The sequence below is a fragment of the Puntigrus tetrazona genome, unplaced genomic scaffold, assembly GCF_018831695.1.
Source record: "Puntigrus tetrazona isolate hp1 unplaced genomic scaffold, ASM1883169v1 S000000001, whole genome shotgun sequence".
Lineage (NCBI taxonomy): Eukaryota > Metazoa > Chordata > Actinopteri > Cypriniformes > Cyprinidae > Puntigrus > Puntigrus tetrazona.
Genome location: NW_025047681.1, coordinates 4,782,821 through 4,854,909, shown reverse-complemented (window position 1 = coordinate 4,854,909; position 72,089 = coordinate 4,782,821). Strand labels below are relative to the sequence as shown.

Genomic DNA, 72,089 nt, shown 5'->3' with positions numbered 1-72,089 from the left:
ACTTCACCGATACTCCATATGATCACTTCATCAAGCATATAACATACCAAACCAATCTGTGTGCAACCCAGAGGGACGTCAACACCACCAATGAAGAAGAGACGTGGAGCGAGATTCTGCCAATACATCAAGAAGAAGCCGGACAAGTTGTTTGCCAGGGCTTCTGAGGATGGCTTTGTTCATGACTGCGCTAGAAGCCCACGGTGTTCCCATGATGTTTAGGCCAGCACCGTCACCTCCTCCACCACCACAGCCATCTCTGCCAGCTTCTTCACCAGCCTGCAGTTAGTCCCTTCCTCAAACACAACAGTGCAGCTACACAGGGACAGCAAAAAGTCCTTCGAGGACATGGAGAAAGAGACCGTCTCTCGTGGTGTTCGAGACAGCAGGGTCATCACGGGGCATACGTCATAGATCTGCTCCTCAGGAACGCCTGGGTCGTGTACTGGACGGACGTCAAGGCTCCTGCTGTGGATGGCCTGTCCATAAAGACCCTTCGGATCCAGTTGTTCAGGGGCCCAGGAGCCCCATGCCAGTCATGTCTCGTTTCAGGAAGAGCTCATCATTTCCGTGTCCACGCAACCAGAGCTGAAGAACTGCAGCAGGAAGCGGAAGATGCTGAGATCAGTAGCAAAGTTTGTGTGTGCGTGTCCACTTTTTGGAAAACCAATCACCCTAGTTCATCCAAGAAGTGACTGATCAAGTGATTTTGACATGTTCCTGAATAAATGTTTCCAAATGAATATTGCATGAACTTTATATATGTTTTATGTACTTATTTGTATGTTATAAGTGTGTCTTTTAAATGTTAAATATATATATTTTTGGGAAAATTGTTGACTATAGACAGGTGGGGACCGACTTGATTGACCTAGATTTGCATCTTTTTTTTCACAAAAGCTCTAAAGCCTTGTATTAACCTCCAATATCTCCCAGAGGTAACATGTACAGGTTGAAAAGTAACGGTCCTAGCACTGAGCCTTGAGGAACTCCATATTTCACTTGTGAGCGATATGATACCTCCTCATTTACTGCTACAGTAAAACTAAGTAAAACATATAAAACTAAAACACAATATACACGTAAACTAATATATAAAGTAATGCTGTGTTATTTATTGTATTCATAGGAAATGTTTATAAAGGAAACGAAAAACGTAGCCTACTGAATAGATGATATGAGGAGAATATGTGTTGTTGAAAGATCGCACTAGAAGAGAGATGTAGGTCATGTGACACTAGCTATGGTTCCTGTGCTGTCATTCAAACAGATTGTTTTAGAAAACATGTAGAACAAATGCTATGAAACACCGTGACAGAAGTCAGTAGAGACCAACAACTGTTTGGTTACCCACGTTCTTCTTCATTAATTAAAGAAATGCATATACGCGCAATATGCAAATAGAACTTTTTTAGAGACAGATTATTTGACAGTAGCGTTCAAGAACTGTATAAACATATAAAACTAAAACACAATATGCACATAACATTTGTTAACATTTGCATGTTAATGGGTCGTGGAGATAATCTCACAATCTCATCTCAGCAGCTCAGTGGGTAGGATCTAGCAGCGTACATATTCTGATGTCTTCTGCCACCGAAAAGAGGTGTACTTATTTTTGTCTCTTTTCATCATAGATCGTATGGTGCTAAAAAAGGAGAAGCAAGAACTAAATGAAATGGAAGAGAAACATGAGGTTTTACCTGGAAAACAGACGTCCTCGGGAGATCTTCACACCGAGGTCTGGTTTAAATGTGCTCAGTGTGGAAAGATGTTCTGGAGCGTCAAACACCTGAACAGACACCAAACGCTTCACTCCAAAGAAAAGCCCTTTAAATGCCAGCAGTGCCAAAAGTGCTTTAAAATCGAGAAATACCTGAAGAATCACATGAAGATTCACAGCGGGCTGAAGCCGTTCACGTGCGCTCAGTGCGGGAAGTGTTTCGGGCATAAAGCCAGCCTGAAGACTCACATGACCCTTCACACCGGAGAGAAGCCCTACTCCTGCAGACTGTGTGGAAGGAGCTTCTCGCAGAGTGGAAATCTCAAATACCACATGAGCGCTTCACAGGGGAGAGAAGCGTCACAGCTGCCCTCAGTGCAAGAAGAAATTCAGCCACAAGTTCAGCCTCAAGACTCACATGAGGATCCACACCGGAGAGAAGCCGTACGCCTGTCGACGCTGCGGAGAGACGTTCATGCACAAAGAGTCCTTCGAGATCCACGTGATCCGTCACTCCGGGGAGATGCCCTTCACCTGCCAGCTGTGCGGGAAGGGCTTCCCACAGAGAGCTAACCTGAAGTCTCACATCAGAGTCCACACTGGAGACAAGCCGTTCGTCTGCGCTCACTGCGGGAAGGGCTTCGCTTTCAAAGGAAACCTGAAGAGTCACGTGAGGCTCCACACCGGAGAGAAGCCGTACGCGTGCTCTCGCTGTGAGACCAGCTTCCTGTACAGAAGAGACCTGAAACGACATTTACAAACACGGTGCTCCTCAGAGTGACCGGATCCCACCTTTCAGAGGATTCAGTTTAAAGATGCAGTGTGTAAAGTTTAGGACGATCTAATGATTGTAATGCAGTATAAAGTGTTTTCAGAGGTGTGTGAAGACTGTTCTAGAAGTCAAGACATGAAGATGAACAAGTAACATTACATTTATAATTACATTTATAATCATTCAGATAAACCAAAATGATTTTAGGTAAACGTACACGTAAATGAAACAAGAAATGGTTAAACAGAACAATGAACGCCAAACAGTGCTATTTTATTTTACTGATGTGAACATGTGTTAATGTCGACTTGAATAAAGTGTTTTCAGCGGCTAAAATGTTTTTTTAGTCTGTTGTTTTCATCAATAAGAAACATTGATTATGAGATTTTTGCCCTCCACACAGAGATCCAGGGCCTGTACCACCAAGTAGGTTTACCTGATAGATAAGTTTGAGTTTAGGCACCGTGGACGTGGTTTGGCTTTTATCGGTGTTCGTCGCCATGGTAACACACTCCACAGCTGACCGCTCCGGGGGCGGGGTTATGTTCTGGAGAACTCAGGCAGTTTTTCTCCAAATTAAAAAGCACAACGGAGCAAAACAGACACAGCTGCTGTTTGGAAATCAGAGGTTTGACTTTTTTATGTTTACATTTATTCACCCAACCATCCATTTGTGCTTCCTATCCAGAACGTTCTTCTGAATATTTATTGTTGTTTTAGGTCGTGTAATTCTGAAGCTCATTAGGCTGTTAATAGACATTCTAAAACATTTAATGCAAAACGTGTGGAATAAATAAAGCATGCCACACTAAATATGTTTTAGTACACACACGGCTGGTGGTCTGCAGGAAGCTTCACCAGATCTGTGCCTTCAGTAAAAAGCAAGCCTCTCTTTTCATCCAGGGCTTCCGATTAGGTGTCTGTCTGGTGTTTATATGATCAAGTATGGATGCCCGTGTAGGAGGAGCAGTGTGCTCTAATGCTCCTCGCTGTGGGTCTGAGAGGAACAGGAAGACGCCATCTGACCGTCCCGGAAGCATCCATTCTCCTTTTTGTTTGTAGAGATAAGAGTAATGCATATTTCAACTCTCTACATTTGTGTGCACTCACAATACAAAAAACCTGCGCTATTGTGAAATAATGAAAGCAATCTGCCTGCCAAAGTGGAGACCATTACATTGGTGGAGATAGCTACTTTCACATCATCAATGGCAATTCCAGCCGCAGAGTCACAAACCTGATGACAGACGGCAATGCTGTAGTTTACAGCCTTCATCCCAACTGTCAAGGTGGAGACCACTACTTTGGAGTTTTTGACTATTTTTACATCATCTTACAGGAAAAGGGCTCTTTACAACTAACAAAGGACATGAATCTCTATTCAGATGCTAAAGTACTCAACCTGGATCCCAGCTTCAAAGACGGTCTGTATTACTGGGGGCTGCCTTTAAATCAATCAATCAATCAATCAATCAATCATTTTTATTTATATAGCGTTTAACAACACAGGTTGCATCAAAGCACTGTACAGTATAAGGTAGAAGAATACAATGACAGGGATATATAACGACGAGAGTGACCAATTTGTTATTAAATGCAGAGACGGTCTCTGGCTTGCTTTTTTGGGGACACTTAACTTCTAGTGATTATCGTCGAATTGATTACAGAGGAACCAAAACCCCATCCATACAGAATGGAGAAAAAAAAACCTTGGGAGAAACCAGACTCAGTTGGGGTCAGTTCTCCTCTGACCGGACGCCCAGCACTTAACTTCCAGTTCAATTTTAAACACAGGTAGTGTAAATGACTTAGTGTGTGTGTGTGTGTGTGTGTGTGTGTGTGTGCATCAGGATCTGGTGATCTGTCCAAGGATCGCATCTAGGTGTTCTGGTCTCTGATGAACATAATCTCTGGGTGAATTTAACGTTAATGTGTGCACATATTTGAATTGAGGTGTGCGCAGGGACTACATGGACCACGCACCAGTCAGTTTCTGCATATAAATAGCACACCAAATAAAAATTGAAATTGTGGCTTTAAAACATACTTTCATGAGATCAAATAAGCAAATACACAACATATTGCAATGGCTGTTTTGGCTACAATTTTAGTCCTGAAAAATTGTAAAAATATGGTTGAAACACTGATGTCATATGGACTATTTAAACTATTTCCTGTTTCTGGGCCTCGTGGTAGTATTCAGAACTATTCAGTATGTGTTTTATGGCCTTATAGCAGCTACATTTTTCTTGAATTTGTGATCTACATGAGAAGTTCTATCTTGACTTTTTACTTTTTACCCTTTACCCATTTGCAAGATGACGTTTCTCAACTTCACATGCCCTCAATATGCTTGAGTTTTTAGAAAATTCAATATAAACCATATTAATGGTCTAACTATCTATTTATACCACTATAGCTTGCTATACAACAATTGAGAATTAATCCAAATAGACTTGTTGGTCAATATCGCTAAGAATGAACAAAACTTCATAAGCATATCAAACAAATTACAGCTGAGACTTGCTGTGCCTGAGTGGTCATGATTTGTACACTGGGAGAATCACCGAAACACGATTTGTACGGCTGTGGACCACAACAGTGATTTCTACAGAGGAGGAACCAGTCAAACCAAGAAAACACAAGGAGTTTTTATTGTATGTGACACTGCGTTGTTCACAAGAAACTGATCAAGAATCTAAAAATTGACTGAAAATGCTTTCTTCCCCCTTGGTTGCATTTTGTGCTACAGCATTGACATCATGTGCAAACAAGCTGTTTTGACACTTCTAAGAGAAACACAATGTTCAGTGAGGAAACTAGGGGGCGTCACTTGTTTTTCCTTCTGTGAACATACAACAGTCTGTGGATGTTGTAAAGTATGCATTTCATTTGAAGCCAGTTTCATGATGGCAACCTATTGTTTCCAGTGCTGACAAAAAAATTACATCTGTATCTAAATAAGTCAATAAAGCTGAAATAATAGGGTTAGTTCACACAAAAATTAGTCTTCGAATCATCATAGATATATGTGACTTTCTTCCTTAATAGGAATCTAGTCTATGAGTTATATGAAAAATTGCTAAGAAAACTCCAAGCCTTTCAATGTGGATAAACGGATGTTTGTTGTTTATAGTTTGGAAGACATCACATAAAGTGAGTGTATCTGTAATAGTTTAGGTGAACTAACCCCTTTAATGTATCAAAATCTCTATTCTGTTTTAATTTCATTCTCAGTAGGTTTCTGGGTCTTGTGACAAATGAAAGCAAGTGATGGACATGAATCCAAAGCCCAGCCCACCATGTCACAGCGACGCAGAACAACAGCCAGAGCTCACCGATGACAGAGGACCGGAATCAGCAGCGACCACTGAGCCATTGCCAGAGAGAGCAATGGATCGCCACAAGCCCTGAGCCGAAAATGTCAGATCAGGTGCGTGAGCCGGCAACAGAGCACTGGGTACATCGAGAGCGTGGAGTGGAGCCCCTGTAAACTCCTTCATGGCTCCTAGCTCCCTCCTCTGCACCGTGGCTCATCAATCCACCAACTCGGCAAGGCTCCATCGTCCCTCCGGGCCTTCTGGATCCCCATCTCCCCATAGGTTGCTGGTGCCTTAAGCATCGACTAGGTCCTCTGTGTCACCCTGGCTCTTCAGCTCTCCATCCTTGTCTCCCACACCACTTGCTCTGCCGCCGTCGGTCGTCCCCATGGAATCGATGACCATCCCCATGGTTCCTTCCTCCATCGGCTCCACCACCGTGGATCATTGTCATGGCGCTACTCTGGATCCTAAGGATTTCCTCCTGGTCCGGACTCCTTCTGTTTCTTCCTGGAAGGTGCAGTCGGCAGTTGCAGCTGGTGAAGTTGGGTGCTTAGCTCTGACACCTGTGTCACCAATTTCTGAACCGCTCATCCAGTCAACAAAATTAGCTCCTCCTGTGATTCATACGAGCATTGCTGTTGGCGAGAAAAATTAATTCTGATGCTTACACTTAATCCATGGTCCTGGTCAGTTCTTTCTGTCACGAGAATGAAAACAGGTGGATTCAAATGCAGTGCATCCAGGCTTTATTTGCCAGTAGCAACGAAACACAATAAGTCAATGCAGAGAACAAGCAAGCGAGGAAAGGTCAGAACCTCACTGAATGCAGAGACCTCGCTGGTGAACAGAACCTTGCAGGAACAGAGCTGCAAACAGAAGGATCCACAGAAACAACTGCAGCTGGAGAAAACAGGGAAACCAGGATCCAAGTGAGTAAAATCACACAGTGAGGGGACAGGAGACAAACAAAGGAACTGACAAAAATAGAACAGAGAGAGCACTTATTAAAAGGCCTAGATAACAATCAGCTCATATGAGACCCCAACCAGGGCCATTGTCATTGTACTCTTCTACCTTATACTGTACAGTGCTTTGATGCAACCTGTGTTGTTAAAAGCACTATATAAATAAAAATGATTGATTCAGACATGCTCATGCTCATGCTCTCGTCTGCCAGCTCAACTGTATCGGGTGGGCCTCAAGCTCACACAGTCTATGGTTCTTAGAGACAATGAAAAGATGTGGCAACCCTTATGTTTTGTACCAGACCTTGCATACTTGACTTTCCATTTAACAAAAGATCCTCGGACCTCAGCGGATTCATCACCTTCTAGTTGGGAAGAAGGTCTTTGAGTCAATCTTTGGAGTTCATCACTCTTTAAACTAAAAAGATGGTGAGTGCAAGTCCAACCTTGGAACCAAGAAGACTTTCTTCCAAGACTGCATCTGAACCCTCACCAACAAGGCAATGCAAGTATTGTACATTTAGCTAAACTAAACAGGTTTAGTATTAGTTATAGACCCCACTGGTGTAGCTTCATTCTCTGCTTTAAATGATGGTTTGCTTTTTCCCCATGTTTAAGTGTATATATTCTTGTATGTTCATTACTGTGTGTTCAAAATATTCTTTCTTTGAGTTTATATGAACAGATTCGGTGATGGCAATGTAATTCTGCTACAGTTACTACTGGCAGCTAAATAACTGTATATAGATAATTGTAATTAATCTTAGTTGTATTTATTTATTTACATTTTCCTTAATGAGCTGAGTTGAGCTGCTACAATGTGTCAGTAGTGTGGAAAATCACATTTAAAACATCGTAAATGCATAAAAACAGCTACAAAACATGATGCTCACTCGTTTCAACTTATTGTTTCTGGTGAAATGTGGGCTCCTTTTTATGTTCTGGCTGTTGTTGTTTGGTTTTGATGCTGGCAGTTGGCTTTAAGTATGATAATGACCAAGACTCGTTAATGAGCAGAGATCTCATTTAGAAAACATGCATATGCACAAAACCTAGCATTAGACCTCCAGGGTAAGATCTGAAGAACCCTGTACTAGAAGCACATAAGTCTGAAGTAATTAGGTAAAGAGGGGCAGAGCCTGAGTGGGTTTTGTAGACAAATATTAATGCCTTGAATTTTGTGTGAGCAGTTCTTGGTAGACAGTGCAAATTGATAAACAGAGGTGTGTGACGTTATTTTCGGCTCATTAAAAATTAGTCTCGCAGCAGAATTCTGGATTAATATTTGAATTTGTCTGCTTGATGATTGCTGTCTTTGCCTTGACTATTGATTATTCACATACAGTTCACCATCAGCAGTTATTTGTCAAATACGTAGAGGCAGAAACAGATACTGGAAAACTGTGAGCTCTTTAATATACAATAAAGAGAGAACAAAGGACAGTCTCAGTGAATACAGTCATCACAAATCACAAAACACACAATAGTATTACAGCTACCCGCTTATCACATTCTGCAGATTGACTTGGAATTGAATATTTTATGTATACCTTTATAAAGTTCCCTTAATAGCCTGTAATATGCTTTTCTTTATTATTAATTCAATGTTATTGAACAAAGTCACTTGTGCATCAGAAACACACAATTCTTTCTCACAACCATATTTTTTGTAAATAAAATCAGTTTATTAATTGTTTTATAAATAAACAAACTTAACCTTTCTTAAAACTAAGTGGGTTTGCAATGTAAAAATTGACATTAACTTCATTTATTTATAGTGCAGTGTTCTTGAGATCATTTAACAGCAGGTTAAACTGAGCTGCAGGTGTTTAATGAATGAGATTCAGGTTTTTGAGCTGAAATACAGCACACTACAGTAGAGCAGCTGCTTTGTGGATTCACTACAGAGTGTTCGTCCTGACTGTGTTTCCATCTCTGATGTCTACAACACTTCATTAAATCACCAGCATCAGGCCTCATGAACAGATACAGCATACAGTCAGCAAGTGGATTCACAAACAGGAGCATTCGTGTGTAGTAGTAAAATTTATAAAATAATGTATTCATGAAAGAAAAATGAAAATCTAAAATATTTATAATAACAAAAGGCAGAATGAGAAATGTGTAAGTCAACAGCACCAGGAACAAACTGCCCAAAATTAATTTACGCTTCACAGCAGTCAGTGATATTGAGCGAGAAAGACCTCGACAAGTTCCAACAAAACAGAGAATGACTATGGGGTAGGGAATTAAACATGCTATACACAGGCGTAAAGGACTAAAATACAAATCAGGGGGGTTTATCACTGCAGAGGTCAGAGGCACAAACCAGACGATCACAGAAAGAAAGCAGGAGAGTTTGAGTGATTGGTGAGATTTGTACCAGATAGGATGAGAAACCAGAAGATATCGTTCAAAAGAAACACATGCCATAAAATACAGACCTACAACCAAAGAATAGTGATGTACAATAACCCGTCTCAATGCGTATGAGATTGTCTTTGCTAACAAACAACCAACCTGTATGAGATCTGAAAGTATCAAGTGACTTATAAAAACCGATGCAGCAGGCCGAGATTTGACGAGAAAACACAAAGCAATCAGAGTTAAGATCATGACTGGAATCTCAATGACTGAAAGGATCCAGACAAATATACGTTCTGCATCAGCTTGTTTCCAGACAAATAACCCCCATTCTGAATAATCTGATTCAGTTAAGTCATTGATGCTGATGTTTTGTTGTTCCATTGTTTCACAAATTACTGAGGGAAAGCACAATTCAATTTCTCAATGTAAATATTTCTTCTTCACTTTTTCTTGTTGTTAGTCTGATGAAGAACACAGTTGAGATACAAACAGATGTGAATAAATGTTTAGTTCATTTAGTAGTGAAGTATAACTGTATGATTTCTGATTGAAATAATGAGATCTTACTGTCATGTAAGGATCAAGACGACTGGAGAAGCTGCAGTGAATGGTGTTTATTGAGCAACAGTTATAACATATGCTGAAATAATGAGAGAGATGAACAGAACACAATAACATTAATGAGAAATAAAATGATGAACTATATGCTCTGACTTTCTTAATTCTCCTGCTGCTTTGTGAACTCAGATATGTGTCATTATTTAATTTAGTGCTGATAATAATACTAAAATCGCACAGACTTTTAATTAAAGTAATTTAACTGCAATCATAATAACAATTACAGGACAGCTGATCACCTCATTATACAACACAACCACTAAAATTAGACGTCTGACAAGGACCTGAAAGAAGACCCTCAAAGCTACATTAAACAATATACGAGTCAATACGAGAGAACAAATGATCTTACCTGGATGAGACTGTGTCTTGAAGATGTTCATCAGTAGATGATGGTGTCTGTGAACTGATGCTCGTTCTTTTATAGTCTGAATTCACTCCGGAAACAGAGGGATTCTGTCAGATAATGACCTGAAAAAAACAACTGCTGCATGAACAAATGATGCATTGATAAATAATGAATGTTTAATGCACATGAAACCACAACTTCAAAACCATTACTTCTGTTACATAAAAATTTACTACATTTTGTCATTAATCATTTTTGAATGAAACATTTCTTAAAGTGGTTATAACTGGTAATTTTTTGGTTTTATAAACATTTTCAATATTTTAAAGATTTATTGCTTTAAAATAATGTTTATACAGAATAGATGGATTTATTTGATGAAAAGTTGGAATGATGACTTTCAAACTGTAAAAAAACAAACTAAACTTTTGTCTGGTTTCTAAATCATAAACATCTTAAAGACGTCTAATAGACGTTCAAGTGCACAGGGTAAATGCAGATTTTGGATATGGGTCACTATTGAAAGCTGGTCATCAATAGCATTAGATATAGTTAACAAATAGAAATTAGGCTTCAAGATCTCCACAGATCTATACAGACTAGAAGTGGCGTGTTTGTGTGTGTGTGTGTGTGTGTGTGTGTGTGTGTGTGTGTGTGTGTGTGTGTGTGTGTGTGTGTGTGTGTGTGTGCATGCTCTTCTTCAGGCATAATGGTTCTTTTCCACAGAGTGTCATCCCCTGAGTATCATAACTGGTTTGGTTTCAGTTATCAGAAACCTCTTCCTCTATTATATGGGCGTTTTTCTCTCAACACTTGGCAGTTGTTAATTTCCTGATTTGTCATGATAATAAATGTATTATGCATGTTAAAAACCACCTCAAATAAAACATGGAGATTTACTTTGTTTCAAAATATATTGTGCAAATCCATTCAGTTGGACAATTAAATTGGCAGTTCTTTTGGCAATACTATTAACATTCATCAACATTAACATTCATTTATGCGCATAATCATTTTCCTTACGAATTCAAAATCTAATTCTTTACAGATTCAGGGGGTGAAACAAAAAGAGATCACAAAAATCCATCAAAATCCAATCATAACCTTATTTTCAGGCACAGGAACAGTGTCTTTCCTCAGTCAATCTACCTCATCAACAGTTCTCCCACTGTGCAATATTGTCTCTGTGTGCTGGAAGTTGTGACACTGTGATGTACAAACATACTTGCAATAAAGCTCTTTCTGATTTCTGATTACTGACTTGTCTTTTCCACTGATTGCAAATGATGGACAATGATTCACATTTTCTTTAATAATAACATTCTATCTAAAGAGCTCCCTTGATTTTTAAGTTCTATAAAGCTATGTTTTTACGCAGGTGCAATGAGTTTAGGACAGTCGTTTCTGTTTCAATATCCTTCTGAGGGACTCTTTCGAATCTCTGATTACCTTTCGGTAAGACTGAGACTTTCGGTGAGACTTCTCACTTCTTGTTTCCACTGTCCACCGCAAGACAAATGATGCACAACAAAGCTGAAATTTGTCCAGACTCAAAAAAGTCTTAAGTCACAATTTTGCTTAAAATCGAATGAAAATCGCTTACTGTATGCACGGCTTAAACCTTCACTGCAAAATTTCAACACTAAATATGATCTCCTTGTGTAACCATGTATAACAGATTAACGCAACTAAGCAGTGCTGCTGTTAATGAGATATTTTAAGTGTTTTAATAATGACTGAGCATCAATGATGAACAAGCAGAATCACTGCAGCTTGCATTACAAGCATCATAGGTTTATGTGACTTTATTTTGTGATAAAAATAATTTTATCTCAAGCCAATGATGGAAATAGAGAAGGTTGAATCCAAGATGCTTGAATCTGAACAAATGTGTGTATAAAGACAACGTTAATCCTAGGACACACTACACAATGTCAAAACTTAAAAACTGGTGAGGACTTAAATCTGAATACATGGAGACTTATGGTGGGGAACTCAATTAAGGTCTCTATGAGTACAAAAGCTTTGGGTTTTTTTACCAAGTAAAAATGCAGAATGTAAATGAAGAGGTGCCCAAACCTGCTCCTGGAGATCGACTGTCTTGCAAAGTTTAGCTCCAACTCTAAACAAATACACCTGCTTTTCATTTTTAAGTGATCCTAAGACCTTAATTAGTCACTACAGGTGTGATTAGAGTTGGAGCTAAATTTTGCAGGACAGTTGTTATGCTAAATTTTGCAAGACAATAGTCTAATGTTTCTTCATTACTTAGAATAATAACCATGAAACTGCATAGAAAATTATTCTGTATTATATTTCAGAATATGACATGCTTGTTTCAATGATGACTGGGATATTCTGGGATATTCATCTGGAGAAAGTAAGACATACTGTCCATCTTCCATGTCATGAGTGAAATCTATATTTTTTCCAAAACCTCCACTTGCAGGCATAAATGCTAAGAGCACATGACACTAATTGAGCCCTTTAACGTAGAGACAAGACCGGACCAGACACTAAGAGCTGGGAGGTGTGAGTTTTTATGTGGTGCTGATTGCGGAGTTGAAGAGGAAGGGGCTCTTCAGTCTATCCAGACTCTGAGGGGAGAGAAACAGAAGAAACGTTTGAGCTTATACATCACAGGATTGACTTCTCTGGGACCAGTATCTGTCCCTGGTGGACAGCCAGACCTTCTGTCCAGGTTGGTAACTGAGTGTTTCAGCTCTTCTCTGATCAGCCAAGCTCTGCTGTCTGCAGACTGCCCACTGAAGATGGTGATGTGCGAAGTCCCAGACTCACTCACTCTTCCAGAACCAGTAGTTCACTGCTAAAATATTGGAGGGTTCCCCAGAACATGGGAATAATGAGAGCTGGAAACCAAGTACCAAGTAGCCCATTGTCAGAGAGGGTTCTGGGCGTACTCAGCCCAGTCAATGGGCTGGTTGCAGAAGTCCTGGTGGCCATGGCAGAAGGTCTGTAGGAAACGGCCAACCTCCGTGGATGTAACTTTCAGCCTGTCTATTGATCTGGGGATGGTATCCCAAGGACAGCTGACGGCCAAACCTAGGAGACTGAAGAATGCCTTCCAAAGACGTGAAATTAATTGAGGACCTCTGTGGCTCCCTCCTGCGGCCACCGGAGCGAACCTTCACCCAAGTATTAAACATTCTGAACTGTTTAAAGAACTGCCCTTCACCCAAGACTGATTACCGGCCTAGGTGTACCTCATTAGGTCAGCTACTTGACCTGTGCTCAGACTCTTAGTCGCCGGCTGGTAATTCTGTGCGTTCATACCCTACTATTGTCTTCCTGTTACCTTTACTGTCTTCTGCCTGTTACTGTTTACGATTCTCCCTCTGTCTCTGTTATCCCTGATGCTCTTCCAGGCTTTTATCAATGAGGTTTTCCGAGACATGCTGAACCAATACCTTATTGTATACATTGACAACATACTTATATATTCACCAGACTTCTCATCCCATGTCGAACATGTTAGAGCAGTCCATTAACGCCTAATACAGAACCAGTTATATTCAGACAGTTTGACCATGCCCTAAGCTTTCCCAGTCACAAAATTATTGTAACACCAGTGGAATGGGACATTATCACAGAGATCACAGAGGCCCTAAACAACGAACCACCACCACTTAACTGCCCACCAACACTCACCTTCGTACAACAACAACTCCGTACCCGTCTTCTTTACTGGATCACTGCGACTCTGCAACTCACAACAAACTAATTCTGGTGACCTACCCTTCAGTCGGAGATTTGACGAATGTGTTGCTCCCTTCAGCCAATGCTTCCACTCCTCCAATGCAAACTTAATAGCAAATAGTTCTTGTTTGCCAATGTCGTAATTTACCTCCACCAGGCTGAGCTTACGGGAAAAAAAGGCACATAGATGGAGTCGTGGTGGTAACTCCTACTGCTGAGCAAACACAGCCCCTATGCTGGTTGTAGAAGCATCAATTTCTACCATGAAGGGGAGACCTGTTTCAGGTTGCTGAATGCTTCAGTGGCCGCTGAGGTCCAGGACAGAGACTTTGGCTTTCCTCTGAGAAGGCTAGTGGGTGGACTAGAAAGAGCACTGTAATTGCAGATGAACCGGCCATAGAACTTTGCAAATTCGAAGAATTCTTTGACTGTTGATGGTTGAGGCCAAGAAGTGATCGCTTGAACCTTTCTCTCACCTATCTTGACTCCGCTTACATCAATGTAGAATCCTAGAAGCTGAACAGATCTTTGGTGGAAGGAGCATTTCTCTGGTTTTAGGTACAACTTCTCTAGAATCTCAATGGTGGCGATGTTCGCCAAGCCTCCGGGAGTAAATTAGTGTATCATAAATATAAACAATCAACTTGAAATGGAGAAACTCCCAGAGCACCGTATCCATAAATCCTAGAAATATAGAGGGGGCGTAAGCTAATCCATACGGCATTACCAAGTACAAAGCTGTTTTCCACTTGGCCCCTCACGTATCCGTTATACATCCTATGGAGGTCCAACTTCGTGAGGTCCAACAATCTGTTCAAGGGCAGTCAGGACGAGGGGAAGTGGATAGCAGTAATTTATGGTGATCTTTATGGTGAGCTGTTCTCCAGCAGAAGTATCTTCCTCCGATCTGCCAAACATGTCCCTGAAGTGAGCAATGAATCGATCGATTGACTGAGTGACTTGCCCTGACTGAGCCCATAATGTCTCTGCCCATTGTACTATGGAGAAGTACCGATGTTTTCAGAAGTGCTGGCAGTATGTGGCTTTCTAGTTTGTTATGCTGAATCCACAATCTCTTGAAATGGATAGGGGTAACTCATCCTGTGCTTGATTTTATGATCCGGTCTTCTGTCACAAAAGAGGACAAACGTGTTAATTAAAAAGTTCACACATTTTATTTTGCGCAGGAGATTTATAGTATTCAGATGCAGGAATAAAACTGAGTATGTAACTTGGAAATCCTTTCAGAGCCAATAACTAGAACATTGAACAGCCTTTTTTGCATTCACAGGAAAGTGAAGATGGAAAACTAAGGAAAACATGATTAAAAGACCTTTAAATAACCCATTGAGAAATTAGTAATATTATCTGTTTTCCTTTGATATTGTGGTAACAGAGTTGATGTTCTACAAAATAACTATTCGTTTTTTTTATTATAATATTCTCTCAGAGAGAGCACAGATACTTTTTACATTTCAGATCTTATGAAGATGTGAAAGTAACAATTTCCTGTAACTTACACAATTATGAGACAATTCCAACAATTTAAAGGAATAATTCTGTATGGTAACAGAGTTGACACAGGAATTATGGGCATACATTTTCTAAGAATTTTTTAGTATTTTGTAAAATAATTTAATGTTGTAGAATTAAGCAAGTAACAATTTACATGGTAAATGAAAAATAAAACATTATGCTCACCCGTTTTACCTTATTGTTTCTGGTGAAATGTTGGCTCCTTTTTATGTTCTGGCTGCTGTTGTGTGGTTTTGATGTTGCCAGTTGGCTTACGACCAGGACTTGTTAATGAGCAGGTCATTTCTTCAGGGAACATTCTGTAAAAGTGATTTTGTGTCTCTTTGGGATGAAGAATAAAGCTTCTGGAGGCTTATGCATCTGAAGTAATTAACTCATGTAATGATGCAGAGCCAGAGTTAGTTTTGTACACAAACTTTAATGCCTTTACAAAGTCAGGAACACGCAATTCATTTCTTTTCATTTCTTTTGTGAAATCAGTTTACTAATTGTTTTATGAATGAACCAACTAACCCTTTCTTTTCTAAAATTTTGTTTAAAATGTTAAAATGGACCTTGACTTAAAATTAATATAGTGCAGCGTTCTTGAGGTCATTTAACAGCAGCTTAAACTGAGCTGCAGGTGTTTAATGAATGAGATTTAGGTTTTTGAACTGAAATACAGCACACTACAGTAGAGCAGCTGCTTTGTGGATTCACTACAGAGTGTTCGTCCTGATTGTGTTTCGATTTTTGCAGTTAACAGACTTCATTAAATCACCAACATCAGGCCTCATGAACAGATACAGCATACAGTCAGCAAGTGGATTCACAAACAGGAGCAATTGTACATAGAAGAAAGGTTTTACAAGTAATACATGACGGATATGATAAAAATGTATAATAAATGTCATAATAACAAAAGGCAGAATGAGAAATGTGTAAGTCAACAGCACCAGGAACAAACTGCCCAAAATTAATTTACGCTTCAGAGCAGTCAGTGATATTGAGCAAGAAAGACCTCGACAAGTTCCAACAAAACAGAGAATGACTATGGGGTAGGGAATTAAACATGCTATACACATGGGTAGAGTATTAAAATAAATAAAAGTTGGGTGCATTTCTGCAAAGCTCAGAGGCACAAACCAGACGATCACAGAAAGAAAGCAGGAGAGTTTGAGTGATTGGTGAGATTTGTACCAGATAGGATGAGAAACCAGAAGATATCGTTCAAAAGAAACACATGCCATAAAATACAGACCCACAATCAAACAATAGTATTGTGCACCACCCAGTTTATATGACCATGAGATTGTTGTTCCTATTAACATACACATGACCTGTATGAGATCTGAAAGTATCAAGTGACTAACAAAAACTGATGCAGCAGGCCGAGATTTGACGAGAAAACACAAAGCAATCAGAGTTAAGATCATGACTGGAATCTCAATGACTGAAAGGATACTGATAAATACACGTTCTGCATAAAGTTGTTTCCAGTAAAATTTCCACCATTCTCTATGGAAAAACTCATGATCTGATCCAGTTGATTCATTGATGCTGATGTTTTGTTGTTTCATTGTTTCACAAATTCCTAAGCACCAATACCAAACCAGTTATTAGTTTCAAGATGTAAGAAATGCTTCAATTTCTTAATGTAAATATTCCTAAAACAGATCCTGTTCATATGTGAATAAAATCCTCAATTAAATCTGTTCATCATATAAAATTGAGTCTCTTCAGAAGATCCAGACTGAATATCTGATTCATCTGATCTGCTTTATGATCTTTGTATTGACTGTCAGTGGAGGAACAGAAATCTCTCAGATTTCATTAAACATATCTTCAGTTGTGTTCTGAATATAAATATTACAGGTTTAGAACAACATGAGGGTGAGTGAATGACAGAATCAGCATTTTTACTTTATCTATCCCTGTAAAACGATACAAATACATTATACAGTGGTGTGAAAAAGTGTTAGGACCCCCTTCCTAATTTTTATATTTTTTGCATGTTTGTCAAACTTTAATGTTTCAAATCATCAAACAAATTAAAATATTCCCTAAAGATATCACAAGTAAACACAACACGCAGTTTTTAAAATGAAGAGGAAACTAAATCCAAACCCACATGTCCCTGTGTGAAAAAGTGTTTGCCCCCTAAACCTAATAACTGGTTGGGCCACCCTTAAGTATTTGTGATAACTAGCAATGAGTCTGTTACAGCTCTGTGGAGGAATTTTGGCCTACTCATCTTTGCACAATTCTTGTAATTCTGCCACATTGGAGGGTTTTCCAGCATAAAGTCCTACCACAGCATCTCAAAAGCATTCAGGTCAGCACTTTGACTAGGCCACTCCAAAGTCTTCATTTAGTTTTTCTTCAGCCATTCAGAGGGGGACTTGCTGGTGTGTTTTGGAATATTATCCTGCTGCAGAACCCAAGTTCACTTCAGGCTGAGTTCAAGAACCAGATGACCGGACATTGTTTGTGGTTTCATTGGTTTCATTTCATGGTTCCACCGTCTTGTGGATAATCAAGATGTTTTTTTGGCTAAACTGATACGAGCCTTTATGTTTTTTGTTTGTGCTCAGCAATGTTTTCATTTTGGACCATTTTCGCCCAGTCTCTTTCTCGAGGTGTAGTCATGAACACTGAGGCGAGATCTTTGGATGTTGTTATGGGGTCTTTTGTGACCTTTTGAATGAGTCATCGCTGCGCTCTTGGAGTAATGTTGTTCAGCCGGCCACTCCTGTGAAGGTTCACCACTCTTCCATGTTTTCACCATTCGTGGATAATCGTGGACTCTCACTGTGAGTCGCTGGAGCTTTAGAAATGGCTTCATAGCCTTTTCCAAACTGATAGATCTCAATTACTTTCTTTCTCATTTGTTCCTGAATTTCTTTGGATCGCAACATGATGTGTAGCTTCTGAGCATCCTTTGGTCTACTTCACTTTGTCAGGCAGGTCCTATGTAAGTGATTTCTTGATTGCAAACATCAGGCGTCGGTATAGGTAGAGAAATTGGCTCAGGCATTGTTTAAAAAAATTTCACACAGGAAAATGTGGGTTTGGATTTAGTTTTCCCTTCATAATATTTAAATGCATTTGATGATCTGAAACATTAAAGTGTGACAAACATGCAAAAAAGAAAAACAAAATCAGGAAGGGGACCAGCACTTTTTCACACCTTTGTAAATTAAAAATCATATACACAAAAAAGCATAAAGTTTAACTTTAAATAAGCTTTAAAATTCCTCTGCCCATAAAAGATTTTATTTGACAATATTTTAAGAATGTTCTTCTGAATATTTAGTATCACAGCTGCTAGTGTAATATTTTCGTAATAAAAATAGTATAAGTAATAAATACTTAACTTACAAACCATCTGGCCTTGTGCTGTCGTAAATGTCTTCCACACAGAATCAAAGGAGAGCTTTCAGTGTCACATTTTCCATGGTAAAGTTATTGGTCTGATGAAGAACACAGTCGAGATACAAACAGATGTGAATAAATGTTTAGTTCATTTAGTAGTGAAGTATAACTGTATGATTTCTGATTGAAATAATGAGATCTTACTGTCATGTAAGGATCAAGACGACTGGAGAAGCTGCAGTGAATGGTGTTTATTGAGCAACAGTTATAACATATGCTGAAATAATGAGAGAGATGAACAGAACACAATAACATTAATGAGAAATAAAATAAACAGGAATCCACAGAAGCAGATGTGTGAGGATCCAGAGTTAAAACACTAATAAAACACTCAGACATTCAGTCCATCTGTGTCATACAAATATAGTTAACAACTTTTTTGTGAACCAATAAATTCTTATCTTATTCTATCTTATTCTACAAATTCTTAATTTTTATTCTATCTAAGAGGCTCTGACAGGGACCTGAAAGAAGACCCTCAAAGCTACATTAAACAGAAAAACAAACAATACATGATTTTAACATAATGATCACCTTACCTGGATCAGACTGTGTCTTGAAGATGTTCATCAGTAGATGATGGTGTCTGTGAACTGATGCTCGTTCTTTTATAGTCTGAATTCACTCCGGAAACAGAGGGATTCTGTCAGATAATGACCTGAAAAAAACAACTGATGCATGAACAAATGATGCATTGATAAATAATGAATGTTTAATGCACATGAAACCACAACTTCAAAACCATTACTTCTGTTACATAAAAATTGACTACATTTTGTCATTAATCATTTTTGAATGAAACATTTCTTAAAGTGGTTATAACTGGTAATTTTTTGGTTTTATAAACATTTTCAATATTTTAAAGATTTATTGCTTTAAAATAATGTTTATACAGAATAGATGGATTTATTTGATGAAAAGTTGGAATGATGACTTTCAAACTGTAAAAAAAAACAAACTAAACTTTTGTCTGGTTTCTAAATCATAAACATCTTAAAGACGTCTAATAGACGTTCAAGTGCACAGGGTAAATGCAGATTTTGGATATGGGTCACTATTGAAAGCTGGTCATCAATAGCATTAGATATAGTTAACAAATAGAAATTAGGCTTCAAGATCTCCACAGATCTATACAGACTAGAAGTGGCGGTTTTAAGTTTATATGTGTGTGTGTGTGTGTGTGTGCGTGCGTGCTCTTCAGGCATAATGGTTTTCATAACTGGTTTGGTTTCAGTCATCAGAAACCTCTTCCTCTATTATATGGGCGTTTTTCTCTCAACACTTGGCAGTTGTTAATTTCCTGATTTGTCATGACAATAAATGTATTATGCATGTTAAAAACCACCTCAAATAAAACATGGAGATTTACTTTCAAAAAAGTTTCAAAATATATTGTGCAAATCCATTCACTTGGACAATTAAATTGGCAGTTCTTTTGGCAATACTGTTAACATTCATCAACATTCACATTCATTTATGCGCATAATCATTTTCCTTGCGAATTCAAAATCTAATTCTTTACAGATTCAGGGGGTGAAACAAAAAGAGATCACAAAAATCCATCAAAATCCAATCATAACCTTATTTTCAGGCACAGGAACAGTGTCTTTCCTCAGTCAATCTACCTCATCAACAGTTCTCCCACTGTGCAATATTGTCTCTGTGTGCTGGAAGTTGTGACACTGTGATGTACAAACATACTTGCAATAAAGCTCTTTCTGATTTCTGATTACTGACTTGTCTTTTCCACTGATTGCAAATGATGGACAATGATTCACATTTGCTTTAATAATAACATTCTATCTAAAGATCTCCGTTGATTTTTAAGTTCTATAAAGCTATGTTTTTGCGCAGGCGCAGTGAGTTTAGGACAGTCCGTTCTGTTTCAATATCCTCCTGAGGGACTCTGGAGGAATCTCTGATTACCTTTCGGGAGACACTTCTCACTTCTTGTTTCCACTGTGCACCGCAAGACAAATGATGCACAACAAAGCTGAAATTTGTCCAGACTCAAAAAAGTCTTAAGTCACAATTTGGCTTAAAATCGAATGAAAATCGCTTACTGTATGCACGGCTTAAAACTTCACTGCAAAATTCCAACATTAAATATGATCTCCTTGTGTAACCATGTATAACAGATTAACGCAACTAAGTGCTGCTGTTAATGAGATATTTTAAGTGTTTTAATAATGATTGAGCATTAATGATGAACAAGCAGAATCACTGCAGCTTGCATCACAGGTGTATGTGACTTTATTTTGTGATAAAAATAATTCTCAATCTCAAGCCAATGATGGAAATAGAGAAGGTTGAATCCAAGATGCTTGAATCTGAACAAATGTGTGTATAAAGACAACGTTAATCCTAGGACACACTACACAATGGCAAAACCTAAAAACTGGTGAGGACTTAAATCTGAATACATGGAGACTTATGGTGGGGAACTCAATTAAGGTCTCTATGAGTACAAAAGCTTTCATACAATGAGGTTTTTTTTACCAAGTAAAAATGCAGAATGTAAATGAAGAGGTGCCCAAACCTGCTCCTGGAGATCGACTGTCTTGCAAAGTTTAGCTCCAACTCTAAACAAATACACCTGCTTTTCATTTTTAAGTGATCCTAAGACCTTAATTAGTCACTTTAGGTGTGATTAGAGTTGGAGCAAAATTTTGCAGGACAGTTGTTATGCTACATTTTGCAGGACAGTTGTCTCATTTTTCTTCATTACTTAGAATAATAACCATGAAACTGCATAGAAAATTATTCTGTATTATATTTCAGAATATGACATGCTTGTTTCAATGATGACTGGGATATTCTGGGATATTCATCTGGAGAAAGTAAGACATATTTTCCATCTTCCATGTCTTGAGTGAAATCTATATTTTTTCCAAAACCTCCACTTGCTGGCATAAATGCTAAGAGCACATGACACTAATTGAGCCCTTTAACGTAGAGACAAGACCGGACCAGACACTAAGAGCTGGGAGGTGTGAGCTTTTATGTGGTGCTGATTGTGGAGTTGAAGAGGAGGGGGTTCTTCAGTCTATCCAGACTCTGAGGGGAGAGAAACAGAAGAAAGGTTTGAGGAAAGGATACATGGAATGTGGGGTGAATCTTGTATAGAGGAGGGAGTTGGAGCTTATACATGATGGGATTGAGTTCTCTGGGACCAGTATCTGTCCCTGGTGGACAGCCAGACCTTCTGTCCAGGTTGGTAACTGAGTGTTTCAGCTCTTCTCTGATCAGCCAAGCTCTGCTGTCTGCAGACTGCCCACTGAAGATGGTGATGTGCGAAGTCCCAGACTCTTTCACTCTTCCGGAACCAGTAGTTCGCTGCTAGAATATTGGAGGGTTCCCCAGACCATGGGAATAATGGGGGCTGGAAACCAAGTACCAAGTAGCCCACTGTCAGAGAGGGTTCTGGGCGTACTCAGCCTGGTCAATGGGCTGGTTGCAGAAGTCCTGGTGGCCATGGCAGAAGGTCTGTAGGAAACACCCAACCTCCTTGGATGTAACTTACAGCCTGTCTATTGATCTGGGGATGGTATCCCAAGGACAGCTGACGGCCAAACCTAGGAGACTGAAGAATGCCTTCCAAAGACGTGAAATTAATTGAGGACCTCTGTGGCTCACTCCTACGACCATCGGAGGGAACCTTCACCCAAGTATTAAACATTCTGAACTGTTTAAAGAACTGCCCTTCACCCAAGACTGATTACCGGCCTAGGTGTACCTCATTAAGTCGGCTACTTGACCTGTGTTCAGACTTTTAGTCCCCGGCTGGTAATTCTGTGCGTTCATACCCTACTATTGTCTTCCTTTTACCTTTACTGTCTTCTGCCTGGTACTGTTTATGATTCTCCCTCTGTCTCTGTTATCCCTGATGCTCTTCCAGGCTTTTGTCAATGAGGTTTTCCGAGACATGCTGAACCAATACCTTATTGTATACATTGACAACATACTTATATATGCACCAGACTTCTCATCCCACATCGAACATGTTAGAGCAGTCCATTAACGTGTAATACAGAACCAGTTATATTAAGACAGTTTGACCATGCCCTAAGCTCTCCCAGTCACAAACCCATCCCTCCACAAACCATTATTGTAACACCAGTGGAATGGGACATTATCACAGAGGCCCTAAACAACGAACCACCACCACTTAACTGTCCAGCAACACTCACCTTTGTACAACAACACCTCCGTACCTGTCTTTACTAGATCACTGCGACAAATTCTGGTGACCTACCCTTCAGTCGGAGATTTGACAAATGTGCTGCTCCCTTCAGCCAATGCTTCCACTCCTCCAATGCAAACTTAATAGCAAATAGTTCTTGTTTGCCAAATGTCATAATTTACCTCCACCAGGCTGAGCTTATGGGAAAAGAAGGCACATAGATGGAGTCGTGGTGGTAACCCCTGCTGCTGAGCAAACACAGCCCCTATGCTGGTTGTAGAAGCATCAATTTCTACCATGAAGGGGAGCTCTGCGTGATGACCTGTTTCAGGTTGCTGAATGCTTCAGTGGCCACTGAGGTCCAGGACAGAGACTTTGGCTTTCCTCTGAGAAGGCTAGTGACTGGACTAGAAAGAGCACTGTAACTGCAGATGAACCGGCCATAGAACTTCGAAGAATTCCTTGACTGTTGATGGTTGAGGCCAGGAAGTGATCGCTTGAACCTTTCTCTCATCTATCTTGACTCCGCTTACATCAATGTAGAATCCTAAAAGCTGAACAGATCTTTGGTGGAAGGAGCATTTCTCTGGTTTTAGGTACAACTTCTCTAGAATCTCATTGGTGGCGATGTTCGCGAAGGCTCCAGGAGTAGTGTATTAGTGTATCATAAATATAAACAATCAACTTGAGATGGAGAAAGTCCCGGAGCACCGTATCCATAAATCCTAGAAATATGGAGGGGGCGTAAGATCTTCCATACGGCATTACCAAGTACAAAGCTGTTTTCCACTTGGCCCCTCACGTATCCGTTATACACCCTGTCGAGGTCCAACTTCGTGAAGGCAATCTGTTCAAGGGCAGTCAGGATGAGGGGAAGTGGATAGCAGTAATTTATGGTGATCTTTATGGTGAGCTGTTCTCCAGCAGAAGTATCTTCCTCTGATCTGCCAAACACGTCCCTGAAGTGAGCAATGAATCGATTGATTGACTGAGTGACTTGCCCAGACTGAGCCCATAATGTCTCTGCCCATTGTACTATGGAGAAGTACAGATGTTTCCAGTAGTGCTGGCAGTATGTGGCTTTCTAGTTTGTTATGCTGAATCCACAATCTCTTGAAATGGATAGGGGTAACTCATCCTGTGCTTGATTTTATGATCCGGTCTTCTGTCACAGAAGAGGACAAACACGTGTTAAGTAAAAAGATCACACATTTTATTTTGCGCAGGAGATTTATAGTATTCAGATGCAGGAATAAAGGTGAGTATGTAACTTGGAAATCCTTTCAGAGCCAATAACTAGAACACTGAACAGCCTTTTTTGCATTCACAGGAAAGTGAAGATGGAAAACTAAGGAAAACATGATTAAAAGACCTTTAAATAACCCAATGTGAAATTAGTAATACTATCTGTTTTCCTTTTGATATTGTTGTAACAGAGTTGATGTTCTACAAAATAACTATTCGTTTTTTTTATTATAATATTCTCTCAGAGAGAGCACAGATACTTTTTACATTTCAGATCTTATGAAGATGTGAAAGTAACAATTTCCTGTAACTTACACAATTATGAGACAATTCCAATAATTTAAAGGAATAATTCTGTATGGTAACAGAGTTGACACAGGAATTATGGGCATACATTTTCTAAGAATTTTTTAGTATTTTGTAAAATAATTTAATGTTGTAGAATTAAGCAAGTAACAATTTACATGGTAAATGAAAAATAAAACATTATGCTCACTCGTTTTACCTTATTGTTTCTGGTGAAATGTTGGCTCCTTTTTATGTTCTGGCTGCTGTTGTGTGGTTTTGATGTTGCCAGTTGGCTTACGACCAGGACTTGTTAATGAGCAGGTCATTTCTTCAGGGAACATTCTGTAAAAGTGATTTTGTGTCTCTTTGGGATGAAGAATAAAGCTTCTGGAGGCTTATGCATCTGAAGTAATTAACTCATGTAATGATGCAGAGCCAGAGTTAGTTTTGTACACAAACTTTAATGCCTTTACAAAGTCAGGAACACGCAATTCATTTCTTTTCATTTCTTTTGTGAAATCAGTTTACTAATTGTTTTATGAATGAACCAACTAACCCTTTCTTTTCTAAAATTTTGTTTAGAATGTTAAAATGGACCTTGACTTAAAATTAATATAGTGCAGCGTTCTTGAGGTCATTTAACAGCAGCTTAAACTGAGCTGCAGGTGTTTAATGAATGAGATTCAGGTTTTTGAACTGAAATACAGCACACTACAGTAGAGCAGCTGCTTTGTGGATTCACTACAGAGTGTTCGTCCTGATTGTGTTTCGATTTCTGATATCTACACCAGCAGTTAACAGACTTCATTAAATCACCAGCATCAGGCCTCATGAACAGATACAGCATACTGTCAGCAAGTGGATTCACAAACAGCAGCAATTGTGCATAGAAGAAAGGTTTTACAAGTAATACATGACGGATATGATAAAAATGTATAATAAATGTCATAATAACAAAAGGCAGAATGAGAAATGTGTAAGTCAATAGCACCAGGAACAAACTGCCCAAAATTAATTTACGCTTCAGAGCAGTCAGTGATATTGAGCGAGAAAGACCTCGACAAGTTCCAACAAAACAGAGAATGACTATGGGGTAGGGAATTAAACATGCTATACACATGGGTAGAGTATTAAAATAAATAAAAGTTGGGTGCATTTCTGCAAAGCTCAGAGGCACAAACCAGACGATCACAGAAAGAAAGCAGGAGAGTTTGAGTGATTGGTGAGATTTGTACCAGATAGGATGAGAAACCAGAAGATATCGTTCAAAAGAAACACATGCCATAAAATACAGACCTACAACCAAAGAATAGTATTGTGCACCACCCAGTTTATATGACCATGAGATTGTTGTTCCTATTAACATACACATGACCTGTATGAGATCTGAAAGTATCAAGTGACTAACAAAAACTGATGCAGCAGGCCGAGATTTGACGAGAAAACACAAAGCAATCAGAGTTAAGATCATGACTGGAATCTCAATGACTGAAAGGATACTGATAAATACACGTTCTGCATAAAGTTGTTTCCAGTAAAATTTCCACCATTCTCTATGGAAAAACTCATGATCTGATCCAGTTGATTCATTGATGCTGATGTTTTGTTGTTTCATTGTTTCACAAATTCCTAAGCACCAATACCAAACCAGTTATTAGTTTCAAGATGTAAGAAATGCTTCAATTTCTTAATGTAAATATTCCTAAAACAGATCCTGTTCATATGTGAATAAAATCCTCAATTAAATCTGTTCATCATATAAAATTGAGTCTCTTCAGAAGATCCAGACTGAATATCTGATTCATCTGATCTGCTTTATGATCTTTGTATTGACTGTCAGTGGAGGAACAGAAATCTCTCAGATTTCATTAAACATATCTTCAGTTGTGTTCTGAATATAAATATTACAGGTTTAGAACAACATGAGGGTGAGTGAATGACAGAATCAGCATTTTTACTTGATCTATCCCTGTAAAACAATACAAATACATTATACAGTGGTGTGAAAAAGTGTTGGTCCCCTTCATAATTTTTACATTTTTTGCATGTTTGTCAAATCATCAAACAAATTAACATATTCCCTAAAGATATCACAAGTAAACACAACACAGTTTTTAAAATGAAGAGGAAACTAAATCCAAACCCACATGTCCCTGTGTGAAAAAGTGTTTGCCCCCTAAACCTAATAACTGGTTGGGCCACCCTTAAGTATTTGTGATAACTAGCAATGAGTCTGTTACAGCTCTGTGGAGGAATTTTGGCCTACTCATCTTTGCAAAATTGTTGTAATTCAGCCACACTGGAGGGTTTTCCAGCTTAAAGTCCTACCACAGCATCTCAAAAGCATTCAGGTCAGGACTTTGACTAGGCCACTCCAAAGTCTTCATTCAGTTTCTGAATGCTGTGTTACTTTTACACCAGATGTAAGCCCACAGAGTATTGTCTGAAAATTCTTGGGGATAATCAAGATGTTTTCTGGCTAAACTGATACGAGCCTTTATGTTTCTTGTTTGTGCTCAGCAATGGTTTTCGTTTTGGACCATTTTTGTCTCTTTCTCGAGGTGTAGTCATGAACACTGAGGCGAGATCTTTGGATGTTGTTATGGGGTCTTTTGTGACCTTTTGAATGAGTTATCGCTGCGCTCTTGGAGTAATGTTGCGCTCTCCTGGAGTAATGTTGTTTTTCACCATTCGTGGATAATCACTGTGAGTCGCTGGAGCTTTAGAACTGTCTTTATAACCTTTTCCAAACTGATAGATCTCAATTACTTTCTTCCTCATTTGTTCCTGAATTTCTTTGGATCTCAACATGATGTGTAGCTTCTGAGCATCCTTTGGTCTACTTCACTTTGTCAGGCAGGTCCTATGTAAGTGATTTCTTGATTGCAAACATCAGGCGTCGGTATAGGTAGAGAAATTGGCTCAGGCATTGTTTAAAAAAAAATTCACACAGGAAAATGTGGGTTTGGATTTAGTTTTCCCTTCATAATATTTAAATGCATTTGATGATTTGAAACATTAAAATGTGACAAACATGCAAAAAAGAAAAAAAAAAATCAGGAAGGGGACCAGCACTTTTTCACACCTTTGTAAATTAAAAATCATGTACATAAAAAAGTATAAAGTTTAACTTTAAATAAGCTTTAAAATTTCTCTGCCCATAAAAGATTTTAACAATATTGTAAGAATGTTCTTCTGAATATTCAGTATCACAGCTGCTAGTGTAATATTGTCGTAATAAAAATAGTATAAGTAATAAATACTTAATAACTTACAAACCAGCTGGCCTTGTGCTGTCGTAAATGTCTTTCTTTTTCCACACAGAATCAAAGGAGAGCTTTCAGTGTCACATTTTCCATGGTAAAGTTGTTGATCTGATGAAGAACACAGTTGAGATACAAACAGATGTGAATAAATGTTTAGTTCATTTAGTAGTGAAGTATAACTGTATGATTTCTGATTGAAATAATGAGATCTTACTGTCATGTAAGGATCAAGACGACTGGAGAAGCTGCAGTGAATGGTGTTTATTGAGAAACAGTTATAACATATGCTGAAATAATGAGAGAGATGAACAGAACACAATAACATTAATGAGAAATAAAATAAACAGGAATCCACAGAAGCAGATGTGTGAGGATCCAGAGTTAAAACACTAATAAAACACTCAGACATTCAGTCGGTGTCTTTTAAACCATCTGTAATGAAAAAATTGTAGTGAAAAACTTGTTTTGAGTGAAAAATCACTCATTAATCCTCTACCTTTATGTCGTTCTAAACCTGTAAAAGCTTTGTTCGTTTTCAGGACACAATTGAAGATATTTCTGATGAAAACCAGGAGTCTCGTGACTGATTACATTCAAGATCTAGAAAAGTATGAAAGACGTCATCTGAATAGTCCATGTGCTTCGTTTATAATGTTATCAAGTTTAAAGAATACTTTTTGTATAGACAAAATAAAGATAATAAACTAATGACTCAATGATTCAGCACCGTAACATCATTGTAGTGATATTTTGAACATCATCCTATGAACACATATAATGTATGCAGTTCTGTGTTAGACGCAATAGAAAGATACGCTGTTGGTACAAATCAAAGTATAAACACAACCTATCTTCCCATTGCGTCTCACACAGAGCTGAGTACACTATGTGAGTCCATTCTCTTCTTTGACCTAAACTGCAATCATAATGACAATTACAAGATGTTTATGACATGATAATGATAAAACTATTATTACTGAAGCAACATTATAAGAGAACACATGATCTTACCTGGATCAGACTGTGTCTTGAAGATGTTCATCAGTAGATGATGGTGTCTGTGAACTGATGCTCGTTCTTTTATAGTCTGAATTCACTCCGGAAACAGAGGGATTCTGTCAGAAAATGAGCTGAAAGAAAGAAGAAAATATGCATTAACATAATGAATGTTTAATGCACATGCAACCGCAAAATGTAAAACCAATACATTTGTGAAGCCGCAGATCAGTGCTTGAGTCTGCTTCGGCTCCAGTTTTGGTTTAGTCAGACTCTGATTAATTATAAAGAAGCTCAGAGTAAAACTTTAGTCTTAAGTGTGTAAAAATTACATATTTTATTCCTACACTTTTATGAGTCACTCTTTTTTTAAAGTGTTAAAAATGGGTCTGAGCTCTTAAGTTTTCTTAAAGAACTGGGGGGTGGGTTGCACCAGCTGGACATACACCCGGTGGTACGACTATGGCTGAGGTAAAATGCGCTTTAAGTAGTGTGTAGTTTATACCCATTGCACATCTCGGTGTAGAGCTATGTCTGAAACTAAATCTTACGTCTAGTCAGAGGTAGGTGTACGGTGTTTAGTGATATCAATCAGTAAACTATAGCTAGCTTACTGCCCAAAATGTTTCCCATCTGCATAATAGTATGCCATTTTTAACTATATTATATTCATATATTTATTACTTATTTCACTCAAAACCAATACTATTAATTGTTTTGGATTTATGGTTTTCTCATTTATATCATAGCTCTGTCAGAATACTGTACCCACGATTCTCTGTTCATTCAGTTTTTGATGTCCATCCACAGCCTATCTATAACATCTGTGAATCTATTATTATAAATGATAATGCATACATATATATGTAAACCTTAATGTGTGATTACATATGGAATATTTATTAATGATTTATAAACATTAATAATCTGTGAATATTTTATTCATGTTTTATGAATTTTAAAAACCTGTCAACTAAACTTTAAAAGTGCAGTAGACACACACATCATTTATTAATTATCACATAGAAGATGCGTCACGGTGTGGTTTGCGAGAGAAGGAGCACTCGACGAGAATATTAAGTTAGCGACTATAATCATTCACATATCAAGAAATACCTCGGGCAGGTAGGCAGACAAAACTAAACCACACATATAATAGATGAGAACCAACGATTAAACTGGAACTTAAATACACACAGGAATTGACTAAACTGAGACACAGTTCACAACAAATTAGACAATTAACAGAAAGTAGGTCACACCGAACACATGGCACAGGACAAAACAACAACAAAAGAGTCCACGTGTGACAAGATGCTTTTTCCCAGTGTAATGTGTTTTATTGATCAATGATGCACTAGTCCTGTATCTGTCAACAACTTAACTTTACTGAGCATAACTGTACACTCTCAGTAACGTTACCTGCATTCAAAGAACTGTCTGGAATGGCAAAAATAACAAAATCAAGTCCAATTAGGCACTCACCAGATTCAAATAACACCGGCCTGCTGCCAAACCCTTACCCCGTGGTCAGACCTCTCATTTCTCCAGGCCGGAGGGCCCCTGGAATAGGTCTCCAGACATGATGTGGTATTCACGGACGTCTCCACCACCTGCTGGGGACCACGTACAACGGGCACACAGTGTCGGGGTTTGGTCGGGTCCCAAACTGCAGTGGCACATCAACTTCATGCCATTCATATTCCAGGTGTGTGAAACCAAGCTGTCACGAATTGCACTCCAGAGAGGCTCTCAGTGACCTACCTATATGCTTTAGAGTGGAGCCTGTTCATCGAGTCGTGTTCCTCTTCTCAGGGAGAAGACCCTCAAAAATTGCGTGATCAGAGTTGTGCCTCCCTCCACCCTTAAGTCTATGTGGCTGTGATCGCTGCAAATCAGGACCCCATAGATGGGAGGTCTGTGGGAAAGTATGACCTTGTGATAAATAACCATACCACAATGTTTTGTTTGATGTAACTTTATTTGTTTCTTTTTATTTTTCCAGTCACATGGAAGGTGCACATTCCAGTGTGACTTATGTTTTGGTGGTGGTTTGTGAGTTCTGTAAAATAAGAGAAAACAATGGACATTTAAACAAATAACATTTGAGTTATGAATTTATGGTTTTCTTTGTCTTACATTTCCCTTTGGTGCTTCCTAGTAGGAGGGGCCGGCCCGCAAAAAGGAAGCCCTGTTTATTCCATCCATGGAAAGGGAGGAGTCTGTTCAACACCCATGTGGATATTGTTTTTTCCTTTGTATGTCTTTGGGCAAATGTTTGTAAAGGGAAATGAGTGAAACCAGTAAAAGATGTTAATGGTGTTGTTTGTATCATAAATATGTACATTTACAGTGAAACAGTTTTTAAACAGAAATTTAGGGGAGGTGCATCACCTATAAAAGCCTAACTGTTTGTTCCAAGAGGAGGCCCACAGAGAGATAGAAGGGGATACTGAGTTGGAGTTGAAGCCAATTTGTCTCCTGATGCCTGTGTAAAGTGCAAGCCTTGCTGTGAATTTTTGTTGTTTTGATTTATTTTGTACTTTGTTTTTCCGGTTTCTAATATTTTTTTGGAACATCAAGCTTATTCCTATGCTGAATGCACTTTTTTTGAGCTGTTAATTAAATCCATTTTCTTGAAACTTCAGAGTTCTGTGCCTGGTTTACTGCCCACACACTGCTATGAACAACAGCCGCATCACAGACCTGATCATCAGATTGAACCCCCCACGGCCCCCCACTGTACCCTCTTGGGACCTGTCTGTAGTGCTGAGAACACTGCAGCAGATGCCATCTGTGCCTTTGCCAGCAGTCGAGCTGAAGTTCTTATCAATGAAGACTCTGCTCCTGCTCGCATTGGTCTCCATCAAGAGGGTAGGGGTCCTGCAGGCTTTTTCAGTCAAGGAATCGTGCCTAGAGTAGAGTTAAGGCCGGCACATTTCCAGGCAACACTGAGGCCACGGCCCGGCTATGTGCCCAAGCCCGTGTTTCCTTGGCAGACCTTCTGCAACCAATTGTCCATATGCACAGAAATACTATCCATATAAGTATACGTTTTGTGACCTCCTGCAGGAACGCTGGACTTCTGTATGTCCCTGTTCACTAGATGTTACCCACAGGTACTGAGTGGATAGTGCTAGCAAATAGTAGCTGGCTTCTTGTGGTTGAGCCCCAGTCTATGCCAAAATGTGAGGGCTTGGGAGGCTCCCATAGGACACTGGAAGGGGCAGCATCCATGGCGTTTTGGTAGGAATCCCAATTCGTCTGCCATATCTGACATGACCGACTGAATGGAAACGTCTCCATTTCCTATGTAACCTTTGTCCCCTGAAGAAGGGAATGGAGACGTCACGTCCCTTCGCCATGGTGCTGAGCAGCTGGGTGAATAATCGCTGCACATTTATACTCACTTATTTTTATGTTGATTAATACCGATGTTTAATACATTTCAAATTATGAGAAAGAACAGTATTGTCTTTCTGTAGAACAGTAACAGGATAGACTTTTATCATACAACCTGATTCCTATAAACCAGGGGTGTCAAACTCAAATTCACAGAGGGCCAAAATTAAAAAAAGAACATTGTCGAGTGCCAGACCAATTTTTATTTTTATTTATTTATGTTTTTATTATCTTTAAGATACAGTAAACTACTGTATTAACCATCCTCATATATTACAATTGAATTTTTGCTTAAATACTGAAACCAGAACAGGTTTAAGAAAATAATAAAAACAAAAACTGAAAAAAAATATCAGGCTTCTATATCTTTAACTTTATTCATTTTAATTGTAACCTAAATCTTTTCATCACAGACCATCAAGGCCAACACCTAAAAAAAATTCTTTCAACTTTGAACAGACCATGCCATCAGTAAATAAAATAATATTTATCCATTTTAAATAATAAAAATTAAAACGCCACATAAAATGCCGACACTTCGAGCCCCGAGTATCGCCAATGCCGCGACATTTTCGACAATCAAAACAGACAGTTCCGGCACTCGTAGAAAAATGCTGCCGCAATTGCAGGACGATGGCCACACATCGAGCCTGCTCCATTTCCCTTCCGTTCGTGTTTTTAAGACACGAACGAAAAGTGTCGCGGACGGAAGTGCCTCTTCTATCGCTTAGCATCAGCTCCACATCGGGAACTCCCGCCCCCGGCACCAGCTGCTCTCCTATTGGCCGCGCGTAGATGTCGTCACAGCGTTTTGACACTCGAATTAAAAATGTTTTAAATCGGGAGTCAAACGCCACCCTTGCGCGACGCTCTGCGCCTCAGCGCGGACTTCCGCTCTGTCGCTGACGTCGCACATACACAATGAATGACGCGTTCAATGTGTAGGCACCTTTAGCGGTACGTGCGCTGTATAACGGGCCGGCGGCCAGATGTAATACATATTTGAAATCATCTCGCGGGCCAAATATAATTGTAGTGCGGGCCAAAATTGGCCCGCGGGCCTGAGTTTGACATGTCTGCTATAAACAGTTTCTATCAGCAGACACTAAGTAAAATTAGTTGGTCTGTTGATGATCTTGAATAAGACTTATCGATATTAACAGCTGTTGAAAACACTTTATTTCATGTCTGTCATTTTTCTTCTAATTCTATATATCTACATTATGAATAAACAGAATTGTGTTACAATTAGTGCCTAGACTTTGGAGTAATCAGTCCTGTAGTATTGAATATTTACTTTAAAATGATGTGAAAATTATTCTACTTACTCATTCACAGAAAACAATATCTTGATTTAAATCTTAAAGACATGTTTTGTGACTGAAAGTCTGTAAGCGGGGGAGTGACAATGACGATAATATTCAGTCATTCACACCTGAGGGACAAAGGGCCCCTCCCCAAATAACGGCCCCTCAGTGACTGTGACTTAGAGGCAGGTAAGAAACAATGTGAGGAGTTTGAAAACTGGCTTTTTTAAAATTAGTTGTATTTTATTTACAATTTATAAACAATTTCAAGACATCTGTGATGCAGGTATCTGATCAAAGAACGAGCCAAAAAAAGCATCTGTGAGCATGTTAAGATGCTGAAAACAACACATGTCAAAACTTCTGCAGGACTTCATGAGCTCCAGAAGCATTTTAATCATGTTGGAAACAGTTGTGCTGCTTGAAACTGATATTGTTTTCAGGAAAAAAGCAGCATTTTGTTTAAAATAGAATTTTTCTCCAACAATGTAAAAAAATGTACTGCTACTTTTTTATCAACCTGAAGGAAAGGTATCTGTAGTTACACAAAGTGAAAAGAATTCTGACCCCAAACTACTGACCATAGGAACTATATACTATATAGTTTTATAAAACAGAACAATGACCAACTATAACCATGAATATCAGAACATTATGTAGATATTATAGATAATTATGGACAAATCAATGTCCTAAGAGGCATCGGTATAGCTTCTTCTGCCTCTTCCACCATCCAAATCTGGCTGCTTTGTAATATTTATATAAATATGTGAACAAAACAAAACTAGAGTTAACCTGAGAGCAAAGCTTATGCTTGGGTTTTCCTGTTATTTAGGTTATCATTTGAAAACTAGTTTTGGTACCATGTGTAGCATCTACTTAAAATAATAGATGATCGCATGGACTTTAGACCCCTTTGGCCTTTTGATATTTGAAATTACAGACCTGGACCGACATTTCACATTTATATGGGTGCTAAATCGCCAGAGGTCCCCCAACTATCATGAAGATGCTCAGATTGGCTCTCTAGTCCCTAAATCAATTCCAAAGAAAAGTAAAAGACCCCTGTGCCGGGCACCAATGACTTGACTGGAGACATGGTCTGGCTACACAATTGCAATAGACATCAAGCACATACATAAATCATTTCATGTGTGGTATGTATGTTACTTTATCTCGTTAGCCTCGTCCTAACTCTTTATTTGCATTAGTTACACTTGAACATAGGCATCTAGAGTCTATGAGTGTATCTTTGCTTTAATATTTTCTAGAAATTTCTTTCTTGGTATCAAAATGATCTTATCTTTATTCCTCAAACAATGATATACATTAGGTGTTTATGAGATACATTATACAGTTTTTACTATGCTTTAAAATAAAACTGTACCAACTCTCCAGACCAGCAAAAAAGATGCCAATGGGCCATAAAAAGAGACAAAGAAAGTTTCCCCCACTCAAAATCCATGCCCCTGATTGGCCATTCCAGCCAAACGATGGGTGTGGCAGGGAACTATCAAAAGTCCCTAACTCAGGCTATTCGCTGCTAAACAACTTCTTCTTGAGACGGACACTCTCCAAGACTTTGCAAAACTCGCTTTCTGGCAGTTTTACCTTCAACTTTGTTGACTCACTGTGGATTTCTCTACCCTCCAAGGAACCTTCATCCAGAATTATCCAGAATCTCTTGTGTACCGCATCAGGAGTCTTTTCCAGCAACAAAACCCAATGCATGTAACCATTTACATGTTTGAGCTCCTTTTTAAGGTGAATTTTGATTCTTTGATGATTCTCATTAGGTTGTGGTTAATTGATGTTAAATCCTGCCATTTTTCACTTTTCTCTCTTTCTTATTTACTCTCCTTTATCCTGTATAAATGTGTTTTGCTTAATTTTGTTGTATGCTAGCTATAGTCTCATTTATTAAATTCCTTATATTCACAAGTGATTGTGCTGCTCACAATTTGGGTTCACTGAATGTTGATCTTTGCTACCTGTTAAATTACTGCTAGTACTGTATGAAGTAGGTAAGCTATTCTTCCAAGGCCAGGAAAATATCCTGTTCTAGCATCAATAAATTATTATAATATTGTTTGCTTGGTGGCCAGATAGATCAATTAATTGTAACATTAATTCTAATATTTAATCTAAATATTTGCTAAAGATTTATGGTGGAGCCCCTGCATCATTCAAACTTATTTTGTGAGCAAAACTTCTTTTTATTTGTGCCTATTACGTGTGCTTAGAGTGAGGCAAGTTGCAATACGAATTCACTCTTTTGATTGGATGGTCAATAGCCACCTCCAGTACTGTACTTTAACAGACACTATTTGTCTAACATTTAGTCACTTTTAATGCTTAAAGTAAACTATAGTTCATTATATTAAAATTGTTCTGTAAAGACAAAGAAATCTCTTTACTGTACATTTTAATATTATCAAAACCGACTGTTGGAACAAAGAAATCTTCCTTCAGTGTGATAAAGATTGATTTGAGCGATGTTCCCCCTATCATCTTTATGTGATTGCATTGCTGGATTGCAGTTATTTGTGCTGCAAATTTCTTTCACCTGGACGATAGTTACTCTTGGGTTACTTGGGTTAACCATTAACGCATGACTGGGTGTCTAGTTCAAATCAGATCATATCTAATTCATATGCTAATGAGAGTTCTAAAACCTTGATCAAGTAATAATTTGTGTAGCAATAACAAAGAAATCCTGTTGTTTGAAATTTATATTTGTAACGGCACTGGAGAAATCCTGCCACACACACACACACACACACACATCTTTGTGCAGTTCATTTGAACAAACTCTAAAGGTCAGTTATGGTCAAACTACACTATACTTGTGATTTTACAGTAAATCAGCCACTACAGCAATCACAGTGGATACGCTCAGATTTAATCACAGTACCCTTGTACCTTTGACACTTCTCAGATTTCAACTCTACCCTCCTCTCTGCTGACCTGTGGGTGCATCTCCCACACCATCTTGTGGCCATTCTTAGTAGGTTGTTTTTCTTAGTTATCCCTGTCATTTTACTTGAACAGCTTAGTCCAACGGACTGAAATCCATCACTAAGCCTAGCCCATAGAATACTGACCCAAAATCAGGTTTCTCTTCCATCTTTAAAGATATTAGCCTGCTCTTACTGACCCACCCAAATATATCTATATTTATGTTTACTAAACATACACCACAATCTGGAAATAGTCACTATGAAGACCTTGCGGTGCAAATACAGCAATGTAAGCTGGTTACTCCAAGCGAATGAATCCCAGACCAAGTTTTAAATGCAACAAAGCACGTTTTGTTAGTTCATTTCCATTTCTCACGTTATTTCTTTTACATGTGGTCCTCGCCAGCAGAAAACCAGACCAGACTAGTAACGTTGCTAAGCTAACGAGCCGTTCGTAGAAATGGAGATCCACGTCTCGAGCCTCTTCCCTGAGATCTTAGCGATGATCTTCAACTACCTGGATATCAAAGGCAAAGGCAGGGTCGCCCAAGTGTGCACAGCGTGGAGAAACGCCTTGTACCACAAATCTGTCTGGAGAGGAGTAGAAGCCAAGCTCCACCTGAGAAGATCAAATCCGTCGCTGTTCCCCAGCCTCCAAACCAGAGGCATCAAGAAAGTCCAGATCCTTAGCCTGAGGCGCAGCCTTAGCTACATTATCCAGGGCATGCCCAATATCGAGAGCCTTAACTTGAGTGGATGCTACAACCTAATGGATAATGGCCTGGGACACGCGTTCGTGCAGGACATCCCCTCACTGAGGATACTGAACCTGAGCCTGTGCAAACAGATCACTGATTCCAGTTTGGGCCGGATTGCACAGTATCTCAAGAATCTAGAGCTGCTGGATCTTGGCGGGTGTAGCAATATCACCAACACGGGCTTGTTGCTTATCGCCTGGGGCCTTCATAATCTCAAAAGCCTGAATTTGAGAAGCTGCAGACATGTCTCAGACGTGGGCATCGGGCACCTGGCCGGCATGACGCGCAGCGCTGCGGAGGGCTGCTTGAGTTTGGAGCACCTCACTTTGCAGGACTGTCAGAAACTGACCGATTTGTCACTCAAGCACATTTCCAAGGGCCTAAACAAGCTGAAAACGCTAAACCTGAGCTTTTGCGGTGGCATATCAGACGCTGGAATGATCCACCTTTCACACATGACCCACCTCTGGACTCTGAACTTGCGCTCGTGCGACAACATTAGTGATAAGGGGATCTTGCATCTCTCCATGAGCGCTTTGAGGCTATATGGGCTGGATGTGTCGTTTTGCGACAAAGTGGGTGACCAGAGCCTGGCTTACATCGCGCAGGGCTTGTACCAGCTCAAATCCCTGTCGCTTTGTTCGTGCCACATCAGCGATGACGGGATCAACCGGATGGTCCGGCAGATGCACAAGCTCAAGACGCTAAACATCGGCCAGTGCGTGCGCATCACGGACAAGGGCCTCGAGCTCATAGCGGATCACCTGACACAGTTGACCGGCATAGACCTGTACGGCTGCACCAGAATCACCAAAAGAGGACTGGAGAGAATCACGCAGCTGCCCTGCCTTAAGGTGTTGAACTTGGGACTTTGGCAAATGACAGAGGTCAAAGGTTTAAGAGATGCATCTGAGATCCTGCCGTGCTATACCTCGTAACAACCTCAGTGTCGCCAGCAATGTCTTGGTTTTTCTGGAGACGTGTATTATTTGATGAAGACGTCGTGTACTTTGTTACTAAGCCTGTTTGAAAAAGAGGCTCGTAGTAGTTCAAATTGAATCAGCAATAAAACACTGCTAATGCTATAGTGCCTATAGTTCCCTTAAAGTTTTCCGGATATCTGGCGAGCAGCGGATATCCGGATATCTGGGGTGCTTGTGGAAAAATTGATGAGTTCGCCCTACTAATACTCACAACCACACTAACAGTACTAGCCAATCAGGGTAGTTTGCTCTTATAAACAACCCTAATGAATGAAAAACTGTCTCCTTATAGCGCATGTATGGATGAATTAATTATAAAGCAGCGGAGCTTTGTAAACGATATGATTGCCAGAACAAATATAACAGATTTTTTAAAAGGTCCTGTTGCTGTTCACACATGATCTCTTAATGTGTAAACTTGCTGGTAATTGACCAGGAAGTTAAAGACCAATTTCAAAAATAAAACTTTCTGAGTCTGCATGTGGCCAAATATTAAAATTAGATGGATTTAAATGTTGTTAAATCACACTATAAAGTGAAATGTCAGCATCTGTTATAATATATAATGTACTTTTTTTTAGTGTTCAGATTATGTATAGGTATTTTATATTGTGTATTTTAAGAGTGTTGTTTATTAAAACTATGAAATTACTTTGGTTTTGATATTTTATTTTGTTTTAATATAATTATTACTGCCTTACCATTAGTCATACTAAAGTTACTAAGTTAGGCTTGTTTGTGTTAAAAAAGCGGTATAATCAGTAGATTACTCAATTGCCTAAATAATCATAATTACAACCCTAGTTTAGTTGAAATATTTCAAAATACAACATTGTTTAACATTTTATAGTTAAATGAATATATCTTAAAAACAGTATTGGGACTTGCTCTAGTGAACCAAGTCCTGTATCTGTACTTTGTCTCATCTCACGTTGTCACACCCCTAGTGTTGATGAACAATAACTCATAATTTTCCAAATTCTCAAAAATAAATTTAGAGTAAAAGAAGCATAGTGAAAAGAACCAGTCCTCTGGCTGCATCTGTGTGAGGATCTGGTTCAGAGTAAGCATTCTGAAGGCCGACAATGACTTCTTTGGCACAAGAAAGTAATGGCTGTGAAGCCTGCTTTCTCTTTGTGTGAATAGCTCATTTTTTCAGAAGGCTTTGAACGCGGGCAGTGCTCTCGTTCACCGTGTCTGCTCAATTCTGTGCAAAATCAGACAGTTTCCATCCTCTTTGCTTCGAGCTCTTTCTATCCACACCACATTTGAAGTACGCCTGTGTTTTTTGTTGTTCAGCCTTTCAAATAGCCCAAGACCTTCTTGTATGTTAATGGCTTGCACTGAAAAACAGACTAACAAAGAACAGACAATAAAAGATTAGTGTGTTATAAATAAATGGAAGTCTGACATCTGCTACAAGGATTACAAATATTACAGCCAAAAGGTCTTTGCTGAATTTAGTTGTATGTCAAAAGTTAGGAGAAGCTTAAACTTGGAAAACTAGGGTCTAAGAGGGAGAAGAACTTAATAATAATAATAATAATAATAATAATAATAATAATTTTAAAGTGCTATTTAAATAGATATTAATTTGTTTTGGGGGTTAGATTTACATGCAGTTAAGGTTAAGGTCACTCTTTTCATTACATTTTCATTGCAGGATCATCTATCTTCTCTCAGAAGGTTCTGACCAGCTTTAGGGGCTTTTGGCGTAAAGAAAATCAATGACAAATGAATTAAAAAAAAAAAAAAAAAAACACATTTGGTGCATAAAAACTTCATTCAAATACACCCAGTTATTTTGTTGACTGGTATTGTCTGAGTAAAGTGATCTCCTTTCTTTTCTTTAGGCACATTTAATCAAGTTTTGTTCACATGTTCGTCACTAAAGCCACCCATTTGTGACAATTTTTAAACAAAAAAAAAGTTAGTTTTTTGTGGGGATACTTGGTCCTCACAATGTAGTTTAAACCAAAGCACGCACACACAATGTGTGTGTCAAAACACTAACAACACTAACATTAACAAAAATAATTCAATATTTAATGACTGTGTTTTGGTGCTGGTTTAGGTTGGTCATAGGTACATAAACATGACACTAAAACAACCAGTAAGATGGCAGCACGTGTCTGTTCAAATGAATCAAAGGATTATTTCAAAATGGCTGATTCATTTAGGATCGAATCAATAAATCACCATTGGCTCACTAGATTCCATCAACAACTGATTGATTCAAAAACAAAACACAGAAGTGTTGCTCCGGGATGCACATCAGCTCTGCTCTGGCTTTGTTTTGAACTATTTGATTTGTAACTCACTCAATAAACTTCTGTTAAACTGCTATATAAAAAACATTTGTGATCACGCACACGTGCTGATTCAGCTAGATACAAAAATAAATAAAACATAATAACATTCTTCGTTTGTTATTTGAATTATTGTATTCACACAGCGTTCATGCAATTTATGCAATGAATGCTTTTGGACTCTCAAGACGTGTAACGCTTGTTAATACTGAGCTCTGATTGGCCAATCATTGTTATTTGGTTTAAAATATATTATATGTACAGAATATTAATATTTAATTTGCACTGAAGGTTTTACACGACACAAAACATTATTAATGTAAAAAGGGGCTGGAAGAGGGATGGTGGATTTACAGAGGGGATATGTCATTTTTTTTTTAACAAAAGGGATCCCCTGAATTCAACCCGGACAACTAATTACCTTCATTGCTTAAATTATGAATGTGTAATTAAAATATTTAACCAGTGTTTTAATAAACATTATTGCCTCGCCAATCACGAACCGAACGATAGCAGCTTTTCAGTGGCGCTAGGTCTAATCTCAGTACAATATACAGAAAACTTCATTACCATCATCAAGTTTTACGTGGAATCCGTCGATCATGCTTTCTCCAGAACTTTCTGCAGATTCAGAATCAGGTCGTCTTGTAAAGGAGTCCTCCCTTCAGTTACGTTGTCCCAGTATCTTATAAAATTAAACACCAATAGTTCTCAGATCATTTAACATTTTAATTATGTTTTTAGATTTTCCAGCTATGAAATCCAACTTTAGAGAACTCTTGTTTTGCTTAGTTGGCACATCCGGCTAAATTTTAATTACGCATTATTACTACTGAATTAATTATTTTTCAGTTGATTCCATATTCTGTATTATTCTATTCTATTATATATATTATATAATTTTAGAACAAATCACGTGGGGAAAAGGCGCCCACGTTTTTGTTTTTTTAATGTAAAAAAAAAAAAAAAAAAAAAAAAAAGGCCAGGTCGGGTAGTGCTTCTCGGGTAGTGCGGCGGCTTCTCCTCTTCTTTCCCGGTCGGCAGTCAGCTGGCATCCTGGCCCGTCAGCGGTACACGGGTGCAGTCATCGCCTGGACAGCGCGCTTCTCTGGCGGCGTGGCGAGCTCCTTCACGCGCCCTTCCTGGACCCACGAGGACTCCAGCGTGCACGCACAGGGGAAGAGACCGGTCTCTCGACGAGAAGCGGCTCGATACACTTCAGGTGTGCCTCGTCACACGCCGCCAGATCTGACCAATACCACGCCCTCCTCTCGGACACGCCCACTCCCGTCGGGAGCCTGGTGAAGGGCGGCGTATAAAGGACGGGGTGATGATGACAATAAAGGGGAGGGGCAGCCGACTCGTCACACTTGGTTCATTTTATTAAACCGGATGAACACGTGCACTAAACTGCATCGTCTGAAAATGTTTGCATCTCATGTAAGCACTATTCCACTATTCGCTTTTCAACCCAAACTCACTTTTTGTGATGTGACAGTGACTCAAAGTCAAATGTCTGATAGATCTCTGTGATTCCAAGCCTGGGTCTCTTCTAGCAGGACTATAATGGTTCATACTTAATATATGCAGGCTGTGTTTTATTTTACAATTAAAATTGTAAAGTAATATGAAATATGTTATATTGATACATTAGTGAATTTATACATGAACTAACGTAGCCCACAGTAAATTGACCAAGGGAGGATTTTTGTAGTAACTACAAGGGAAAACAAGCTTATTATATTTTACCCAGCTAGCGTAAAAAATAAAATAAATAAATAAATAAATAAATAAATATATAAATATATATATATATATATATATATATATATATTAAATTACTAAATTACTGCATGTATTCAGCTCTCAAATAAATATGGAACATAAAGTACTACATGATAGCTTATGTATTTTGCTCTAAAATATTATTTATTTGAGTCTAGCACTCGTCATATTATCAACGGTTACTCTCCAGCTTCCTCTGCACCTGCTTCCTGTTTGTGGGCTTTAGAACCAGAGGCCCTTCAGGAGTATGACGTGAAGCACCGCCGGTTTACCTGCTTCTTATTCTTCTTCTTATTGACTCTGACTCTTACTCTCTTGTATTGTTTGCCTGATTGCTCGGTTTCTCCCACGGTCATGTTAACAGATCGGTCTTTGCCTGCCTTCTGATACCTGACTATCGTCTTGTACTTAATAAACGACGTCTACGTTACACATGGATAGTTGCCATATACTTGCTTATGTGGGGACGCTTCATTTCAAGCAATAATCATCAGTTTATTTACACAGATCCTATTTAAACTAAGCAAACATAGACAACGACTTCGCCGCATTCAATAATTAAATGACTTTCACTAAAATTTAGTGTTTAATCTTGTCACTATACACTCTATTTTCCTGTTTGATACCGTTCAGTGCTTTGACACAATCTGTATTGTCACTCATCGAGCCGGTTTCAATAAAGGTTTTATATGTTGACTTCATGTTTACTGAACATGTGCCTGTTTTTTACTTCTTTATTACTTTTACATGTAATCATTTAGCATACACTTACATTCAAAGTGATTTACAGGAGGACAACAAAAGTAATTGTAGTGAATTAGCTCAAACAAGAATCATTTAAGATTTCATGGAGAATTTCAACCAGAGCGTTTTTTTTAGACAATCATTAATGCCTTGAATTTTATGTGAACAGCTATTGGTAGCCAGTGCAAATAAAAATGTTTAGGTACTATAAAAGGGGTTTAGCTTTTAGCAGTGTTCATGACCATAGTAACTTATGCTCCATAGCAAACCAGCGACCTTGGTAGTAACCTCTGAAATTCAATAGATGTAGAGGGACCCATTTCTGAGAACTGAAAGCAAAACAAGGCTGCCTAGTATTTGGCCTAGCTGATTGCGTTTGATCTGGGTCTGCATTAGGAATCGTTGCAGATCTTGGGATGTAGCTGGTGGATTTTTCTAGAGTTGAGTTCTTGACATGGTTTGGTTGAGGGATTTATTTGTGGGCAATTCATGGTAAAGTGAGTGACCGACCTGCAGACCACACGTGAGATATTCTTACATCCTAAGTATACCCTGTTATGGAGCTGAATTGAGGGCTCCTCAGTAAGGGCACTGGTTCAATTTGAGCGATTGGACGATGCATTTTGTGGAGATAAGTTCATGGTAAGTATAGAAATGTGTCTCCCCGTAGGACAGTGGAGTAGCCCTGGTCACACAATAAGACCGGAGGAGAATTTCATCTCTGGGTGAAGAGGTTTGGCTCTTGGACATTTTTCTTTTTGCTGGTGATTAGACAAGCCAACCACATGCTGATTACCCGTCACATGAACGGAGGCATGTTGGCTGTATTTATACCCATGCTTTGATTAGCTTGATTGCATTCCACCTGTGCTAATTAGTTTCTGACTTGCTTCTCTGGAACGTTTTTTAACAAAATATGACCTGTGCTATTGTGTTTCATTTTCTCCCTTTCACCAAACATCTGTATGTCAGAAAAAAAGTACTTTTTACTAAAGTATTTTTTAGTAAAATTTTTCATCTTTACTTTCACCTGAGTACAATTTTTCTTACTTGCATTGCCTCATTGCTGAGGATCCAGACGCAGTCTTGGATGGTTCCAAGGTTTTGGATTTGCCATCTTGTTCTTCTTTGTTTGATAAGTGATGACTTCTAAAGATGTCCTTCCCAGAAGAAGGTGAACAATAGCTGAGAGAGATCTCCCTAGATCGAAGGATCATTGATTGGATGGAAAGTCAAGGCCGCAAAGCCTGGTGCAAAACTTTGTCTCATCTTTTCATTGACTCTGTTGAGGCCCAATAGATGCGGTTGTGATGGCAGATGAGAGCGTGAGACATGGGTGAAATTCAGAAAAGTAGAGGACTTCACCGAAGCGAGGCCTTTTGAACTATCTCTAGAGAACCAAGAGTGACTTTCCCTTTCGGAGGGGAAGTTTATGACTCTTTGTTTCTTTATTTATTGAACATTTTAGTCCCAAAAATGAGCTGTGTCAAAAACACTGGTCAAATATATTTTTTGTAAACTATGTTTTTGTAAACTAAAAAATGTATAAATTAGCAAATAAATGAAGCACAAAGTCAGAAAGATTCAGGGTTGAAATAATACACCTTCGGGACTGCATTGCCATCTTAAGTACATCTTAAAAATGATATGATGAAAAAAGTAATGTGCAGTTAGTTGTAACACACGTGTTACCACCGTGTTTCCTGATACGCTGCCCCTTAGGGCGTTATGAAGACTCTAAAGATATACTCAAAGTAAGATGAAAGTCTCACAGTGTATGCCCAGATTAGGGTAGACCTTCATACGTGTGCTTCCAGAGCGGTGGGGCTGAACTGGTTGATATCGATGCTTCAGTATGTTATGTGATGAAAGTGCTGATTTTAAATAAAGACTTAGAAAGACTGAAGTTTGTGCTCATAACAGCCAATAATGAAAATGAACTGAAATTAGCCTTTTTAAATGCAGTTATTGAACAGTAACTGCATTTAAGTCTGGATGTGTGAACGTCATGGAATGAGTGACCTAACAGACCAGAGTCATGTGTATTGAATATAATTATAATATACAAACTCAACTCTCCAAAAATGGTGTTCAGATCATACCTAAAGCTCATTCTGATGTTGATTATGATTCTACTGTAAACTGTGTCCTACTTTCTAAAAACACCACAAAACAGTTTGCAGCATGTTTGTCATATTTTCATTTTCTTAATTACACAGTGAAGGAGTGAAATGAGAGAAGAGTGTGTGGTGTGGGAAGAAGAGGATGAGGAGGACAGAAAGAGAGTAAGATGTAGAAGGAGAGTGAGAAGCGATGGAGTCCCTCAATCGTTCACATTACTTAGTGACAACTATTGCCTGAAGATGATGATCTTCTGTTTTATTGTGAAGCATCAGCTGAAGAGTTGTGTGATAGTTGTGCTTCTCCTTTCACTCAGCATCAGGACCTGTCATTTGAGAGAATAATATTCATGTTACTGAGGCTGACGGTTCAGCATTTCATTATACGAGATTGCACAGAAATGCTATGGTGTTATCCAAATACATGAGTAAAATGACCATCGCTGACGTGGCACTAGGAAGTTCTCTATCAAAAGAAAAAGAGCGATCTATCAAGAAGTGCTATGATATAACTGGACTAGGGTTATGTGCGTGGCTTGCTCTCACCATGTTTTGATCTTGTAGTAAATGTATCCCACGGTGGCTGTGATGATTCCCAGCAGCAGTGCAGCAGATTCAACAGTGAATAATAACCGAATGTCCCACTCAAAGCCCGGGGCCGGTGGAGCTGTGAACGACAGACGGGGCTCTGTTAACACAGTGCACCACCAGCCGTGGATTATCACGCTTATACCACGGCCATTTACCAGCACTGACAGCTTAACCCATGTTTAGATGTAGCTAAAACTAGAGATCTTCTCAGTCATTACGTGATCTGGTTAGATCATGCTGCAGTGCGCTACTTCTGATGAAACACTGGTAAATATATGTAAAAAAAGGTCACCAGAAGTGAATATTCAAATATAGAAGGTATAGCGTGACGTCTCACTCCAGTCGTAGATCATGGGTCTGGTGAAGCTGGCGTGCTCCACCACGCAGGAGATGTTCTCTGCTGATTTAGGAGTGTATTCTAACACGCTGTGAATCTGGTGGTACCAGTCTCCGTTGGGCAGCTCCTCGGTGGAGGTCACGTCAGAGGTCACCTCCTCCCCGTCCTTCAGCCAGTACACCTTGATCGGTGGAGGGTAGAAGTCATAGACGCTGCACTTCACCAGAGCTGGATGTGTGCTGTCGCCCGGCATCACTGAAGTCAGCCTCACCTCCGGACGCTCTGAACAACAACACACACATCATACCCTGACAGACTACTGTAGACACGCAAGTCAAAGATGTCTGAAGAAGAGTTCAGGGTCACATACCTTTTTTTCTGTAGATAGCTGCTTCATACACTTTAGCATTAGCCTTGCAGAATGTATAAACTTTAGCCAAGGTTTGCTGCAGCAGGTTTGTGTCGTTGTTCCAGTTTTCTGCGGTTTTTACTCCAAAATCTGAAAAGCCCTCAAACATCCCCACTGTGCTGTTGAACCTAAGGACTGGATATTTATTGAAGCAAAAGCTTTCAATGAGCTCCATGTCTCTGAGATCAGGAGAGCTGTAGATGCACTGCGTCCACGTGTAGAAATAATATCCATCAGCTGAAAAACACATCCGTGTGAGCACGTTTCAGCAATGAAAAACAAAAAACACAAGCACTATCCCATCATATTCACGTTCGTAAAGTTTGAGTAGACTCAGTACCTACTTTACCACGTCCGATTTTCCACTACTAGAGAAACATCTCAACTAACAGCGCTTAAGAAAACATTACTACTAAAATCATCATTTCATCTTTGTCTCTTATTAAAAGCCATTCTCTCACCTGCTCCGGTGAATACAGACAGCATCAGAACGTGTAGAAAGTTCAGGAGCTTCAACAAAGTCATTTCCTCTCTCTTTCTCATTCACGTCTGAGAGCGGCGAGTACACTCTGTTCATGCTGTCGAGGTCAGGGTCTAAAACGACTGTCCAATCAGATGCTCCTTCCACACGGGTCAAGTGTTGCTACGCGACATCCCACTTACTTTTTAAATCACAGCTCAAATAAAGGCTAGATTGCAGTAACACATTGAACACAATTAAAATAACATTTTGAGGAGAAAAACAAACTAAACAATATAGCATCTTTTATTCTGCACCCGGCATGACTGAATGTAATAAACATCCACTGAAATAATCTTGAAGAAGCTTTGTGCAGCTTCGACGTATCAAAGACCAGACCTGAAGATGAGCAGCAGATTAAACAAACCACAGCTAGACAAGAGACAACCAACAACCCAACTGTGTTCATCCTAATTATTTAGCAAAAAAAGACAATCGAATAAACTGTATGGTAAAGAATCACATTTATTTTCAGTAGGCTTTATGGAAATGCTCTTCTTTAAGTTTATCAGGATGGTGTTTTAGTCTGTGCAGAACTGAAACTGAAGTCGACTTTATGGGGTTTCACCGTGTTTTGCTATATTTTTCCCCGTTCCCTATTCCTGCTAAGTTTCTGTAGTTTCTAATTTATCACATCCCAGTTTCTGTTCCAGTTATTTACCCCACACTATTTATAAGCCCTTAGTTTCTTTCTGTTTTGTTGGCTATATTTATTTATCGGGATCTTTTTATTAATTTCTTGAATGATTCATCACTGTTAAAATAATCACCGTATGGCTGGAAAATGCTTAAAAGTTGCTTTGTGTATCATCAGCCATGTCTGTTTCTCTTCAGTGTCTGTGTAACGTATGAAGGCACCGTAGAGCTCTGGCCATTTTGGGACGAAATATATGACTCTGTAACATACTACCCCGTAACATGTTTTAGTAATAGTTTTCACGTTTACATGGAAAGTCTTTTTTATGTAGTAAAATGCAGACATTAAAAGGTGAAATTCAGTAAACCCCTTATTGTTGATGTATATTTTGTGCAGGCAAGCAGAACATAAACGCAACATGCAAAGTTTGACGTTAAGTGCTTTTGCAAAGAAAACCGTTAAAAGGAAAATACTGAACCAATGAGTGTACTGCATTCTGCTTTCTTTGTAAACTAATACAGATATTACTGAGTTTGATGTTTTAAATATATTAAGGCAATGTTTCTACAGCGTTTTGTCGTGCTGTTTAATGACTGAAATATTACCACAGACACTTTATATAGATTGCAAAAAGCAACAACGTACATTTTATTCACACCTTTGTGAATAAAATGTAAAACGTCACCTTTGTTTTATTGTTTTGAGAGGTGATTAAATATTTGCGTCTGTTTGTGGTTGCTTTGCCCTCCACATGTTTCAGTCACGTGACTGAATACTATGAATTGGTGGTAAGGCATATAGTGGAGTGGTTCTGCTTCCTGTTTGAATTTGAGGATGTGTGAAATCAGGGATTCATAATTTTCATATTCGAAGTAATCTGTTTTAATAAATGACATTTTGTAACATGTTAGGACGCCGATCCTGAGAGGACAACAAAATATCTACACACAAACCATGTAGATTTCAAAAAAGCCTGAAGATCTTCGATTAGGGTTGAAGTTGAATCTGCCCTCCAGGAACTAGTCTGACTCCTCTGAGTGAAGGTCAGAGATGGAGATGAGATGTAGAGGTGTAAGGTGTGAATGTGACAGTGGAGAGAAGAGAAAAGAGATAGCCAAGGCTAGGAAGCAGACGGTCCTGGCTAATAATCAAAGCGGCATCTTCAAGGTCAGCTAGTGCACATCTTCAAACCGTTGCCCTTTGGTTGGAGCTACATTGAGCATTGAGCACCAAAAACCATTCACACATCTCAGGACTGCGCACCTTCACAACATTTATCTTTATCTACGGTTTTATCACTCTCGCTATGTTTGTGGAAGCTCCTGACACCAAGACAAGTTCCTCGTGTGTGTAAACTTTCTGATTCTGAGTAAGGGTTAGAAATAATTGGGCAACTGTAATTGTTTTTACATATTGTGTCCATACTACCCCGTCACGGGGTCATTTTGTTAAAGATTTACAAATTAAATTAAGGAAATTAAATTTGACATAAATGAATGTGATGTTCTTGTTGTCTAGACTAATCCAATAAATGTACATACGCATACTTTAACGTATTTGACCTAATCAGCCTTGTTTACATTTCTACATTTTCATTTCATTTAACAAATATCCTTATTCAAATCAATTCAGTAATTGTTGCTACACTCAAGCTCTTGTGACTCTCCCCAACCTTGAGAAGACTGATGCAGTCATCCTTTATTAGCTGCTAGGGGTGAAAAGAATGACATAATGTGCCAATTAAGTACCAAAAAAAGCAACTACATGTGGTATGAAAGTAGAAAGAAGCCTTCGCATGGGATCAGTCAAGGCTTTGCATGACATTATATACTGTATCATAAACAGAAGAGTGTTATGGTAGGTAATTTACTTGACAAATTACAGATCAAATCACAGGCAAACTCTTCAATTATTACAACCGACTAGAGATCATCAGGTAATACTAATCTTTTTTTTGCAGTTCGTCGTAATCTGTTGTATCTATCGATCTTCAACACCAGCAGTGCTGTCCATCGCTGACCGTCTTTATTGGTAGGTCCACTGCATGAAACGTTTTTCTTTTTTTGCTGCGTCATGGTCATCAGTCGCAGCTCCTTTCACGAAGAAGAAGATCCCTGTAGCTACTCCCAGCAGCGCCAGAGTGAAGCCCGCTCCACAGAAGACCGCCGGACCCAGTCCGGACGGGACGGCCGTCGTCTCCGGGACACCTGTCGATCATCACAAGGGCGGTGAACGCCACACGCTTCAGTGCTGTAATGCTGATAGGGTTTGACTGTTGTACACTCACCCCATATTTTGGTCTGCGCTTGTCCCTGGAGGGCCCTGTGGTCCACCGTACAGCTGTAGATGTCTTTCTCTTCAGGAACAATGTCCAGAGAGGAGAAGATGTGGAAGGTCCCATCGCTCCTCGGTCGGTACTGACTCACACTCACCCCTTCAGTCACAATGACATTGTTCTTAGTCCACGACATGTTGACAGGCGGAGGAAAGAAGCCTGTGACGTGACAGACGAGGGAGTTTTTAACACCCAGCTGAACCTCATTCTTCGTATAGACGGACGTCTCGGGGGGGTCTGGGAACACACAAAACTGACAGAATCTGATCTGGTTTAAATACCTTCTATACACTAAATCTTGTAAGCCAGAGCTCACTCGTAATGACACTGAAAGCATAATGTGGAGCTCTTTTAGGTTTATGTACAAACAGATTCGTTTGAATGTGAAGAAATATGCTGCAAATTCCCGTCGTACCCATTTCCTCTGGCGGGTTCTCGTACACTTCAATGCACACAGCTAAGTTGTGCTCGCAAGTTTCTTGTTCTGCAATGCTTAATTCATAAAATCCTGGAAAGCGCAAAGGATCTGCGAAATCTGGTAATGTGTTGACTCCCACGTTCTGAATAAAGTCAGCATGCCATATCTCTTCTCCATCAGATCCGTACAGAGATTCTTTCTCTGTGTCCGTACATCCGTTAATTTTGAAATCTTTGTGTATCACTGAAAAATAACAGCGTTCAATGGAGATCAATTAGAAATATCCAGAGGCAGAGAGAAGTAAAGCATCAACTGCAATTCATATGCTTTGCCTTTCGCAGTATCTATTCCAAATACCTAAAAAATCATGTACTAGACAAGTAAAACCATTTATTTATCCAATTTTTTCTGGTTTTAAGCAAGAACTCACTTTTGATGCAAATACTAAGAATACGGCTGATTGACAGCTTATAATCAACTCAAAGTGTATAAAAATGAAATCCTACACACTGTGGATGTATTTGAATGTACGAAGTGTGAACTTACACTGAGCATCGGCTGAGAGACAGACAGCGAGGGTGAGGATGGCCAGATACAGCTCCATCTTTCCAGACAGCGCTGTGAGTAAAGACTGTGAGAGCCGGCAGGAACTCAGCTCTAGTTTCAGAAGCTCGTGCTCCACTCAGAATTTGTGCCTCGCTGTGACACCGCTGTATCCAGAAAGTTATTCCTCTTTCAGCTCTCACAGCCAGATGAATCTTTACTCAAAACATGAATCACTTACAAATCGTTAAAATGCCAACACTGTACTATTGTACAATGTGCTACTAGAAGTTTTTGGGCTTATCTTTCATAATAATAATAATAATAATAATATGTGAAACCCAGTGAAGCCAGATATCTGAGTAAATACCAACACGTTTAGAGGCGTGCGTTTAGAAGAGTATTCAACTTTTTTATTATTATTTGTAGTGGTTACAGGAAAAAAGAAAAATATTATTTTATGCTAAATATAGAATTGTTTACATCAGAAAAAAAGATAAATGTCATTAGAGTGTGATCTTTATTGTAAGTATGATTGTTGTGGATAACGATTAATATTTAGTATGGACAATCGATTACGTCTGTCTTTGGACGATACACTCAGAAAGTGAAGTCTTCATTATCTTTCACATATTCCCTCGCCACATATGAAATCTATAAACGCTCACGAAAGTTTGTTTCATATGTTGGTGTTGTGAAAATGGTGAAAGTCATACACAAAAGAATGTAAAAAAGTTCATCAATGGATGTTTAAAAGTTCGATTCAACTACATGTGTAGCACGCTCCACGTGTGAATGCTAAGCTAATGGCTAACGTGATTTCACAAATATTGGAGTGAATTTACAGATATATAATGAGTTTTGACAATTAATATAACAGATAAGAGTTATAAGTGTTATGAAAATAATTATTTTGCTCTCTTGTGCTATAATGTCAGAGCTCATAGAGGTAGATAAGAGTTAAAGACATGTTAAACAAAGTGTTCATAACACATGCATAATAAGTGTTTACTGAAATGTTATGTTTAATTGGTGGAAATCATAAGCTACCTGACGAGAATCGGATTTGTTTGCTTAATGTGAATGAGATGTTTTATGTGTATTGATGTGAAATGCACATATTGCATTAATTTAAAAAAAAAAAAAAACAATACACAGCAGCTGTCTTTCATACATTCTCTCACCAGGTGGTGAAGATGCTATGGATTCACTACAGATCTCTGATGTCTACAACACTTCATTAAATCACCAGCATCAGGCCTCATGAACAGATACAGCATACAGTCAGCAAGTGGATTCACAAACAGCAGCAATTGTGCAAAGTAAGATTTTTCAAATGAAAGTGTCTTATTGTTAGGAAGCTTATATTGATCTATAATACACATAATCACAGCAGGCAGAATAAGAAATGTGTAAGTCAATAGCACCAGGAACAAAGTGCCCAAAATTAATTTACGCTTCACAGTCAGTGATATTGAGCGAGAAAGACCTCGACAAGTTCCAACAAAACAGAGAATGACTATGGGGTAGGGAATTAAACATGCTATACACATGGGTAGAGTCAGTTTTAATAAGTAAAAAAAACCTAAAACACATCATCCTGACATGATTCTTCTGTCTAAAGGTTGTCATTCACATGTCTTAATTTTTATTGTGAATATGAAGGAAAGTACTACAGGTTTAGAACAACATGAGGGTGAGTGAATGACAGAATCAGCATTTTTACTTGATCTCTTTAAAACAATACAAATACATTATAAAATGGATAAAGTTTAACTTGAAAAAAAATATATTCTACAGTATTGTTTAAATTTATATCAAGTACAAAGCTAGTGTGATATTGCTTTAATAAAATAGTAAAACGAGCAATAAATACTGAACAACTTACATTTATGACAGAACTTGAACAGTTGGTTTGTGTTTCTTTTTCTTGTTGTTAGTCTGATGAAGAACACAGTTGAGATAAAAACAGATGTGAATAAATGTTTGGTTCATTTAGTAGTGAAGTATAACTGTATGATTTCTGATTGAAATAATGAGATCTTACTGTCATGTAAGGATCAAGACGACTGGAGAAGCTGCAGTGAATGGTGTTTATTGAGAAACAGTTATAACATATGCTGAAATAATGAGAGAGATGAACAGAACACAATAACATTAATGAGAAATAAAATAAACAGGAATCCACAGAAGCAGATGTGTGAGGATCCAGCTCTGACTAAACTCTGACTTTCCCAATTCTCCTGCTGCTTTGTGAACTGATATTTTCTTTAGGAAACAGAAATGTGCCATTATTTCATTTAGTGCTTCTGATAAAACTGAAATTGCGAAGACTTAAAATCAAAGGATACTAGTTTAACTGGAAAAAGTCAGAGCCGAAAGACAAATATAGTTAACAATACATAAACTAGTACATGAGATAGCATGATCTTAACTGTAATCATAAATGACATTTACCGGACAGATGATGATGTTTATGAGCTGATCACCTCATTGTAAAACACAACCACTAAAATTAGACGTCTGACAAGGACCTGAAAGAAGACCCTCAAAGCTACATTAAACAATATACGAGTCAATACGAGAGAATACATGATCTTACCTGGATGAGACTGTGTCTTGAAGATGTTCATCAGTAGATGATGGTGTCTGTGAACTGATGCTCGTTCTTTTATAGTCTGAATTCACTCCGGAAACAGAGGGATTCTGTCAGATAATGAGCTGAAAGAAAGAAGAAAAGATGTATTAACATAATGAATGTCTAATGTACATGCAACCGCAGAGCGGCAAAATTCAATTTTTCATATAAAACCATTACATGACATCAACAAAAATAAACAACATAAAAACCGTTTCATTGCAGACACTGATATTTGAGAAGCAGCGCATCAGTTCTTGAGTCTGCTTTAGATCTAGTTTTGGTTTAGTCAGAAACCACCCTTTAATGAGAATGGTCTAACAGGCAGAGAGACAACAACAGCGTCAGTAATTTCAAAAACAGGGACAGAATCGTAAACAGTACCAGGCAAAGGGTCAGAAGGGCTGCCACAAACAATCAGAGAGACAGTATACAGTCCAAGATCAATACGGTAAATCAACAGTAAAACCAGAACGCAGTAAAACGTCTCGGTTACGTATGTAACCCTCGTTCCCTGAAGAAGGGAACGGAGACGTCACGTCGGATGACCGACGAATTGGGATCTCGCTTCGAGAGACCAATCTACTTCGAGTGTATCTAAACGAGCCAATTGAAGATTGGCATGCGCTAATCGCATCCAGCTGCCGCTGATCACAGCGCGTGTATAAATAAGCAGCGGGTGCAGCGCATATTCAGGTTTTCGCTGAGGAGCCGAGCTAGTGACCCGGTCCCTTCAGCAGAGGTGCAGCACCGTGGTTCTCACGGATTCATCGAGAGGGCCTGGTGCCGGACGCTCCGCAACATCTGGCTGCCGAGGGGAATAAAGGAGCTCGACAGGGTCTACTGTATGGACGCTCTGGAGCGGTTAACAAGCCGACCCGAAACCGGGCCTCTTTGCACACTGGGTTTTGCACTCTACTCTGCTGTTTGCACTAGTCTGCGCACTTTGCACTTTATGTGGCTAAGACACTGTCTTAGCTCAGTATGTAAGTTTTTTTCTTGTGTTGTGTGTCTGTGTAGCACCAGGTTCAGGAGAAACGTTGTCTCATTTCACTATGTACTGCACATCTATATGTAGTTGAAATGACAATAAAAGCCTCTTGAACTTGATGAGTAAAACGCTTACAACTGATGAACTGTTTACACGTTGAATTAGAGGTTGCAAAAAGTGTTGTAAATTATTTATTAGCGCTTTAGATAAAAGGTTTTGAATACTCTGCAATGCAAAACTGACTGGTGAGATTTAGACAGATGTATTCTCTGACACAGATGCTATAGATAATAGTACAATAGTACAATATTTCATTTATAAGTGATTTATATATATTATTATATATAATATGTATATTTGTTATATATTAATATATAATAATATATTAACTAATAACTTATTACCAAAATATTTATGATTATTTCATGATTTGTTAGGATAACTTTACTGAATGCAGTTTCAAATAATTCATAGAATTATTTATACGTGAAAGAATATATCTGAATGTATTTTGCTTGAAAATGAGTACTTTGATAAAAATGCATTTTTTGTCCAAAATTTTCTATTTTTGATGAAACCTAAATGTATTGAAGTGATAATAAAACATGAACACATGAAGACAGACTAAAATAGATGTTTTGCAGAGGCTTGGTTTTTGATTTCATTAAATGACCAGCATCAGGCCTCATGAACAGATTCAGCAAACAGTTACCGAGTGGATTCACAAACATACATATATTCACGTACCCATTATGCCCATCTGGGCAACGTCACAACCTCATATAAATTTTTCTTCATAAGGGGAGGTGGACTGCTCTTTGTCTGGTCCCAGGAGAGTTTGTAAAAGAGTTTGTAAACAAATGATAGTGTTTCCTGTCGTTCTCAGACAGATGGAGTCATTTATTCACTGTGTTTGGATCCAGAGTGAGCAGAGGGAATCTGATGGAGAGAAAACACATCAGAATCATGAATTATAAATGAATGAAGCCACAGACACGTGATCTTAAGACTACAAGACTATAAAATGATTTCATATGCTGTCCTGTCACTGATATGTAATATATATGTTTTAACATTACTCTTATATGCGACCCACATTTTATCTGATAACAAAAATATTGTTCCATGAAGATATTTCCTATATAAATGCAGGGAAATAGCTGACAGAGAAGGTTTTAGAATTAGAGACACGCATCCAAACTTTAATTGAGGACAGTAAGAATGCGAGGGCTTTAGATACTGCTTTGATACCGCTAATGATGTTCGACTTCGCCAGTCGGAGATCACTAAAAATAATATTAAAGAGGTGTGTGAATTTGCAAGCACGATGTCGGACAATGTAATATGCTCTGGTCCCCTCCCTGCTTACCGGGGTGATGAGATTTACAGCAGATGGTCTTCATCCCTCTTGGGGTGGTGCCGCTCTTCTATCTAGAAATATGGCATATAGTCTTATAGCTCCAACATGACCAACTAGTGCCCAGGTCAGGAAGCAGACAGACCGGCTAAACCGACCGTCTGCTAGCTGCCTCACGTCACAGAAGGCAGTTAATTCTCAGCACATAGAGACTCTTTCACCTAGATATCACACTATAGAGACTGTGTCTGTTCCCCGAATTAAAATATGCAGAGAACGTCCAAACCTATTTAAAAGCAATAATTTAATTATTGTTCAACAAATTAAAACTACCTATAATTCAAATAAGCAAACGATAAAACTTGGCTCGCTAAATATTAGATCACTTTCCACAAAAGCACTTTATATATATGATTTGATCAGAGATCAGAACCTAGATTTGCTCTGTTTGACAGAAACCTGGCTGTTACGACCCCACGTAGGTCTAGGGGTACAGGGGTATAACATTTAAAAAGATAGACATTAAAAAACGTGCGTATAGTGTGTGGGACAAAGAAAACAGTGCAAACTAATGTACAAGATAATAATTTTATTTGTGTAGGTGATTATTAAATACAAGCGGTGCAATGGTGATAGAACAAAAAGGAATAAGGTATATACACGTACACTATTTACATTATTTACAAAACCACAAACAAAAAAAAGGAAACAAACACACGACACAACGCGAACACGTAACACTGGCTAAAACCAGATGAATATATTACTCTAAATGAATCTACCCCCAAAATTATTGCTATAAAAATGAGCCACGTTTAAAAGGTAAAGGGGGAGGTGTTGCTACAATTTATAACAATATTCTTAGTACTTCTCAGAGGGCAGGCTTTAAGTATAACTCATTTGAAGTTTTGGTGCTGCATATAACATTATCTACAGAATCATGTGCTAGTGATAAATCTTCTGTCATGTTTGTACTGGCTACTGTATACAGGCCACCAGGACACAGCACAGATTTCATTAAAGAATTTGCTGATTTTCTAACTGAGTTAGTACTGGCCGCAGATAAAGTCTTAATTGTTGGTTACACAGAAACTTGATGATATAACAGAAACTATGCACTCTTTTTTTTCGAGCACTTTAGATACAGCTGCCTGGCGGGAGAGTAACCTATCATACAGAAAATATCTATCTGACCGCTATCAGTTTGTGGCATTAAATGAGGAGGTATCATATTGATCAAAAGTGAAATATGGAGTTCCTCAAGGCTCAGTGCTAGGACCGTTACTTTTCAACCTTTACATGTTACCTCTGGGAGATATTATCAGGAGTCATGGTGTTAGCTTTCACTGCTATGCTGATGATACTCAGCTCTATATTTCAGCGCAGCCTGGTGATACACACCAAATTGAGAATCTAACAGAATGCATAGTCGATACAAAAAGCTGGATGATGAGTAACTTCTTAATGTTAAATTCTGAAAAAAACAGAGGTGCTAATAATTGGACCTAAAAACCCCACATATAATAATCTAGAACACAGCCTATCACTTGATGGCTGCTCTGTTAATTCTTCATCATCAGTTAGGAACCTAGGTGTGCTGTTTGACATAATCTTTCCTTTGAAAATCATGTTTCTAGCATCTGTAAAACTGCGTTTTTCCATCTTAAAAATATATCTAAATTACGACCTATGCTTTCAACCTCTAATGAAGAAATATTAATTCATGCGTTTATGACCTCAAGGTTAGATTATTGCAATGCTTTATTGGGTGGTTGTTCTGCACGCTTAATAAACAAACTTCAGCTAGTCCAAAACGCAGCAGCCAGAGTCCTTACTAGAACTAGGAAGTATGATCATATTAGTTCACACACACACACACACACACACACACACTAAGTCATTTACACTACCTGACACAGCTGTGTTTAAAATTGAACTGGAAGTTAAGTGCTGGGCGTCCGGTCAGAGGAGAACTGACCCCAACTGAGTCTGGTTTCTCCCAAGGTTTTTTTTCTCCATTCTGTATGGATGGGGTTTTGTTTCCTTGCCGCTGTCGCCTCTGGCTTGCTTTGTTGGGGACACTTAACTTCTAGTGATTTAACGTTGAATTGATTACAGAGACTGTCTCTGCATTTAATAAGAAATTGTTTAATCTCGTCATTATACATCCCTGTCATTGTACTCTTCTACATTAACTGTACAGTGCTTTGATACAACCTGTGTTGTTAAAAGCACTATATAAATAAAAAAATATTGATTGATAAATACTAAAGTTTTACTCTGAGCTTCTTTATACATACAGGTCCAGGTCTGTATGATTAATCAGAGTCTGACTAAACTGGATCCGAAGCAGACTCAAGGACTGATGTGCTGCTTCTCAAAGTCTGCAACAAAACAGTTTTATATCACAAATGTAATGGTTTCACATGTTGAAGTTGTGGTTTCATGTGCATTAAACATTCATTATGTTAATGCATCTTTGCTCTTTCTTTCAGCTCATTATCTGACAGAATCCCTCTGTTTCCGGAGTGAATTCAGACTATAAAAGAACGAGCATCAGTTCACAGACACCATCATCTACTGATGAACATCTTCAAGACACAGTCTGATCCAGGTAAGGTGATCATTATGTTAAAATCATGTATTGTTTGTTTTTCTGTTTAATGTAGCTTTGAGGGTCTTCTTTCAGGTCCCTGTCAGAGCCTCTTAGATAGAATAAAAATTAAGAATTTGTAGAATAAGATAGAATAAGATAAGAATTTATTGGTTTAAAAGTTGTTAACTATATTTGTATGACACCGACTGAATGTCTGAGTGTTTTATTAGTGTTTTAACTCTGGATCCTCACACATCTGCTTCTGTGGATTCCTGTTTATTTTATTTCTCATTAATGTTATTGTGTTCTGTTCATCTCTCTCATTATTTCAGCATATGTTATAACTGTTTCTCAATAAACACCATTCACTGCAGCTTCTCCAGTCGTCTTGATCCTTACATGACAGTAAGATCTCATTATTTCAATCAGAAATCATACAGTCATACTTCACTACTAAATGAACTAAACATTTATTCACATCTGTTTGTATCTCAACTGTGTTCTTCATCAGACTAACAACAAGAAAAAGAAACACAAACCAACTGTTCAAGTTCTGTCATAAATGTAAGTTGTTCAGTATTTATTTAACAATTTTTTATTGAAGCAATGTCACACTAGCTGTTGTTATGTAATACTGAATATTCATAAAAACATTCTTACAATATTGTTTAAATAAAATATTTTTTAGCCAAAGGATTTTAAACTTTATTTCAAGTTAAAATGTATATAATGTATCATGTTGTTCTAAACCTGTAATATTCAAATTCAGAACACAACTGAAGATATGTTTAATGAAATCTGAGAGATTTCTGTTCCTCCACTGACAGTCAATACAAAGATCATAAAGCAGATCAGATGAATCAGATATTCAGTCTGGATCTTCTGAAGGGACTCGATTTTATATGATGAACAGATTTAATTGAGACTTTTATTCACATATGAACATGAATCAATGAACACATCAGTCACAGAAAACCAGCTCAAGAACACTTACTTCTCTTCTAAGAATCAATGATAGTCATATAGTGGATAAATAGTATATTTGAGATCAATAAGGATCAATGAGGTTCTGTTTATGTTCGTTGATCAGTGTAAATATGTGAATTAAAGCATAGAGTAAATCAGTTCACCAGATAAAGTGATGAAGTGTTTTCAGAAAATTTTAATAAGAATTCATCAAAAACATTTGTGTTCAGAAGATGAATCAGTTTGGAATGGTTTGGAATGACATGAGAGTAAATGATGACACAATATACATTTTTGGGTGAATCTCTTTAACATGACATGTCACCCACTGAATAGAAATAGACAGAAGAATCATGTCAGTGTAATTAAGATGAGGAGGCAGCGTTAGAATCCATTTGTGGTTGTTTATTGGGCTCAGGACAAAGACAAAGGCTGGTGGATGAGTGGCTGCAGTAAGTCCGTAGATATCGGCCGATCTCCTGATTAAGGCATTCTACCTGGGTGGTATCCTGACGTGAGGCTTATGTTTATATCGAGCTGTCTGCAGAAGGCTTTCCAGACTTGAGAAGTGAACTGGGACCCTCGGTCGTAGGCCGTAGACACGGAACACATTGTGGAACAGAGCCAGGGGTGATCGGAAAACCGATCAATGATTACCAGGATGGTGGTGAAGTGGTTGGAGAGTGGTAGGTCTGTAACAAAGTCTAGATAGATGGGATCAGGGTCGCTGGGGAATGGGGAGTGGCTGGAGAAATCCGGAGGGTAATTCTTTGGGCGTCTTAAATTGTGCACATATTGGCAGGACTTGAAATAGGCGGTAATCTCAGCAGACATTTCGGGCCACCAAAAGGAGTTTTGTGCCAGTTTAATAGTGCGGGGAAATACCTGGATGGCCTGTGGCAAGAGAAGTATGGACCCTTTGCATGACCTGCTGATGAAGGGTAGAGGGAACGTATTGTGTGTCGGGGGACAATTAGCAGGGGATGGTTCATTCACTTGCGCCAGTTGTATCTCTTCCATTAAATCCCAAGAGATCGGACTTACCTTTCTTACTGCCTGGTCGGTAGGTAACGGTGAAATTGAAGAGGGTGAAGAAAAGAGACCAGCGAGTCTGACATGGATTCAAACGTTTCGCATTCTTTATGTACTCCAGAACAGCCCGCTCCAGCCAGTGCCTCCATTCTTCAAAGGGCGCTTTCATCGACAACAGCTCCTTATTTCCCACATCATCTGCTGATGATAGTTTTCTAGAATAAAAAACACAAGGATGTAGCTTGCCTGTATTTTCTGACCTTTGTAACAGAACAGCTTCGATTCCACAGTCAGACGCATCCACTTCTACGATGAATGGTATATCTGGATTGGGGTGATTCAGGATAGGGGCAGTTGTGAACCTTCATTTCAGGGTAGTGAAGGCTTGGTTAGCCTCCTCTGTCCATTTCAGCTTAGCAGGTTTGCCTTTGAGCTAGGGGGGATGCGACTGTGCTGTAGTCACAAATGAAACCTCTATAGAAATTGGCAAAACCTAAAAACCTCTACAGTTCCTTCACAGTATTGGGTTGAGGCCAATCGGTTACTGCCTATACCTTTACCTCATTCATCTTGACTCCCTGGTGACTTATGTTATACCCCAGGAACGAGGTCTGAGTGACATGGAACTCACACTTTTCCGCCTTGACGTAGAGATGATTTTCCAGAAGTCTTGACAGAATGGTCCTAACATGGTGGATGTGTTCAGATTCAGAAGGATGTCATCAATATATGCTACGACGAATTGATCGTTAATGAATGATTGGAACACTGCTGGGGCATTGGCCAAGCCATACGGCATAACAAGATATTCGCAGTGCCCCCTAGTGGTCAGGAAAGCGGTTTTCCAGTCGTCACCCTCCTTGATGCGGATAAGATTGTAGGTGGTCCTTAGATCCAGTTTGGTGTAGATGGTTGCTTCACGCAATTGTTCTAGTGCAGATGGTACTAAAGGAAGGGGATAATGGAAATAATTAAGTTATTTAGTCCCTGATAGTCTATACGAGGTCTCAGACCTCCATCTTTTTTCTCCACAAAGAAAAACCCTGCAGCTACTGGAGAGGTCGAGGGACGAATGAAACCTGAATCAAGGGCTTCCTTTATATATTCCTCCATGGCTTGGGTTTCGGTCCTGGAAAGTAGATATAGCATTGGGTAAGAGATCTAAAGCACAATCCCAGGGTTGATGTGGGGGTAACTGTGTGGCTTTTGTCTTACTGAAAACGTCCAGGAGATCATTATAACAGGAGGGGATGTTAACTGGTTTGAGACTTAGTGGACTTTCGATGATCATTGTGTGAAAAGATTGGGGAATGGTTGCGAGACTGTGATCATGACAGAAAGGGGACCAACTGATTAGCTCACCGTGATACGAGGAGATCTTGGGGTCATGGATCGACAGCCAGGGAAATTCAAGGATGACTTCATGCTTGGGTGAGTCTAAAATGTATAGGGTGATGGATTCTCTATGGAGTAGACCGACACTGAGGGTGAGGGTTAAAGTGCAATGGGAGATTCCCTCACTGATGAAGACACCATTGATGGCTTTTATTTTAATTGGGGGGCTGCATGATTGAGTGGGGACGTTGTACTGGGAGACGATCTTTTTATCAATCAGGTTAAGAGCTGCTTCAGAGTCAATCATCACTGTCAGATCGAGAGACAGATCATCAGATTTAAGATTGATGGGTAAGGTAAATGTTTTATTACTGAGCAAGGAAAAATGCTGAATATTCACCCTGGATGCGGCAGGGATTTTATGTGAACACCTCGGACTGTGGTGGCCTGCCTCTCCGCAGTAAAAGCACAGATTATGCCTTCATCATCTTTTCCTTTCTTCCTCAGAAAGACGTGAGGCGTTAAGTTGCATGGGTTCTTTAACGGGGGAATTTTTTGCAGTAACAGGCATTGTTGGAAGGTGGAAATCTTTCCAAGAATTCCTTTGCTTGGGACACTGCCACATCAAATGATCAATCCTAATAGCCAGGGTGACAAACTCAGAAAAGGACAGTTCCTCTCCTCTACAAGCCAGTTCCATTTGCAACTTGGGGTTGAGAATATGGCGAAAAGTGGCTTTTAAAGCTATATCATTCCAGCCGCTCTGTACTGCTAGCGTTCGGAATTGAATTGCATAATCAGCCGCTGAATGGTTACCCTGAGTAATACTCATAATCTGGGTAGAGAAATCTTTACTGTTAGCTGGGTACTCAAACACTTCTCGAAGTTGTAGTGTGAAATAATCAATAGAATACCTGAGTTGGGTGTCTGATTCCCAGACGGCTGAAGCCCAGTCAAGTGCTCTTTTCCGGTCAGAAGGGTCATTATGAACGCACATTTCTTCACCTCTGACTCAAATTTTTCAGCATGATATAGATACATACGCAGCTGACGGAGAAATCCCTTACAGTGATCAGCAGAGCCATCAAATTTATCTGGGAGTGCAAGGCTGGCTGCTTTGGGTGCGGCAGATGAAAGCGATCAAATAAAGTGCGTTAAATGCTTGTTTACCGATTGGAGATTGTTGAGTTGTTCCTGTTAGCTTTGAAGCAGTTCTTGTTGATACATGAACGCTGCTTGCAGATTAGCAACTGCCGCTGGATTCTTGGTAGGCAAAGTATTCTGTAATTGAAACGAGGAGGCAGCATTAGAATCCATTTGCGGTTGTTTATTGGGCTCAAGACAAAGACAGATATCAAAGGGCAGGCAATGAGACATCAACAGAAAGGCAGTCCAATCAGTGAACAGGTTAAAGGGAAATTCCATAGACAAGGTCAGGGTAACAGCCAATAGGTCAAACAACAGGTATAGCAATCCAAAGTAAACGACAAGGCAGAAGGGCAAATCCAAGAATCAAATAACAGGTCAACAGGCAAAAATCATACACACAGGAAATAGGCAGAAAAGTAGTGTAGAACGCTCAGTAAGGCAATGGAACTGGCAATACTTTAAGTAGAACAAACTGTGAGCTCTGGATTTATGCTGGCCAAACAGGAAATGGAAGCAGAGCAAGTGGAGGTGAGCTCCCTCTGCTGGCGTGGCATTACAGTCAAGATCTGTTTGAGGAATATTTACATTAAGAAATCAAAGCATTTCATACATCTTGAAACTAATGATGGGTTTGGTATTTGGTGCTTTTTCTCAGGAATTTGTGAAACAATGGAACAACAAAACATCAGCATCAATGAATCAACTGGATCAGATCATGAGTTTTTGCATAGAGAATGGTGGAAATTTTACAGGAAACAAGTTTACGCAGAACGTGTATTTATCAGTATCCTTTCAGTCATTGAGATTCCAGTCATGATCTTAACTCTGATTGCTTTGTGTTTTCTCGTCAAATCTCGGCCTGCTGCTTCAGTTTTTATTAGTCACTTGATACTTTCAGATCTCATACAGGTCATGTGTATGTTAATAGGAACAACAATCTCATGGTCATATAAACTGTACTGTGCACATCACTATTCTTTGGTTGTAGGTCTGTATTTTATGGCATGTGTTTCTTTTGAACGATATCTTCTGGTTTCTCATCCTATCTGGTACAAATCTCACCAATCACTCAAACTCTCCTGTTTTCTTTCTGTGATCGTCTGGTTTGTGCCTCTGACCTCTGCAGTGATAAACCCCCCTGTTTTGTATTTTAATACTCTACGCCTGAGTATAGCATGTTTAGTTCCCTACCCCATAGTCATTCTCTGTTTTGTTGGAACTTGTCAAGGTCTTTCTCGCTCAATATCACTGACTGCTGTGAAGCGTAAATTAATTTTGGGCAGTTTGTTCCTGGTGCTATTGACTTACACATTTCTAATTCTGCCATATGTGATTACATGTATTTTACTTTTTCAAGTTTTTTTCATAAATATATTACTTGAAAAATGTTACTTCTACACACGAATGCTGCTGTTTGTGAATCCACTTGCTGACTGTATGCTGTATCTGTTCATGAGGCCTGATGCTGGTGATTTAATGAAGTGTTGTAGACATCAGAGATGGAAACACAATCAGGACGAACACTCTGTAGTGAATCCACAAAGCAGCTGCTCTACTGTAGTGTGCTGTATTTCAGCTCAAAAACCTGAATCTCATTCATTAAACACCTGCAGCTCAGTTTAACCTGCTGCTAAATGAGCTGCTTTGTTCATTTAAATATAAAGATTCACTTATTCATAAAACAATGTCAATGTAACAATATTTATCTTCTGTTGAGAGGAATGATTTTTAAAGATCTGTTATCACTGCTGCTCATTAAATCAGTGCACATGTACAAACAACCCTATAAAAAGACCTGATTGAAAGTGCATGAAGAGGTGTTCGTGATTATACGCGTGAATTAAGTGAACTCAAACGATACATTTATTACACTATTTATTAATCTTTGTTAATGTTAATTAAAATATAGCTGTTCGTTTATTCATGTTATTAAATATCAAGCAGCACGAAATGACACGGCAGCCTGAAGAGTTTGATAAGCTGGTAAATCAGATAGCTGCTATTTTTGTGTTTCTGTAGAACCTTCGGACTGTGTCCCTTTTTTTGTATATTAAAAAGCTTTCTGTCCTCCATTATCAATCAATCAATCAATCAATCATTTTTATTTATATAGCGCTTTTAACAACACAGGTTGCATCAAAGCACTGTACAGTATAATGACAGGGATGTATATTGACGAGAGTGACCAATTTCTTATTAAATGCAGAGACGGTCTCTGTAGTCAATTCAACGATAGTCACTAGAAGTTAAGTGTCCCCAACCAAGCAAGCCAGAGGCGACAGCGGCAAGGAAACAAAACCCCATGCATACAGAATGGAGAAAAAAAAACCTTGGGAGAAACCAGACTCAGTTGGGGTCAGTTCTCCTCTGACCGGACGCCCAGAACTTAACTTAACTAAATGACTTAGTGTGTGTGTGTGTGTGTGTGTGTGTGTGAGCATCAGGATCTGGTGATCTGTCCACGGGTGCATCTAGGTGTTCTGGTCTCTGATGAACATAATCTCTGGGTGCTGATCCACCATCTAGTCTGGATACAAACTGTGAAAGCAGATTGAGAAAGAGACAGGACTAATATTAGCGTAGATGCCATTCTTTTTACGATGTCACAAGTACATCGTATTTTAGGAGTAGTGTTCCCGGTTCCAGCAAATCTAAGTAATGCAGCCTAAAAATCCTTTAACGGATTTGAATAATAAAAGGTGTGTTGGTGTGTTATGTGTAGGCTAAGTTAAAAAGATGTGTCTTTAATCTAGGTTTAAACTGGCAGAGTGTGTCTGCTTCCCGAACAGAGTTAGGGAGATTGTTCCAGAGTTTAGGTGCTAGATAGGAAAAGATCTGCCGCCTGCAGTTGATTTTGATATTCTAGGTATTATCAAATGGCCAGAGTTTTGAGAACGCAGCAGACGTGCAGGACTATAATGTGATAAGAGCTCGCTCAAGTATTGAGGAGCTAAACCATTCAGGGCTTTATAGGTAATTAATAAGATTTTAAAATCTATTCGATGTTTGATAGGGAGCCAGTGCAGTGTTGACAGAACCGGGCTAATATGATCATACTTCCTAGTTCTAGTAAGGACTCTGGCTGCTGGGTTTTGGACTAGCTGAAGTTTGTTTATTAAGCGTGCAGAACAACCACCCAATAAAGCATTACAATAATCTAACCTCGAGGTCATAAACGCATGAATTAATATTTCTGCATTAGAGGTTGAAAGCATAGGTCGTAATTTAGATATATTTTTAAGATGAAAAAACACAGTTTTACAGATGCTAGAAACATGATTTTCGAAGGAAGGATTGCTGTCAAACAGCACACCTAGGTTCCTAACTGATGATGAAGAATTAACAGAGCAGCCATCAAGTGATAGGCTGTGTTCTAGATTATTATATGTGTGGGGTTTTTAGGTCCAATTATTAGCACCTCTGTTTTTCAGAATTTAACATTAAGAAGTTACTCATCATCCAGCTTTTTATATCGACTATGCATTCTGTTAGATTCTCAATTTGGTGTGTATCACCAGGCTGCGCTGAAATATAGAGCTGAGTATCATCAGCATAGCAGTGAAAGCTAACACCATGACTCCTGATAATATCTCCCAGAGGTAACATGTAAAGGTTGAAAAGTAACGGTCCTAGCACTGAGCCTTGAGGAACTCCATATTTCACTTGTGATTGATATGATACCTCCTCATTTAATGCCACAAACTGATAGCGGTCAGATAGATATGATGTAAACCATGCTAAGGCGCTTCCTCTAATGCCAACATAGTTTTCTAGTCTATCCAAGAGAATGTTGTGATCGATAGTATCGAATGCTGCGCTAAGATCTAATAGCACTAATAACGAGATAAAACCACGATCAGATGATAGAAGCAGGTCATTAGTAACTCTAATGAGAGCAGTCTCAGTACTATGGTACGGTCTAAAACCTGATTGGAAATCCTCACAGACACCATTTTTTTCTAAAAAGGAATACAGTTGTGAGGATACTACCTTTTCTAGTATCTTTGACAGAAAAGGGAGATTAGAGATTGGTCTGTAATTTACTAAGTCTTTGGGATCAAGATGTGGTTTCTTAATGAGAGGTTTAACTACAGCCAGTTTAAAGGTTTTGGGAACATAACCTAATGACAATGATGAATTAATAATGTTCAAAATAGGATCTATGACTTCTGGAAGCATTATCTGTTTTTGCCTCTACAAACGACTATTAATGGGGAACTGTATGTGAATTAGGATTTCTAAACATTTATTTATAAAGCACATAATTCAGTTCTAGTTTATGTATGTAGTGCTTTTTATTATACAAATCATTGCAAGGTAGCTTTACAGGAAATTAGGTTTCTAAAATATTGTAAACTTAGGCTAAATCAAGGGAAGACAAGGAAACTTTGTACGAACTAGGTTCAGTACTTAGTGGCGAATGGGGCTTTACACAAGAAAATAAAAATAACAAAGGGGAGGAGTTCATCAATTTCCAGGGGAAATAACAAGGGAAGACAGAAACGATGGGAGACACACAAACACTTCACAATAAGAGTCCTTCCACCAAGACAAGGGTGGCACACAAACGTCAGTCTGGGGTGGAGTTCGTGCAATCATAACATTGGCTTTGTAGGACATGTGTCAAATAATATGCACGTGCTGCTGATAATAACTTTAGGGCAGTAGGTTCATCTGTGGAGATGCAAATTAAACAACTTTGGTTTTGTAAGGAAATTAATCTGTATTGAAAAGAAAAATGTTACAAAATAAAGCAGTTTTTATAGTATTCACAGTGTCAGTTGAATATTAAAATTGCAATAACACAGATATTCAAAGTTATTCACTATCTAACCGAATCTGGGTGCACTCAATATTATAATCCATATTTAGAATTACCTTACCACATTAATAGCGAACCTTCTGTAAGGATACCTAGCACAGCAACAGGTACGAAAACCTACTGTAGAACCTTGACTGGTCAACGGGATCCCCTTCATTTGTTTTGCTCTGCTGTCCGTGAGTTTATTTACATCAAAATGCGCAGATGGAAAAAAAAGGTTTTTTTAAAATGTAATATTTTCACACAGACAATAGCCGTTTCTCCAGTGGTGGGCAGTCAGGGCCAGCAAAGCCTTCTATGCTATCTATGCTAATCATTCCTTGATTGGACATGCCCTCATCCCAATCCTTGCTAGTATCCATACAGTACTTACAAAATGTAGACTTCGTAGACTTCATAGACATCGTTCCAGTGTTCCTTACACACTTACACAGTTCTGTGTAAAAAAATGTTGTCAATTGAGTTGTCAATACTGAAAAAACTTTGACAGTACATATGTACCCTGATCAGTCTGCACAATTTTAGGTAACCTAAACAGTGGGAAAAATTTGCATGAGTGCATGAGTAATTATAGGAGCCGTTTACACAAGGACTCCCAGTCCTGGTCTTAGGCAAGGGATCAACAGTGTTGGGAGTAACATTACAAAGGTAATAGTAGTAATAGTACTAATACAATTTTGTTAATATTATACTCATTACAATCTCAGTAACGTGCATTGCAACAAAACATTTTAACCCATTTTGACCTTTTAAATATTAAGACGCATTTCTAGCCCTAACTGGTTTTAACATATAACTGTAGCAGCCCCTGAACAGGTTCATAGACTTTCCTGAGCGGTTGAAGAATATGCTACAGAGCGAGCATGAACACCTAAAATGCATGTGTAGATTCAGTCGAATGTTAAAGTTTAGGCTACCCTCTTTAATGCTGTTGAACTGAATTTACAGAGCAAACTATTTGCTAAAATAACCTAACCTCATCAGCAATGCTGCAGTATAAGCATAGATCTGTTATATGCGCATGAAAGTTGCATTTGTTACTATAACAAACACTGCTTGTTTTCTTTCAGAATGATCAGTGGCATATAGAAAGACAAAAATATACATATACAAGTTTTTACCTAAAAATTAATATGTAGCTGTAAATACTTACGTTTTAGACTGTCCCGGAATCAGTAATCTACTGCTGGGACTTCGGTTTGGTCACCGGACCAAGGGAACAGAGGTGGCTGGAAACCTAGGATACACTGGAATGGGGTTAGTCCAGTGGTGCTCTGGTGGAGGGAATTCTGGGTGTATTCTGCCCAGGGTAGAAACTGGCTCCAGTCACTCTGGTGTTGGTGGCAGTAGGCCTGGAGATAACAGTCAATATCCTGGATCTTACGTTCAGTCTGGCCATTTGTTTGCGGATGATAGCGGGAGGGTAAACTGACAGAGATGCCTAGGAGGAGGAAGAAGCTCCTCCATACCCTTGAGGTAACTTGTGGCCCTTGATCCGACACAATGTCCTCTGCGAATCAGAAATGTCTGAAGACGTTGTAAAATAAGGCCTCTGCTGTCTCCATGGCGGTAGGTATGAGAATATATAGGGAATGAGTTTGCATGCCTTGGAGAAGTGATCGACTACCACTAGGATGGCAGTGTAAGCACCAGACGGAGGGAGGTTGGTGGCAAAATCTACGCCGATATGGGACTACGGTCGGTGTGGGATAGGTAAGGGTAATAGCTTTCCTTCGGGCAAACGGTGTGGAGTGGATGTGATAGCACAAACTGAACATCTCTTGACATATTGGCCGACATTTTTGGAGGAGTGAGAGGGTTTAGTAGCTACGTGGGTACCTGGATCCCGGAGAGGTATGAACTGAGTCCAGAAGGGTTAAATGGAATAGTGATGGTACGTAGAGTTGCCCTTCTGGACCTCCCGGCAGAGCAGGATAGAGCAAGGAAAATGGGGACTGGTAAGATGGGTTCGGGTTCTTTAGGAGTAGGCTCAGGTTGATGCAGGCGGGAGAGAGCATCAGCTTTAACGTTCTTGTGACCTGGACCTATTCAAAGAAATCTTGCCTGTCGAGGATTTAACCGTTTGGCTTCTCTGAGGTAGTGTAAGCTGGTAAGGCCAGCTTAATGGCCAGAAGCTCTCGATTACCAACGTCATAATTCTGCTCTGCTGAGGACAGTTTTTGAGAGAAGAAGGTGCATGGATGAAGTACTGGGGGCTTACCTTTCCAGTTGAGACAGTACGGCACCAACTCTGAGTGTTGCCACGTCCACTTCAACAATAAAAGGTAAGTTAGGGCCGGGGTGATGTAGAGCTAGGGCCGAGCAGAAGGAAGTTTTCAGACGTGTGAAGGCCTCTTCAGCATCCCAACTCCATATGATCACCTTCTAAATACGGCAAAGAAGAGAGGTGAGTGGAGCAGCAATCTTGCTATAGTGAGTTATGGAGCGACGGCAAAAGTTCACGAAACCCAAGAATCTCTAAAGTTGTTTCACTGAGGTCGAAACGGGTCAGTTGCGGACAGAGTCTACCTTCTTCGGGTCCATACGAACTCCAGAGGGTGTAATGATATATCCCAAGAAGTGCATAGAAGGTTTATGGAATTCGCATTTCTCCGCCTTCAGGTTCTACAAGTTATATAGAACAGCCAAAAACAACAATAAATTACATGAGTAAAAAAAATCCAGAAAAATTTCATCATATCTCAATTCTGGGCATGTAGATGAAAAGTACGTTGAAAGCATATATTCCTAACGATTGTGACGGTTTTGTAACGTTAGGTTGAAATGCTGAAAGTAAACAAATATTGGTTTGTTTATATGCTGTGAATATGTCAGTGTCTGTGAAAAAATGTAGGTAAACATAGAACCACATTTTATTTCAAATATATACAAATGATCATGAAATCACTTTGCAAGTTCCTTTTCTATGATTTAATTGGGTTATACTTCTTAAGAATAAAGTTAAGATCAAAGTCCTTTCATGTTTTGTGCATACAGTGCGCAAAAGCTTCAACTTTCATGTTGGTATTCGTGTCATTTCACAATCATGCCATCTTTAATAACATACTGCCATTCAGTACTTCAAACCACTTTAGTTGAGGAGCCCCACACACACTATGAAGTCTTATGTCACAGATCTTATGAAGAACTAATGACAAGTAAAGAGAAATGGTTTATAAAACGTCTGGTGGTCTCTAGTGGTTCAGTTGTGTCTGGGTGCTTGTAGGACCACAACAAAACATCCTGGCATCGTGAGACCTTCAGGTGCAGTGAATGTACCTTCAGAATGCTTCACTTGAGTATAGTTGGGAAAACACCTAACTATATGTGTACAAGTTATGAGAAAGTTGAGCAACTAGAAGACTACATTAGACAAGAATGGGGCAGCATTTTTATTCCTAAACTCGAGCGACTTGGAATTCCACACGGTGATAAACATTTAAATTTCAGGTGAAAGAAATGTGCAGCATTTTGTCCAATCAATAATAAAAGTATTTATTAGATAAAAAGATTTTTTTTCTTAAATCTCATTTTGTCAAAAAACAAAAACAAGCGATCTGAATGGATCAACCTTTTTTATGAAGAGGAACAGCGAAGCTAAGAAAAAAAAAACAAGCAAATTTAAAAAACGCAAGGTCTCTTCACACACAACAATCCAAAAGTAGTGGACGAGTAAGGAAGTCTATACAAGAAAAGGCACCGGAGACTCTCTACAGAAGAACTGCAGGCATCTAGAGATATTCATATAATGACATTAAAGCAAACACTGTCATCAAACGAAAACGTCTTGGTATAGACAGAAACGGTCAGTAATGTGGTGTAAATGGGAAACACGCTCAGCGATGTTAAAGACATGATGGATAGAGCCACAAACAACTATATCAGAACCTCCTAATTCTAGATCTCTTAACTAACAATCTCTTTTACATTCGCTGTCTTCAGTGTTCACTGAATCATTAGATGGCTAACGTTAAGTTTGGTTGTTTTGTTCAAGTATGCCTCCCAGACAACGAAGAGCACATTGTCATTAGGAGGAGAGAGTTCAGCTGTTGTTTTTGCTTCATGTGGCACAGGTTTCAATTCTTACAGCATCAGAGGGGTCAGTCGTTTATTAACTGAACCTTTAAGCCAAATGTCTGTTTTAGACTTCATTTTGTGATTCTTATTTAGCACTGGGAAAGGATAGTTCTACCCAAAATGAAAATGCTGTCATCATTTACTGTTATTTTAGACATGCACAACTTTTTCTTTTGCAGAACACAAAAGTTGTTTAAATAAAAAAA

The 72,089-nt window shown here is 38.9% G+C and overlaps 4 protein-coding genes and 1 pseudogene across 4 annotated transcripts; 2 read left to right on the top strand and 3 right to left on the bottom strand.

Annotated features, from left to right (window-relative positions):
* The window catches only part of LOC122331572, a 4,186-nt pseudogene extending 1,355 nt beyond the window's left edge, over positions 1-2,831 (top strand).
* A 5,489-nt stretch (positions 2,832-8,320) lies between these two features.
* Positions 8,321-9,765, bottom strand: LOC122331573 (mas-related G-protein coupled receptor member A5-like). The gene is made up of 2 exons (XM_043229119.1): positions 9,718-9,765; positions 8,321-9,611 (listed from the first exon to the last, which is right to left on the bottom strand). The coding sequence occupies exon 2, from the start codon at positions 9,529-9,531 to the stop codon at positions 8,593-8,595; it is 939 nt and encodes a 312-aa protein (XP_043085054.1). The 5' UTR covers positions 9,532-9,611; positions 9,718-9,765; the 3' UTR covers positions 8,321-8,592.
* A 26,988-nt stretch (positions 9,766-36,753) lies between these two features.
* Positions 36,754-38,519, top strand: LOC122331549 (F-box/LRR-repeat protein 14-like). The gene has a single exon (XM_043229061.1). It carries the CDS (start codon positions 36,892-36,894, stop codon positions 38,125-38,127), a length of 1,236 nt encoding a protein of 411 aa, XP_043084996.1. The 5' UTR covers positions 36,754-36,891; the 3' UTR covers positions 38,128-38,519.
* A 4,466-nt stretch (positions 38,520-42,985) lies between these two features.
* LOC122331584 (rano class II histocompatibility antigen, A beta chain-like) lies at positions 42,986-47,059 on the bottom strand. The gene is made up of 5 exons (XM_043229133.1): positions 46,929-47,059; positions 46,429-46,704; positions 46,059-46,340; positions 45,677-45,797; positions 42,986-45,456 (listed from the first exon to the last, which is right to left on the bottom strand). Exons 1-5 carry the CDS (start codon positions 47,008-47,010, stop codon positions 45,450-45,452), a joined length of 768 nt encoding a protein of 255 aa, XP_043085068.1. The 5' UTR covers positions 47,011-47,059; the 3' UTR covers positions 42,986-45,449.
* Positions 47,060-49,474: 2,415 nt separating this feature from the next.
* LOC122331582 (H-2 class II histocompatibility antigen, A-U alpha chain-like) lies at positions 49,475-51,052 on the bottom strand. The gene is made up of 4 exons (XM_043229130.1): positions 50,924-51,052; positions 50,375-50,620; positions 49,912-50,196; positions 49,475-49,831 (listed from the first exon to the last, which is right to left on the bottom strand). Exons 1-4 carry the CDS (start codon positions 50,979-50,981, stop codon positions 49,650-49,652), a joined length of 771 nt encoding a protein of 256 aa, XP_043085065.1. The 5' UTR covers positions 50,982-51,052; the 3' UTR covers positions 49,475-49,649.
* Between the last annotated feature and the right edge of the window lie 21,037 nt (positions 51,053-72,089).

Bases quoted from the DNA above. Each gene is read 5' to 3' on its own strand.
- LOC122331573 (XM_043229119.1), bottom strand. From the start codon at position 9,531: ATGGAACAACAAAACATCAGCATCAATGACTTAACTGAATCAGATTAT.
- LOC122331549 (XM_043229061.1), top strand. From the start codon at position 36,892: ATGGAGATCCACGTCTCGAGCCTCTTCCCTGAGATCTTAGCGATGATC.
- LOC122331584 (XM_043229133.1), bottom strand. From the start codon at position 47,010: ATGAGAAAGAGAGAGGAAATGACTTTGTTGAAGCTCCTGAACTTTCTA. The intron at 46,341-46,428 runs GTATGTGACCCT...GTTGTTGTTCAG, and splicing joins AGCTATCTACAGAAAAAAAG to AGCGTCCGGAGGTGAGGCTG. The intron at 45,798-46,058 runs GTGAGACGTCAC...TGTCGTTCACAG, and splicing joins ACCCATGATCTACGACTGGA to CTCCACCGGCCCCGGGCTTT.
- LOC122331582 (XM_043229130.1), bottom strand. From the start codon at position 50,981: ATGGAGCTGTATCTGGCCATCCTCACCCTCGCTGTCTGTCTCTCAGCC. The intron at 50,197-50,374 runs GTACGACGGGAA...GTGTGTTCCCAG, and splicing joins GAACCCGCCAGAGGAAATGG to ACCCCCCCGAGACGTCCGTC. The intron at 49,832-49,911 runs GTGAGTGTACAA...GATGATCGACAG, and splicing joins AGCGCAGACCAAAATATGGG to GTGTCCCGGAGACGACGGCC.